We start from the raw sequence: 72,089 nt of genomic DNA on the forward strand, positions 1-72,089 counted from the left end.
CTGTGACCCCCTCCCTTCCCTTTTTCTCTCCACCACTGTCGTCTTGTTTCTCTGCATATACCCTTTGCCTTCTCTTCAGTCTTCTCTACTCCCCAAAGCAGCTTTTACACTCTTCTTCCTTCAGAAACAATGAGGCATAATAATACCCAACTGATACATAACATTCCAACAGGGTTCATTCATGTTGATTGCCTGGTAACAAAGAAACAAAATATAAACAAGGAATCACACTCTGTTCTAGAGAAATTAGATTATTCAGTGATTTCCAGCAGGATATGAGTTACTTCTCCCCCAAATATCTTCAGTTATTTCAACATAAAATAGAACAATGAAAACAAACATATAGGGCTAGACTTGCCCGGATGCAATGAACTTTTAGGTGTGCTCTGAGCCCTAACATGAACTCTGGGGAATGAGGAACATGCTGGGGATGGGAATGAGGGAAGAATCAATGATACAGAATCATAGAGCAATCAGAAACTTCAGAGATCACCTGACCCAGCTGCTTAATTTTTACCGATGAGGAGACAGAGTACCATGGACTTTAAGAGATTGGTCAAGATCATTTTACTGGTTAGAAGTTGCAAGAGCTAACTATTCAACATAGCCATGTTTTGGCTAGGCTGTTTTTGGTGTGTGTGTGTGTGTGTGTGTGTGTGTGTGTGTTGTTGTTGATGTTAATTGTATAGCTTCTGCAATAAAGGAGGCATACCATTAATACAAAACCAATCGTATATCATATAACCAGACTCACTTCTACTTTGACCCTAATAACAAATTCAGCTTATTAGAAGGAAGAATAGATACTCCATATCTAACCATTCTCTTATATCTTCAATACATTTGACCTGCTAATCCTCTCATTTTACCTCTATGGTTTAATGATTTTGAAAGTGGTTCAAATCCCCTTCTGGCTCTGACCTTCTCCCTGGTATTCATTCATTCTCACTAAATCCTTTAGCTCAACACATGATGTTCCAAATGTTCCATCCATTTGTTCAACAGGGTATCCACAAGTGAGCTGGATGTAGTCCTATTCCCTCTTCCCTGGTATGGGCTTGCAGAAAAGCCCACAGGATAACACATTTGAAGACGGTAAATGTTTATAACTGTGTCACTTAGAATAGTTCCAGATTCCTAGAAATTGTGTTATTTACAATGCCTGGAGTCCACATCCTCAGAACAAGAACCTCTACATAGTACAAGGTTGAAACCAACAACTTTAAACCCAGAACACCAACAACTAGTACAAGGTGGAACACCAACAATTTCAACCCTAGAATCAATTCAATGGAGGCCTATAGAGATCTGAGTTGCCACATCCTTGACAATTAACATTCCCACAAAAAAAATGTAGCCTATATAGGCTTTCACTCAATCTAGAAGCACCCACAGGGCTCTACCCACAGCCATCTCTCCAGGGGCCAGCTGGAGCCAGCTGTCTTCTCCCTAGTGTAGTTCCCCATGCCGTACATTTCTGGTATCCTCACTCACCTCCTGACACCTAAGCCCTGGAAAAGTTAATCTCTTGCATACCCTCATCACTACCACAGCACCACCTGTCCTCTCCTTTTCATCTTTGCTAACAATTCTTTCACAGGACCTCTCCTCCCTTCTGACCACCTCCTAGGAATGTTTATAACTGTGTCACTTAGAATAGTTCCAGATTTAAAAGATTATATTAAGTCATCTCTGAACACAAACTTTTACTCCACCATCTCTCTCACTCAGTGACTTTCCTTATGCCTGCTCTTTATCTTCATCAGAGCTGCCAATCCAATGAGTCCCTCAACCTTCTCTCCTTTCATTGTCACTTCCTCCCCTACCTGGCACCCTGCTCTAAATACTAAGAAATGCTGCACACTTTCCCGGACAACCTCCTTCATTCCCACTTGGATGACACCAACATATTTTGTCTCTGGCCTAGATTCCCCTCTAAAGCCCATTGCTCTATGTATTAAAATGCTAACTATTTCTTATTGAAGATTCCATAAATACCAACAGCTCAAAAGCTCCACAGTCTAATTTTTTTCTCAATAGATTTATTTTCTTTAAGAGTGAGATTCTGGCATCTATTAGGGAGTGAGCTGCTGCTGTCATCTATATAATGGCAATGACTGTTTAAAAACCCAAACAGAAGATCCAAATAATAAAATGTGCTTCATAGCTGCCTTCTACTACTGAGGATACCCCCACAAAACCTAGCCTCAGATCCCTAGAAGGTTATCAGCAACAATTCTTAAGTAGGACTGCTTTAGGACAGTACTGTGGAATTTACTAAAATGGTTACAAGACAGAAAACAACCCCCAATCATCCACACCTTGCCTTGTTAACCCTTTGGGGTCATTCCATATGACCACTGCTAGACTCGCTCTGTACATGATCTGGTAACAGATGCAGCTTGCCTGTAGTCTTTGCTCCTGGATTATTCTCTGCCCAAGCCACAGATTCCTTGGAAGTTAGTTTTCTACTGTCTAATGACCCACCTAAGTATTAATTACCTAGTATTACTTGTTCAATATTTATTTCCTTCACTAGAATATAAACTTCATGGCTTATTTACCTTGTTTATATCTTCAGTGGCAAACACAGTTGTTAGAACACAGTAAGTACACAACAAACAAATATTTGTTGAGTACTTGATAAAAAAGAAAGAAAGAACGATGGCCCCCAGACTTCTTGTTAGAAATTGATGACTGGAGGGAAAAGAAATAAAGGAATGATATTTTTGAGTGCTTGGTATTGAGAAAAATTAAAGGTAAGAGAAACACTGGAGAAGGAAAGAAATCAAAGTTTAAACATAAATATTAAGTAAATATGTATGTTAAATAAATATAAATTTAAAATTGATGATAAAAAACTAAGAAAGTAGATACATAAAAGGACTAAATAGTTTATAAAGAGAAAAATCATGATGAAAATGTGGAGAAAAAGGAGGGAATGAAAACAGTACCAAGATAACTGAGAGATACGATTCTTTGTAGCTTTGGTAAAATGGCTCTTATAACATAGATTGAATCTATTGTAAAGATAATAATAATAACCTTGACATATTGAACTTTATTTATGTCATACTCTCTGATAGAGGCTTTACTCAGAGAAATACAAAGTCAACATACTTTTTGAGACAACCATGTAGAGCAATCTGGGATAATGAAATCAAGTGAGTTGAGCATGGATAACATGAAATGAATGCCAAGAAACCAGATCAGGACAAATCTTGATGTAGGATTTACACTGAGAGTATACAGAACTGGTTGGAGTAACTACACCCTGGCACTAGACTTCTTCAAGCTATAGTAATGTGACTCATTGGGCAGATTGGGAGGCTTCTGTGACTTGCTAATCATTCCACGATGTTGATAGCACTACACTCTGAAAGGTAACCCAGACATAGAAATGCATCCAACTGGGCTGGGGATGTGGCTCAAGCGGTAGCGCGCTCGCCTGGCATGCGTGCGGCCCGGGTTCGATCCCCAGCACCACATACCAACAAAGATGTTGTGTCCGCCAAGAACTAAAAAATAAATATTAAAAATCCTCTCTCTCTCTCTCTCTCTCTCTCTCTCTCTCTCCTCTCTCACTCTCTCTTTAAAAAAAAAAAATGCATCCAACTAAGTGATTAAAGGTATAGGCAATGATGTTTATACAGAAGTCTAAAATAGAGGTGATGCCCTAACCATAGCAGTAACAATGGTAACATCTGAAAAAGAGTTTTACATGAGCAAGGTCATACATGAGTTGCCTTTTGTTTGTTTCTTAGAAGGGGAGAGAACCTTTTGTTTCAACATCAAAGGCAAGTTCTGGGCACACGTTCTTGTCTGAGAAAGTTGTCATGGGATTCTTCAAACTCTTCTCCTACTTCTACATGGCATTCTCTTCTTTCCTTTACTCCAGTCTCTAGAAAAGAGGAGATCATTCTCTGACTTTAGTTTCTCTGTCTCCTTGTAGACATTGTTCCATTACTAATTACTGATTGGTCATCTCTTTGATATCCATTGGAGATTGGTTCCAGGACCCCCTGCAGATACCAAAACTCAGCATATGTTCATTCAAGTCCTTATACTTGCATATAACCTATGCACAGCCATACATATATAATTATAACAGCCATTACATACATACATACATACATACATACACACACACACACACACACACGTAATTTGGGGATTATGTATAATATCTAGTGTAATGTAAATGCTATGTGAACTGTTGTTTTGTTAAGAATACTGAAAAGAAAAAAATATCTATACATGTTCTATACAGATAAAATTCTTTTCTGAATATTTTTGATCAATGATTGGATCTCCACATGTGGAACCCAGAGATACAGAGTGCTGACTATGTACAACTCCTATTGCTGCTCTTCCTCAGTCTGTTGTCTATAAATTTAGTCATATCTTCCTCATCTCAAAAATAATTATTGAGAGCTGGGGTTGTGGCTCAGTAATAGAGTGCTTGCCTAGCATAGGTAAGGCACTGGGTTTGATCCTCAGCACTGCATAAAAACAAATAAATAAAATAAAGGCTAAATTCTTTAGCTAATAATAATTGACCTTACACAACATCCTCCCAAAACACAGCCCTACCTCTTCCCTCCTCTTATAGGAGGAGTTCATTATTCCTCTTGCTTTTATTCCATCCCATCCTATTCAACTTTCAGATTTCACAATAAAACCACTCAGACAAGAACAATAAAACTCCTAATTCTCAAATGCAAAGGAGTCTTTTCAATGCTTATCTGACTATGCTAGAGTATTGGTTTTCAAATAATGCTCACTGGACTTCCTTTCTACATACTATTTTTTAATATTTTTAAAAATATTTTTGGACACAATATCTTTATTTATTTATTTATTTTTATGTGGTGCTGAGGATCGAACCCAGTGCCTCACACATGCAAAGCAAGTAAGTGCTCTATCACTGAGCTCTGGCCCCTGCCCCACTTTCTATGTACTATTAATAGTAGTTTTGCAGGAAGAAAAGGAAGTAATACTGCCCAAGTAAGCTTTGGAACATAATTTGAAAATTAAAATTAAAATTTATGGGTTTCTTTACAGCAAGGCTTCTCAGAGTCATTAGTATGCCAATGTTTGTGTTTGTGTGTGTGTGTATGTGTGTGTCAGAGAGATTCTGCAAGACAAATGTACAGATTCAGTATTTTCATATTTGAATCTTTTCCCATAGAGCATTTCATGGGAAGATTATTCCTTGGAACAGACTTTGAGAAGCATCTTTCTCTATCCTTTGACACACATAACCATGCCTTTCTATATTTCCTGCTTTGATTCTATGATACTGCACTTCTTACTCTCCTCTTATTTCCTACCACTTCTTAAACTTTCCTTTCTTCACTCAACCATTTTCCTTGCTTCTCTTTTAGGCATCTTCTATACATGTTCTCTTTGAATGATCTCATCTGTCATCCATATTTTATTACTTGCTATAAATTGATGATCCATAAATCTGTTTGACCATGAACTTTCCACAACATTATAGGCAATATATTTAAAGAACTTCTTAAATCTTCCACTTAATATATTCCAAGTATCCCTCACTCAATATGTCCAAAGATTTCCCCCCAATCCTGATCTTTTTCTTGTGTCTTATCATGTAGAGGTATTACTATCCAACTATCTGTAATTGCAGAGGAACACAGTATGGGGGAAGAGAGAAGATTCCTTATAATGGAAGGAATCTAATGGAAAAGTCAGAAATTCATGCTTACTCATTTTATTTCCAATCATTAACCCCTAGTCCTGTAGCAATACAAACCAAGGAGGTCAACTGACCATAGCATACCCACTGAGAGATAGACAGTTTTGTGTGAGGTGATTCTACCTTAGAAGTTCAAGGTATAGAGAATAGAGCAACATTTCTGCTCTGAGTATTAAGACATGGGTGGGGGCGAGAGGATACCCTTCCTATACGTAATTAAAGTATTCCTGTGACTGTGGGCGTCTCATCAAACTTCTTACATAAACAGAATCTACATGTGAGAACACTTTCAAAGGTTGAATGTGAAACTTTTCTAGAGACAGAGCAGCAGTTGTGTAGCCAGCCAACCAGCCAAGTGGGACTGAAACTGATGTTCTAAAACCTACTGAGCTCCCTGCAACCTTCCTCATTTGCTCAGCCTACTCAAACACAAACCCAAGTGAAGTGCTTCTCACCTGTGGGTTGCCCCTACGCAAACCCCAACCACCACATACTTTGATCTTATATGAAAAAGCCTTTTACACAGATAACAGAGCAGCTCAAATACACCTTCTTCATGGGAAAGCAGCATTTTTCACCAAGAGCATGATCTTCCCTGGGGAACTATTAAGTTATTTTCTCTCACTAAAAGAACCATGGATTTCTTAAGAAAGCTACTCCTTCATCTGTTCATCAGATCAACTGTTTTCCTTGAGAAAGCTATGATTTTCCCAATCACCCAGGTGTAACTCAGGCCCCCTGACCCATGCTGGATAGCAACTAGGGTGTCTTTGATCTCCTCGGCCCCTGACCTTTGTTGACATGGGATCCAACTCCCCTAAGTCTCATCTCTTCCTTGGTGTCCCAGTGTCTCCTATTCCTGAAAATGGATGTTGTCCTCTTTCACTGTGAGCTCTATCCTTGGAATTTTGCTCTGTCTAACACCATTTTGACCACTTAGCTGTAAGCCCCTCCTCACATCACAGCTAGGAGACATTCCACAATAGCTGCAAGCCTCACCTTTATGATGGCTACTTCTCTACCCCTGCCATTACAGATTCTCTGCCCCAGCTTTGAGTTAATCCTCAAAGGAGGTTTAGTATTTTAATTTACAATGTTTTTTTTAATTAAGGAATCAGAGACAAATTCCCAAACACTAGACCATAATGCATTAGAGTGACACTGACATATCAATTCAAATGTGATCCTCCTGATTAGGAACCGCAACTCAGTTGTCATAATGTGACTTCAGTGACACTCCCAGTCCATCCCCCAGGTCATCTCTTTTCCTACTTCCACAAGCTGTGATTTCTTTTGTCTGAACTATTAAGGAGTATTAATTCCATTATGTCTCTCTCCAGTTAGCCCGGGAAATCCCGAGGCAAACAGCATGCCTTGTCTGTCCTAGGATGGCAAATATTCCCAAGACTGGCCCACACATTGTGATGAAGTAGTCTTCCTTCATGCTGACATAGCCCGAGGAGGAACAGATGAATAGGAAAGACACTATCCCAATCTCCAAGTAGCTCTATATTTGGCAGGCAGATGAGCCAGCTTCTTGAGCAAGCATGGTGTTAGTAAGCTCTAGATTATAGCACAGAGTAGGAATAGTTCTTAGTGAACCATGACTGATGGAAAGAATCAAGAACCCCAGCTGGGATCAGAGGAAGCTCCTTGTGATTCAGTGGAATAGAGATAAAGTGAGGCTGAAGGAAAGGAAAAATCAGATTTCTCATTTGGTTATTTGGTTTTCCTTTCTGACAAGTTGTCCAAATTATTACTATCACTAATAATTTGCTGTCCTAAGGCAACTGTGCTTTCTTTCTATGTAGCTCCCTAGAGAGTGACGAACTTCTTGCTAACCACAACGCAAGAATTTCCATGAAAATCAAAACATGAATTCAAATAACTGCATTGTTTCACCATGAAAGTAAAGTACCCAGAACAATAAATCCTGTGGTTGAAAACAAGGATAAAGTTAATATTACAGAAAAACTTCAAAGTAGTTTAGTTCTCCCAATGCTAGTGGGTATGGTATTACACAAGACTGTTAGGTTCTTCAGAAATACACCAAGGTCAACTACAGAACTAAGAAGAGAACCCCAGTGTTACTATTTATACACATTATAAGCCTGATGAACAAAATAGAGTAAACCTGATCAAAACCATTCAGTCATCTTCCATTATTCTTCCCAGTTTCTTAGGATGTAGATCTTATGGAAAAGGCATGTTGAGGAGAATGCAGCAGTGGATGCACTTGGGGAGCCCTGCCCAGTTTTTGCAGTCAAGATGCCAACATTTTCTTGAACTGGTGGAATATGATGCAAAAGGAGTTAGGAGCTAGGAGGAAAAGAGATGGTACTGATCAAGGCTGGAAAGACAAATCAAATTTTTAAAGCTTATGAGATATCCCTGGAACATTGATCTTTGGAATTAAACTTTGTCACCCTGTTGTCCACTTAAGAGTTTATATGTTGCTGCTAAGTGATTCTCTCTGACCAATCTTTTAGGCCATATCACAGCTTCCACAATTAAAATTTCTCTACTCCTTCACCACAAGTTTCTTCCATTTAATACAGAACATTCTACCTTCCACTATAAGGTAAAGGTCAAAGTCAAAACCAAATAGTTTCACAAAAACAATAACCACCACCTTGCTCCCCACAACTCACTCTACCCCATAACCTCCTCAAAGGGAAAAAAATGCAAGAAGGGATCTTGATTTGAATAGAAGTTGATTAAACTTTTTTTTCTCAGTTTCAACACTATTTTTTCTAAACTCTTGGTTTCTAGTGACCTTTCAAATATAGATTAAATGCAGAAGTTGCAATAGTTGAAAAATCTAAATTTAAAAGCTACGTAATAATTTTGCCAATTCTTATTTATGGGCATCTCAAACAGAAATTTTTGAGATTCCCTGTCCCCTACCACCATTGCCATATCTTACCAGGAATACTGAATTGTTTAAAATAATGAAATAACTATGACTCATGGCCTAGAAATTTCTCATAGAAATTTTACGCTAGGCCTAGAAACCTAGTAAGATATGTTCAAAAAACGTGTTTAGCTACAGATATAGTTTTTTATTGTTTGAAATATGCTTAACATACATGAGAAGGCTGTCAAATAATTTTTAAAATGTATGTATGTGTGTGTGTACAGTGTACATACACATGCAGAGATTCCAGTGCCTCGATATCCTTAAACACCCAACTTTTTAACCATCCAAGTGGTTAAAGTGATACAAGTATCCAAACCACAAGCTCCAAACTGAGAGGATGCCTTATCCGTAGAATGAAAAGGGAGTAGTGTCTACTTCCCTCCATTGGTCCATTCCTGATTCTCCATGACTACTTGGCCTTTTGCTGTTGGCCTGATATCCCTTTCTACACTGCCTTTCCCACACTGAAACCAACCCTATTTCTATTCCTTAAAGTGCCATTAGCTTAAAATTGCTGTGTGTAACAGAATTTCTATGGAAGTTTAAGAAGGAGTAGGACAAGGCTGAGAAACTTGTGGCAACAGAATCACTGTTGTCCTAATGTGCCCTGACCACCTTTACCACAAATCATGTCCACATGCAGAGTTTCCTCAGGCTCCTACTGAATGACTCTTTCACATATGCCCCTCTTTCATTTTCTAATTCTCTCTCCCAAGCTGCCCGTGTCTATTCAGGGTAATTCACTTCTCTGTTTTCTACTCATCCACTAGGCCACTCACCAAAAGCACCCACTGAGGTGACTTTCTAAGCAAAACATTGCTTTAATATTTTTTAGTTGTAATTGGACACAATACCTTTATTTATGTATTTTTATGTGGTGCTGAGGGATCGAACCCAGGGTCTTGCAAGTGCTAGGTGAGCGCTCTACCTCTGAGCCACAACCCCAATCCCAAAACATTGTTTTCTTTAGACAGATTTAAGCTATACCATGGAAGGTAGAAATGACTATGGCTGTTTTTTATTTTAAATATTCTTTTTCTTCTCATCACACACACACAAGCAATTAAGTGCTCTGGAAAAATATATATATATTTAACTATTGATGAGATTATGTCCCTTTATCCATGACACATGGAATTTGGCAAAGTTGGGAAATTTTCGTGTGTGTGTGTGTGTGTGTGTGTGTGTGTGTGTGTGTGTGTTAAGACTATTTTCAATGATCAGGTCTTATTTAGCTATTTTTTAAAAAATGGAGACAGAAATGGGGGGGGTATTCATGATGTTGTTTTGTTGTTGTTTTGTTTTCCCCCCACATTCTCTCCCTCTGCAAGTTCTGCTTCAGAATATCACATCCCCACCACTTTTCTCTTTCTGTGCCATCACCACCACCCCTCATTTATGACCCACCATTTCTAACTTGGGCACCACACTAACCTGCTAACCAGTTTCCATGTTTTCAATTTTACAATTCATTCTCCACACAGAGGAATGACTTTAAATTCATCCTATGACTCTCCCCTGCTTAAAATTCTTTGGAATTTTAAAATAAAGCCTCTTCCCACCCAGAGCCTTGCAAGACCTTCCCTCCTGTCACTCTCTCTATATATACACTAGTCTGGAGCACATTAAACTCAGCCCTACCTTGGAGCTTAGCATTTATTTATCCCTCTGTGTGGGGCTGGTTTATTCTTATTTTAATTGTCTTAGCTTCAACAGAACTTCCTCAGAAGGCCTTTACTGAGCATTAAGATGCAGATAACTTGCTCACTCATTTATCTGTACCTTCAATTGAATATGGGCTTCACAAAGCAGACACCAAATCCTTTTTATTCTGGGTTCTATCTCCACAAGTTAATACAATATATGGCTAATAGCAGCATATGGGTGAATTTATGAATGAAGCAGTCACCTTCTTTTTGGAAGATATTGTACTAGAAGCCTTATACCTGGGTATAAAAATATGGTGTGCACACTATGATCTTACCTTCAAGCAGGAGGGATAAGAAAAAAATATAAATGACAATATGTAGAAAGATATGCTAGTTAAAAAAATCCAAACCATAGATGAGTATGTACTTGAAATGAACATTGATGGATAAGATCCCATGGGATGGAATAAACAAAGATATGAACATATAAAGTACAAGACACACATATGAACATATAAAGTACAAAGGTGAGGTATTGAAAATTTTTGCTAGAGTTGTGTGTAGTGTAACTTATGTGGGGAAAGGTAGAGTAGGGACAGATCCTTGATAGTTTGAAAATCAGAACAAGAAATGTAAAGGTCATGTTGAAATAAACAAAGGAAACTTAAGCAAGGGGAATGCTGTAGTGGTGTACCAATTGAGGGTGTATTAGATTGCTAGGACCCAACTTTTTAACCTTCCAAGTGGTTAAAGTGATACAGGTACCCAGAGTGATACAAGTATCCAATCCACAAGCTCCAAACTTAGAGAATGCCTTACCCATAGAATGAAAAGGGAGTAGCGTCTACTTCCCTCCATCCATTGACCACCACTGACCAGGTGGCTTCAACTAGGTAGAAAATTTTTTTTTCACAGTTCTGAAAGCTGCAAGTCCAGGATTAAGATATCACCAGGGTAAGTGATATGGGCATCTCAAACAGAAATTTTTGAGATTCTCTGTCCCCTACCACCATTGCCATATCTTACCAGGATTGAGATTTCCCCTGAGGCCTCTGCCTTTGGCTTGCAGACAGCTTTTCTTGTTGCTGTATGTAAACATGGTTCCCTCTGGTGCCTCTCTTTGTGTCTTCCTCTTCTTATGAGGACAACAGTCAGACTACTTTAGGGCCCACCCTGGCAGCCTCATTTTAACTTAATAACCTCTTTAACAGCACTATCTCTAAAAATAGTCTCATTCTGAGGTACAGGGGGTAAGAGCTTCAACACATGAATTTTGAGAGGCAGCAATTTAGCCCATAACAGAAGATTAAGAAGAATATATAAAAATTTTTGAGCTTGAGCATCAAAATATCTCAGATTCCCTTTCTTAACATCACTAGTTCCCTTCCTTGGCCCTGTTAATCATGAAGAAATCTTGGATGGATCTTGAGTACATTCAAGTAAAAAAACAAATCTTGCAATTTTGATGTAAGGAAATTGAGAACAGTGGTTTCTGGCTAGTGAATGTTCTCCTTCCTCCTTACAATTAAATTCTTATAAAATTCAAGGTCATATTAATTATAATATGTAACAAATACACTAAATTAATGCCAGATATTAAAACAACAGGAATTGTAGATGTGGTGGTAATATGTATATACTTTCTGCTTAATTTTTCTATTAACTACTCTAAAAATGAAGTCTACTAATTAAAAGAAAAAAATACTATGCTAAAATATGTCTGTCTCCTAAGGTCAATAGCTAATAATGTAAGAATTGATACTATTAACATGTACTTGATGGACATCTTGCTGAGCTCTAAGCAAAGGTTAATTTTCCTTTGTCCTCTGAGACCACATTATACATCTGAAATAAATTTTTAAGCTATTTTGTCATTTGAAAGTGATAGTTATGATGAATGTTATCTTTTTTCATATATAGTAAATCTACATTTGCTAACTCCAAGTTAATGGAAATTTAACTTCAATATTTTAAGCTTTTTAAGAACAAAATCATGTTCTGTTTCACAATCATGAAAATAAATGGCTGTTTCTTTCTGAAGATGTTAAAAGAAAAAAATATTTGAGAAAACTCTTTTTGTTTTAATCTTCATCTCCTTTTACCCTTATCCATAAAATCTCATTAAGATTCAGAAACTGATTGTCTTTGTAGTACAATACCCAAAAGAAAATGTGAAAATGACTAGTGGTTTAGTGATTGTATAGTTCCAACCAGAAATGCAGAAAATTTGAGTCAAATTCTTTATTATCCTTCCTCAAGACACACAGAAAGAAAATATCTGCACTGTCTCTGCTGAAGTATTACTATTTCCTTGTTATGACTTTATGTGGTTTAATAAAAGGAGAGGGACAGTTATTGTGTCATAGTGTTTGTAAAAATGGAGAAGAGAGAAGAGGAAGCAACAGAACTCCTGGAAAGCTACACAGCAAGAGCAGACTGAACCCAGCAGGGCATGGGGACATTGGGGAAATTCCTCCTAGCCTGGAAAGCAAAAAAAAAACTGACATGACATTAGATTTCAAATCCATGGCTTGTAGTACATTCAAATTAGAAGTTTAAGTTAGAAACTGAAAAGAATGCTGGCACAGGAATGAAATATTTGGCTTGAAATGTTCTCTTTTTGACTGACTCATCCTTAGGACAGCAGTTCCCCACTAATGATAAGTCTTCACTTACTGACTCATGGTGGAGTTCTCAGTTGTACGTATAAATAAGAATAAAGAGATTTCAATTCAACATACCAATGAGAGGTAAAGCTTTGTGAGATCATTTGAACTGGGCCTGTCAATCCCCTCCACAGTTCTAATCCATTCCAGAAGGGCCAATGAGACCATCAATTCTCCTTTGGAACTCAGAAACCAACTAGGCAAGACTTCAAGAGCCCAAGCCAATGAACCATAATTCTCTGCTTTGTTTCTGAAAACACTGACAACTGGAAAACAACTGGCCCTTCTTAAACTCTCATCAATACTCTTGACACAGCTCCCACGTCCTCATAGGGAACCCAGCTTCATCTCACTTTTTCCCAGGTCTCAATACCCAAGGCTTCTCCACCTTCTCCTCCCATTTCAGCCTCTGCTCCCATAGGGTCCTCTACACTGTAATATAGACAATTGACTGGCATCTACTAGATGATGAACTATTGCTACACATCTCTGAATTCTTGTGTTCATTTTGGAGTCTGTAGGTAGGAAGTGATACAAATCAAGAAATAAAAACTGCTCTATGAATATTAAGCAGCAAATTGGGATGAGGCAAAATGAAGAATACAAGGACTAAGAGAGAAAAATCTAAATACGAAGTTCTCAAAATAGAAAACTTCAAAATTACTTAGGAAGTATCTCCAAAATACATTCATCCAGATAGCCTCTCCTCCAGTGAATACAACTGGCAGGGCACGGAAGGAAGTATATAATTTTGAAAATATTCCATAAGTGATTTGAACCCCAATCCTGTCTAAAATCACTGGTTAAATGTACATAAAATCTGTAACTAAGCTCGAGCATTTAAATTTGTGACTATTGTCTTGTGTTTATTTTGTAACAATGGGCATGCAATTGTCCTGTATAATGAAATAAAAGTTATTCAATAAAATTGAGCAATGAATTAAAATTAAAATACAATTCTTCTTCATTTTTTATTGAATAATCTTTCTTTTTTTGACATGTATAGTACTTCTAAAACTTTTTAGTTAAATAAATAAAATGAATAAGAATACACAATATTTTATAATAAGAAACCAATTAGGGCTGGGGATGTGGCTCAAGCGGTAGCGCGCTCTCCTGGCATGCACTCGGCCCGCGTTCGATCCTCAGCACCACATACCAACAAAGATGTTGTGTCCGCCGAGAACTAAAAAATAAATATTAAAAAATTCTCTCTCTCTCTCTCTCTCTCTCTCTCTCTCTCTAAAAAAAAAAAAAAAGAAACCAATTAACCCAAACACATAGAGAAAAGAATTCTCAAGGTAATTGTATGGTTAACTTACAGCTACCTCCTTTCTGGTTTAATTTTTATTGCTCTAATATTTCTGGCTTAAAAAAGAAAAAGAAAGCATTTTTCATTAGTCTGATCTTCCATAATTATGAATATGAAACACAGATGCAGGAATAACAAGTTGAAGAGGTTTAACTGAATCTGCATTCAGACCCTGGAAGTTTTGTCATTTGACTCCTCCTTCTAAAGCTGTGCACTTATAAATACACATACTGCAAATGCACTTTAAAAGAAAGCCCCCATGGAATGTGACGATCATCATTACCATAAGTACATGTATGAAGACACAAAGGATGTGACTCTACTCTGTGTACAACCAGAGATATGAAAAAGTGTGCTCTATATGTGTAATATAAATTGTAATGCATTCTGTTGCATATATAACAAATTAAAATTAAAAAATAAAAAGAAGCAACCAAATTATCAATTACAGAATTAAAACAAGTGCTATTCTTACAAAGCCTAGAAACATTAAAAGTAATTATAAATTTAAAAAAAGAAAGAAAGAAAGCCACCATGTACATGTATTTGAGACATTAGGATGGGTATAGGTCACATTAGCACATGTGACCCACCCCCCGCAATAGATGTTTTTACACTTTATTAAACTCTGAAAATCCCACAGGGCTTTGAGCCTCCCATACAGCCTGATCCTAGTCAGAGGTGAGTTTACTGGCATCACCCAGCAAAAAGGGGGCAGATTTTGTGTGGGAGTGGAGATGATAATTAACAAGTACTACTGGAGACTTGGGGGACTAAGTAGTCAGAGCTGTGGTTTAACTAACAATTTCAGTTTTGAGTTGTTGGCCAACGCCCTCTCCCCAAGAACAAAGTGGTATTTGGTGGAGAAGCCAGGCACTAGCTTTACAGACCTCCCACCAGAACCCTCAGAGGCCCAAAAGGAGGAAGTCGTTGGCAGTCGATTGCCACCTTGGAGTCTCTGGACTGTTTCTTAAAGGCCACATTTCGGAGTTGGTGCTCGGTTTCTCTAACATTTTCTAATTCTCAACCCAAGTTTTCTTTTCCCCAAATCTAATTAAGGTAATCAGATCCTTCTATTTGACATCTGTTATTTATCTACTGCGGAACGCAGAATTTTTAAATTACAAGTAGAAACTTTTATTCACTTTCCAAGACCCTGTTCAGATTTCACCACAGTCTAAAGCCATGCTTAACTATCTGCAGTAGTTAGGCACTCATGCATTGTACTGCCATTGAATTTTATAGATATCTTCACTACAGAAACACATATTACACTGTAATTTATGTCATGTCTTCCTCCTCCAACCAAAACTCATATTTTATTCATATAGTTTGTATGCTCCTTGATTGGTTCTGACTCAATAAACATCCTTTGAAAAACCAAAATTATGTAAAAGAGAAAGGGTTGGGTGTGGTGGCACACACCTGTAATATCAGTGACTTAGGAAGTTGAGGTAGGACCACCATAAGTTTGAGGCCAGCTTCCACAATTTAGCAAGACCCCATCTTAAAATGAAAAGAAAGGGACTAGGGATATAGCTCAGTGCTTCTGGATTCCATCCCCAGTGCCAAAAGAAAAAAAAATTTTAAAAAAAGGAAAATATGAATAAAAAGGAAATTACTTCCTTATTATACTCAAACCAGTTACTTCTAAAGGACAACAATTCAGTTCATCCTGTGCACACACAGTTATGGTAATGAACCAAAATACACTTTTATATGATTCAGAGGAAGCAATAGGTCAACTTTTCTATCAGTAAGGGCATATTCTCAGAAGTAGTTAATGTATTAGAAATGCCTCCGATCATCATGTCTGGGAATTCTACAGTTCCTCCCCAGAAAATAGACCAGGTTATCTGTCCACTGTAAAAGCCCTTAGGAATGGCCAATAATACATGTCCCAGTCCTCTGAATGAACAGAAGTACAAAGCTCTACAGACAACATCTGCTTAATAAATACTTAGCAAAGCTAACACAGAAATGGCTTGAAGAAAGAGACACTTAGGCTAAAGTGAACTGCATTCCCTCTTGAGGGAAACAAAGTCTGTGTCAACAGCTCCAGGATGACTGAAGAGAGCACTCAGGCTCAGTTTTCCACAGCAGAACGGATGACTACTGCTCTTTCTAGGAAAAAATATCCACAGTGAGTAAACAGTTGATTTTAGAAATACTAAATGCTGAATAAAATTATTTTAAGAAGATTAAAAAGGATTGATATGTGAAAGTTACTTTACTGTGAAAATAGACTTGTGCCAGCTCTTTGGAGAGACAACTAGATATAATTTCAAAAACGTAGAAGTCAGGCTGTTGTGGACAATCAACCGATGCTTGACTTTTAACCAAGTTGGATGGGTTTACTGGACCTCAGCTTCCTTATCTCTTTAAGAGGGCTAATAACCCCTCAGAGTTGTAATTCTAGATAGATATGTGACCAAATTTTCAAGAGTTTAAATTCCTTAGAGTTGTCTTACATCAGTTCTTGATACCTAGAGAATTTAAAAAAAAAAAAAAAAAGAATGTTTGTGGAATAAAGGGAATGAAATGGGACAGAGTGAATTTCCTGGCTTAATTTTCAGAAGAGAAACAACTAATTATTTCAGGAAGATGTTCTGATCAAATGGGATTAGTAGTATTCCTTTAGTGATATCCAATAACTTTTCAAAGCTCAGATTAATGTGAGAACTTTATTTTGTTTCACATTTTTAATGTCATGTATTTTAGGGAGTTTTCCCCTATGATGCTTTTTGACATTTAACATTGTATTTCTTTACTTTTTGTGTTTCCCAATGAGATAAGGATGGTAGAAAGGAGGTAAAAAAGAAATGCTTCAGCTGGGCCTGACTGCACAGGACTATAATCCCAGCGGCTAGAGAGGATGAGGCAGGAGGATAAAGAGTTCAAGCCAGCCTTAGCAAAAGCGAGGTGCTACGCAATTCAATGAGACTCTTTGTCTAAATAAATACAAAAGAGGGCTGGGGATGAAGCTCAGTGGTTGAGTGCCCCTGAGTTCAATCCCTGGTAACAAAGAGACAGAGAGAGAGAGAGAGAGAGACAGAGAGAGAGAGAGAGAAGAAGAAGAAGAAGAAGAAGAAGAAGAAGAAGAAGAAGAGGAGGAGGAGGAGGAGGAGGAGGAGGAGGAGGAGGAGAAGAAGAAGAAGAAGAAGAAGAGGAGAAGAGAAATGCTTCATTTGATGAGTCAGTTCCAGACGCTGAGAGGAAGCCACTAAGCTGCAGTAGGGTAAAGGCATTGCTGCCGCAGACATAAGGATCCACAGAGGACCGGAGAGTTGGGATATTAGAGGCAGTCAACACTGCATCTGAAACTTCTTCATATCATCACCATAAACTTTTCCTTAACACTCATTAACAACAAGTTGCTCAGTTCAAATTTAAAAGGATTGTAAAACAAGAAATAATCAGCAACTGGAAGGCCAAGGGAGAATAGGAAGAAACTCCAATTAAGCAAGGAAACTAACAGATGAGAAAATAATCTTATTGCCTGGAAAGCAGTTGCATTGCTTTCCTGGGAGAGGGTTGGGCATAAAATCCATACTGTAAAGCCTGTGTCTTTCTGGAAGATGCCCATCCATGTAGTGCAGGAGAGCAGCTGGGTCTGCAGAAGATGCACAGGATGACTCTTGCTCAGAGTTCCACAAGTGCTACGAGGGAAAGGAGTAAAGTGTATTGACAACAGAATGAGGAGGGTGGGCTTCTCCATACAAAGAAAACCCCCAAATCATCAGTATTAAATGGTGATCCGCAAAATGCTAGGGATCTATTGCCCCAGGTCCTAGGTATTTCCACAAATGCTTAGAAAAAGGAGTATGCTACTTAATAGTCAAAGAAGCTAACCCCCTAGAGGAATACCTGCAGAATATACTTGAATAGAGATAACACAAATCCCACCTTTAAGAAATCCATAGTCTAAAACAAGGGTTCTTAACCTGGAGTATAAAAATAGAACTCAAAAGAATCCATGAAATCACATGGAAAAAATATATTCCATTTTTTTTACTAACTGCAAACTGATATTTAGTATTTCCTTCAATTATGGATATAGGCAATAAATTAACATCAATATTATAGCAGTAACTGTAAACTTGTCACCAACTGAAATGATAGTTTCACATTTTTATAGTCATTGCAGATATTATAAGCTACTGAGCAAGTGGATACCCAAGACTCTTTTATGCTCATTACCACAGAAATTACATAAGTAATCAGACCCATCAATTAATATTAATTAATGCTTTAATAAAGCACATTTATTACTAAAGCATGTTTGAGATATTCTGATTTTAATAACTATAGTTCAATATAATTAGTTTCCTTCGCAACCTTATGTACTTTCTTTTACACATGTTAAAATTTTATTCTGAAAGATGGTTCATAAGCTTCACCCTATGGCCAAAGGAATTCATATGAGGAAGATTAAAAACTCCTGTCCTGAAGAGAAATCAGACAAGTCACAGCTCCTGACCTGACATTAAAGTGGAGATTGTCTTTTGGTGTAGGTCCAGTTTTTCTGTTCTTTTGGTTGCTTCTCTGAGCTACTCTAGATCCTTCTAATCAGTCCTTTTCTGCTTATGTAATTGAAGGTTCATACCTATTCAATGAAACCAAGACTCTGAGCTGAAACATTATTTAATCAAAGTTTACAAACTATGATTTTAATATGTTATAGAAAAAGGATAAATAGCTATCGAATGCTAGATTTCATAAATGTTAACAATTTACATAGGGCCCATTACTGAATCTATTCTGCCCTAATAGATAACACTGCTTACTTTATAGCAACTACTCAGGATCCCAAACATTGAGGCCTAGGACCTAAAATAAGTTGAAAGGGGATTGCCTTGCCTTGAAAACTCAGGTCAAGCAGGCTTTATCTCATATGCCTATTGTAACCCAGGGGGAATGATGTGTGGAGCACAGTGATAAGAAGTATCTTAAGGTGACACTCCTGCTCAGTATGAAAAAGTGCTACAAGTAATTAACAGTGCTTGTCAAGAGCACAGAGGTGGCAACATAAGTCCATTATGGCTTTCCATGTTTTCATGAAAAATTAATGAAATGGAACCACAAAGGAAATTAACAATTACAAAAAAGCCCTTCTTCTATTGGCTGGTTCTTTACAGGCTCAACTTTGATTTGTAATAGGCCTGTCAAGATTTCTTAGGGGCTGGGTGGATAGTCCAGTATCATGAGCTCTTTAATAGATAAGAAAATTAAAGATATGACAGCAAATAATCCTCTTGTAAATTTCCTCATCCATCATGCACCAACCCATCAAATGAAAATCTGAGTCCATTTGTAGATCCTAAGTGCTTTAGCGAAAATCATCTCTCCAAGCTTTGAGTAAGAATAAAGAAATACTCTCAACACTGGCAGACATTCAGAGACTCTTCCTAATTTACCTTGAAGAAATGACAGCACTCCCAGAAACTAGTGTTGGCCCACAGTGTAAACATTCTGGTACTGGTGGCCTCTGCTTTTCTTCTTTCTAGTCATATAGTTCCTTTGAACAAGGGTCAGTTTTACTCCTAAGAAGAAAGTCAACATGACTCACTTTCAGAAACTGAAAGTACACCATGTCCACACCAGCAGTGTTTCTTACTGTGTAACCACAAAACCACATCAGAATAAGTCAGCTGCTCAGGAGGAGAAGAGGCAGTGGACTCAACAAATTCATTCCCAGTTCCAGATGACCGGGAGCTTCTTTGCTAAGCAAAGACCTGAAGCAATGAACAAATGTCAGCATCAAGTGTAGACAGGGTCCTTGGCTTCTGGCTACTGAAAACATTGAAACAAGGGCCCTTCCAAGGTCCCATTGTGAAGCCGTGGGTTTTGACTTCATTGTCCCTTCCCTGTTCTATGTCACTTTCTTCCTTAGTTTTGAACCTGTCTCTGAACATCTGTTGCTCTCTTGTGAAACTCTGATAAAGGATTTGGGGAAGAGGTTAAGAAAGTGGGACTTTGGGATTGGACATTGTCTGGTATCTTAATAATTTTTATCTAGAAAGTGTGAAGAATGAAATAAAGTTAAAGCTGTTATTGGCAAAATAGCAGCAACCCCTCCCGCCAACAAGAATAAGGACATATTTGGTCATTTCTGTCACCAAGACAGTGCTCCTGGTTTTGCTTGTGGTCAGATGTGACTATAGAGTGCTTTTTTTTTCCCTTGCTCCATAATGGTCACAGAAAGGCCTTGTCAGATGTTGGCCTTTTTATTCAACAGAACACCAAACCCAGCCATGAGAGCGGGGCTGGCTCTGGCAACAACAAGGTCCAGGCGACCGAGCAAGAACAGTGTTCATCCAGCAGGGCCACCCTGATCTAAATCCAAGTTCCTCAGCAAAGACTCTAACCTCCCCCCACCTCGGACTTAAAACACTTCTGTTCTCCATTCCCTCCTTAGGCCAGTTTACTCTCCCAAGTTATAAACTGATCTGAAGAATATTAATCTCCACTGATAAAGTTAATATTCTGTTCCTAAGTTGGAGGGTTGTCATGTACCTGGATTGCAAGAGTTTCCTTGTAGAAACAAATGTGACCCCAGTAGGCCATAGCAAAACTGGGAACACTGTGGAAGAGCACACATTCCTGATTTCTCCAATTCATCCATGCCAGCGACACAAAGAGCTGCCCCTGCACTTCAAACCTACCGCTGAACTTCCAGGTAGCCCATCAACTGATGTTCATGCAGGTTTCCCCACCATGGATTTCTCCAGGGTGGGGACTGGACTGCTGTCCACAGCTCTGCAGTCTCTTCTCACCTGACTGAGCCATCTCTTCTCTCTCGGCTGTTTTCTACGGAGATACTACTACCGAATGCATATTGGAATCAGCTTGATGTGACAACACTAATGAGTCACTTTCAGAATAACAGAGACTGGGTAATCCACCTTTCCTTTTCCCTACTCTTCATGATGCTCTGCTGCCACCTGGTGATGCTGTGCAGCCAACGGGGCACACACAGGGAATCAATCAGACCCTCAGATGTCAGCTCTGAAATGCCAGGAAGTGTTCAGCACTTGCAGATCCCTGGCAGCTGGGATCTCCAAGCCCTGTACGGTAAGTGAGGCTGAGATTCCGGAGGAAATCTTTATGTCATCATAATTTTATCTATAGTTGACCTTAAATGAATTCAATGTCAACAAACAAAAAATAAATATTCGTTATTTCTGTTTCCATTAGTCCACGTTTTACCTTTTCAGTAGCTCTAAGATTATGTGTGTCTGTGTGTGTCTGTGTACACATAATATTTCATATACTTATGAAGTATAGTATGAAATTGAGACTTAAGTGGTATTCCAGGATTTCCTCCTTTCCTAACTCCCTTATCTATGTACAAAGATTCCCCCAAAATGTCTCTGGAAGTTGTACTTCCTACCTTTCTGGTTTTGTGCACCTGGATTAAAAGAGGTTCCTAGTGACACACTGCGTCCTATGCACACCCTGTAGAAATACCCAATCAAGCTAATTAACATCCATCACCTCACCAACTTATCATATTTTTGTAATGAAAATATTAAAATCTATTCTTTTAGCAATTTTGAAATACAATATGTTATTACTATGGTTACTATGCAGTGCAACAGACCACTAAAACTTATTCCTGCAGTCTACCTGAAACTTGGTAGCCTTTGATCAACATCTTTCCTCTCCCCATCCCTCACAAAGTAATATGAACTAATATCCTCACTTCACAGATGAGGAAAGTAAAGGCACAGGGAGGCTAAGCAATGTGCCCAAAGGTGCCTCGCTGACTGGGGGGATGCTGAGGTGGAATCTGAGAGAAACAGTACTCTTAACTGCTGCATTTGTCTAACTCTTCCTATGCTACCAAGAGCACTGATGGCTGGAGAACAGAGAAAAAGAGGAAGAAAAACTTCCTATCTCTGTCTTGAGCCTGCATCCTGGGCCTCTTGTTACAGTTTCCAGTTACCAGAGCACCTCAGGCCATATTTCCTATTCTATGGCCTCTGGGAAAACAGAATAGCAATCACACCTTTCCTTGGATCTGGGTAGCTATAAGAAGGAATCAGCAGGAGAAAGGCAAAGTCAAGATTCTCTTCCACTTCTCACCACCAAAAATTAATCATGAATATCTGCATACAGGTATGTAGAAAAATATTTTAAATATAACCCAAAAGCTTAAAAACGTTTTTAAATAAACAAAAAGAAAGTTAATTTTTAAGACCAACGTAACTCCTAAATGATGTTTTCTGTGCACCAGTGAAGCCTCAGGGCCATGGGAAGCTCACAGTCCTGCATCTGCCATCCAAGGCAGATGATGGGCACATAGTGCCTTGCAGCCAGGCACCTGCCCTGCCTGGCCAGCACTCTCGTGCCTTCTTAGAGGACATGGCAGGCGAGAGGGCTCACAGAGCCAGAAGGTAGGAAGCACAACCTCCAGACATACTTTGGGGGAAGCCTTGTACACGGATGAGGGAGTTAGGAAAGAAGGAAACCTTGGAAGATCTCTTAGGTCTCAATCTCAGCCATGGCAGAGACCAGGAGAAAAATCAGAGGTGACAGCAATGGATGTCACATGGTGACAGGCCAGGGCCCCCTCCAACATGTTCTGACAGGCTCACTTTCTGCTTTATAAACTGTGCATCAGCACCAGCATTTAAAAATCAGGAAATTTCATATTTGTGTTTCTAATTTCTCTTGAAAAATGGAAAGATGTGGTAATGCCAGGCCTGCATCCCCACATGGTAACAAGATGAGCTCAACCAGACCATCCCGAGAGACTGTGTCTGGCATAACCAACCAGTCTAGGGCATTCATTTAGCTTCTCTCTAGGAACCAATTTGAGTCTTTGGCTTCTAATCCAGCAGTGGCTTGCCAGGGCCCTCAAACAGGCTGCCCCACCAGCAGAGGACTACCCACCAGGAAGCACTCAGACAGGGGCATGATGCAGGACTGGGGCCCCTCTCAGCATTTAAGAACTCCCATATCCAGATACAAATTTCCCATCATTTCCTCCACATATTTACAGCTGCACTACGAGAATATTTACTATTATATAAATATTCTCCTCAAATTTATACCCTGTGTGTAGAATGCCTCCCCCTCCCTACCTCCAGCTCCTCATCTTTATAATTCAACCTGTGTCCATCTTTCATGGCCTCACTCAAACTCTGCTTCTACAAAACCTTCCTCAATCCAATCCTGTGATCAGAATTAATCTCTCCCCCTGTTTTATTGCAGAATTAATTTATAACTATGATAGGATTACTTCAATCTCATTTGTTTATATAAATATATATCTTAGTACCAGGTATTGAACCCAGGGGCACTTTACCATTGAGTTAAATCCCCACCCCTTTTATATTTTTTGAGACAAGTTCTCACTAAATTGTTTAGGGCTTTGCTAAATTGCTGGGGCTGGCCTCAAACTTGGACTTCTCCTGCCTCAGCCTCCTGAGTTGCTGGGATTACAGGTACTCTCTACCTGCACCCAGCACAATGAACACATTTTGAAGGATCAGAGTCCACATTGGCTTCTACTGCCATCTACTGACCAAAAAGTAGAATTATGCCTAAAGACAGCCATTTCAATCTCAAGAAATAAACACTCCAAATTCACCATTCATTTTTACTTTCTTCATTTTTATCCTTTAAGTTTTTCATGTTATTCTTTTCCTTTGTTTATTCATTCATTCTTTCACTCGACTAATAATTTTTATCATTTCCTAAGTAATAGACACTAAGTGGTTAAGAATTAAGACAGGGGCTGGGTTGTGGCTCAGTGGTGGAGCACTTGCCAAGCATGTGTGAGGCGCTGAGTTCAATTCTCAGCACCACATAAAAATAAATAATTTTTTTAAAGAATTCAGACAAATGTGAAAAGACACACAGAAGTCCTGTTGCTGGCAAGGTGGAATGAGTCCACTGCAGTCTTTATTTCCCACTATTTACAACCAGAGATTGTGGGCAAATCACAAAAAGCAACCATCTGAGAACTGTAAACAGAATGTAAGCAGATTAGGGCGCAAACCTAAACTTGAGCCAAAATTCATACACAGATGAATTTCATTGATTATTTTTCCTTTGCTTTCCCACTTCAACCCAAAGGTGGGGTTTCCCTTGTGGCAGGCAGAGGCAGCAAAAACACTAATAGCATCTTTCTGGCCAAAGGACTGGGAAAAGCAGTTCCATAAAAAGAAGGCTGGAAAAAAATGGGAGAGGGTGGGGGAAAGCCCATTGATTTTTTTTTAACACTATTTCTTCTCCAGGTCTGCACTAAGAGCATCTCCAGTCGTGAACTACAATGTGGTGGCCATAGGGCCTCCAGCACCTAATACCTGAAATAAAATCCAAATTTCTGACCAAAGAAACCAGAAACAGAGAGACCTGTGGTACACAAAATGTAAAGGGATCACTTGTTTTTTTCCCTCTCTCCTCTCTATCACTTTGCCCTGAAGTTATCCCAGCCATGGATAGGATATTTAAATATTTTTAAAATATTTTTAGTTGTAGACGGACACAATAACTTTATTTTATTTTATTTTAATGTGATACTGAGGATTGAACCCAGTGCCTCACACATGCTAGGTAAGCCCTCTACCACTGAGCCACAACCCCAAGCCTTATGGGTCCTCTGGTCACTAGAACTTCAAATTAAACCTTATCTTTCTAGTAACATCACTAGGAAAGGAGGCCCAGAAGTTACAGAGTTTGGGGGGAAATATTGAGAAGGGAAAAACAGAGGAGATCTTCTAACTCTGTGGATCAAGTCACTGGAGACATCTCGGAATGGCACTTGCACAGGACAGACCTCAAGCAGAATAGTAAAGTCCTCAAGAACTTGACATTAGAACTACCAGCCAGAGAAGGTGAGATAAAACTTACATTCCGAACTTAACAGGGTTTATTACCCATAAAAATAAACTAACAATAGAAAGCAACATTTGTCAGAGGATTTTAGTGTGGTCTTGAGTCTCCCAATATAGTACTTAACATATCTAGATACAAAACAAATTTATTTGGCAAACAAAGAACCAGGAAATCTCATCACTTCTAAAGGAAAACACGATGAATAGATAGATGTCCATCCTGAAATGGCCCAGACATGGGTATTAGACAAAGATTTTAGAGCAGCTAAATGTAGGCTTCTAGAAGTAAACTCTCTTGATATGGGTGCCAAGACAAAAGCTTTTAGCAGACAAATAGGAACTATGAAAATAATCATAAGAAAATGTTAGAACTGAAAGATATCAGAAATGCAAAAGTCAATGGATGGACTGAAGAGAATTGACAGAAAAGTGAGCAAATGTGTTTAGATCAATGATGAATTAATTATTCAATCTGAAGAACACAGAGGAAAAATATTAGAAAAAATAAATAAAGGGAGTCCCCGTGACTTACAAGAAAATATCAAAAGGACTAACATTCATGTCTTTGTAATCCCAGAAAAAGATAAGAAAGAATTGCCACAGAAAAACTATTTGAAAAAAAAAATAATGGCTTAAAATGTAAACTGTGGCATCAAAAACATAAAATGATGGGAAGCAGGAATAAAAGCATAGACATTTTTTTTAAATTGAAGCCAACTTGTTAACATTTTATAGCAAACTGTAATAACTATGTCATATGTAAGCCTCATGGAAACCACAAAAAAACTTATAGATATACGAAAGAAAAAAAAGCATACTGAGAATCATCACATAACAAAGAAAGATTCAAAATAGGCAAGAAACAGCAAATGGCAATAATAAGTCCTTACCTATTAATAACTACCTTGAATGTAAATGATTAAATTTTCTAATAAAAAACAGAGTGGCTGAATGAATTTAAGAAAAAAAAAAAAGAACCACCTATATGCTATCTTCAATATACTCACTTCAGCTTTAAGAACACATGTAGACTCAAAGATGCTCTAGTGCAGACCTGGAAAAGAAACAGTGAAGAAAGGATGGAAAAAGACCTTGCATGTAAATAGAGGCCAAAATAAAGCAGGGATGCCTATTCTTGTATCAAAAAAAAAAAAAAGATTTTAATTCAAAACTGTGAAAAGAGACCAAGAAAGTAATTGTATAATGATAAAGGGATCAACAGTCATTTTATAATGATACAGAGACAAACACATCAAGAGGATAATAATTTTATTTACTTTTTAAAATATTTGTTTAGCTGTAGATGGACTCAATACCTTTATTTATTTGTTTATTTTTAAGTGGTGCTGGGAATCAAACCCAGTACCTCAGAATGCTAGGCAAGCATTCTACCAGTGTGCTACAACCCCAGTCAAAGAGGATAACAATTTTAAATATTTGTACTTAACATCAGAGTACCTAAATGGATGGATAAGATATTAACAGATCTGAAGGGAGAGAGACAGCAATACAACAGTGAGAGATTCCAATACCCCACTTTGATGGATGAAGAGATCGTCCAGTTGGAAATGCTGTATCACCCAGGTTGGGTAGATTGTGTTTCCACTGTCATTTCTCAAGATATTTTTAAATTTCCCCTTTGATTGCTTCTTTGGCCACTGGTTCTGAAGAATGTATTGTTTAATTTCCACATATTTGTTAATTTTCCAGTTTTTCTCCTGATACTGACTTCTTTATTCACACCGCTGGAATCCTGCTTGCTTCCTTTTCTTTTATTGCCTGTGCCATATCCAAAAAAACCATTGCCAAGATCAGTTATGAATATTTTCCCCATGTTTTCTTCTAGGAGTTTAACAATTTAAGTTTCATATTTAAATATTACACAAAGACATAATGCCAAAAGATAAATTAAAATATAATGTTCTAAATATTCAAATAATCCGAAACATGGCCAAGAATGACAGAGGAAAAAAAGAGGAGGAAATTATCAAATAATAAAATTTAGACATAAATTCAATCTTGTTGACAAGTTCATTGAATTAAAATGGTCTCAACATGCCAGTTAAGAGAGAAAAACTGCTGGCTGGGGTTGTGGCTCAGAGGTAGAGTGCTTGCCTAGCATGTATAAGGTGCTGGGTTCAATCCTCAGCACCATATAAAAGTAAATAAATAAAATTAAGGTATTGTGTCCAACTACAAGAAAAATACATTTTTAAAAAGAGATAGAACTTGTCATATTGGAAAAACTTTGTTTTCTACAAGCAACTTGCTTTAGATATAATGATATAAACAAGTTTTTAAAAGATGGTAAATGATAAACTGTAAAGACACTCTAAATTTAAAAAAAAAAGGAAGGGTACATCACTATCAGTCAAAGTGTATTGAGAACAAGGAATATTATCAGGGAGATAAACCAAATACGCCAAGAACACATAACAATCAGATATGCACATGCCAAATAACAACGCTTCAGAATACATAAGGCAAAAACTGACACAACTAAAAGGAAAAGCAGACAAGTCTACAATAGTTTTTTATTATTATGACACCTCTGGGTAATCATCAGAAGTAAAAAATAAACAATAATTGAGAAGACATGAACACCACCACCAGATTACTTGATCTAATTAATATTCATAAAGTTTTCTGCCCAATTGGGAAACACATATTCTCTTCAAGTGCATGAGGACCATTCATCAAGGTAGACTAGAGGTCAACAGTCTATGCCCTATGGGACCAACTTTAGCCAGCTGTTCTTATAAATTAAGTGTTACTCATTTACAAAGCCCTGCCCACTGATTTGCACATTGTCTCTGACTTTTCTGTTCCAAAATGGCAGAGATGGTAGTTGCAAGAGTCCATATGCCCTACCAGCCACAATGTTTTATTATCTGACCTTTTATAGAAAAATAAACCGGTCAACTTTTTCAAAATTTTAAAAGCACCTTAGATATGGTTCTCTGGCCATAAAGGGATTAGAAATTAACAAGAATATTTGAAAATTTCATGATTTTTTAGGAATTAAATAACACTTTTCTAAATAATTCATGGATCAAAAAGGAAGTCTCAAGAAAACTTAGAAAATATTTTTAGCTACTAAATATGAAACTAGAACTTATCAAAAAATTGAGGTGCAATTAAAGAAGTGTGTATAGAAAATGTTATAGCACTAAGAATTTCAGAAAAGAAGGAAAGTTTCAAATTTATATTCTAAGCTTCTACATAAGAAATAAAAAAGGAAGAGCAAATTAAACACAAACAGAAGGAAATAAATAATAAAGATCATAATCATTAAAATTAAAAACAAAGAAAATTTTAAAAGTCCATTTTATTAAAATAAAAAAATTCATAAACCTCTAGCCAGATTGAAACAGGAAAAAAAGAGATATAACACAAATTATGTCAAGGAATAAAGAGGGGATTATTATTAAAATACTACAGCCATTAAAAGAACAAACAGGAATATTATAAACAACTTTATGCCCATACATTCAATCACTTAACTGAAATGATTTGAGTCCTAAGAGACATATTACCAAAACTCCTTCAAGATAGACAAATCAAGTAGTGTATTCTATTGAGGAAAGCAATTTAGTTAAGAAAACTTCCAACAAAGAAAAAAACAGGCCCATAGGGCTTCACTGCTAAAGCCAACCAAGCCTTTAAAGAAGAAATAATGTCAATTTTATATAGTAAGAAACAGGATAGGAAGGAATGCTTTCTAGTGTATTTCATGAGGCCAGCAAGCCAACACCAAAACCAGACCAAGACAAAAAATAATATCCTTTTGAATAAAACAAAAAACAATATCCTTATGAAAATGGGCACAAAATCCAAGTACATTTGAAAAGAAAAAAAAACAATGAAAAGATATTCCATATCACAGTCACCAGAGAAATGAGACACCACTATTTTTACAGAGTTCTAGGCCAAAAGCCTGATCCTGCGGTTCCCAACAAACCAGATCCTGCTACTCACCCCAAAAACCAAACAGAAAAGGTAATGGTGAAAAGCACAAAAGGAACTTGAATCAATCTGGGCATGCTGAGAAGATTGAGAAGTCCTAGTGAGATCCAGCCTCTCACCCTGACTTGAGAAAATAGAGGTAGCACCAGGGCAGGGTCGGGGAATGCACAATGAAGCAGTCTTGGTCACACTGGGGCTGGCTGATCATTATTTCAGGCAAGATGGCTTCAGAAAAGTCTTCATGGCTTAAGGGGGCAATTTCAATTTCCACTTGGGTTCAGGATTTCATCAGACCTGTGATCCTGGAAGGGGGCAATTCAGTTCTAATGAGAGGATTGCTCCTAAGGGACAGGACTGGAAATATCACTCATACTGGAGTGATGTGCCTGCCTCCTACTATTGCTGGAAAGTGCAGGACAGTGACTGAAAACTTTTAGGTGCCACTCCAGGGATCTGAAATGCTCACAGTAGAACATCTCCAAAAACCTTGTCTCGGTCTTGAAGGGAGATGAGATAGGTTAGGTAAATTTAGGTTCAAGAACTCCATATTACTAGTTTTTAGATGGACACCTCATAAATGGTTAGCAAGCCTACATGCAGAATGGAGCAGTGTCAAAAAGCTCCACTTTAAAGCAATAAAGGAGACAGATAAAAAATGAAAGCAGAGATGCCAAGCTTTCTCCTGCTTTTAGTTACCCCTTGAGCACCTGCAAACCCAAGTACGGTCAGTGCTGTTAGCAAAGGCAGCCTAAGTCCCTATAAAACAGACACCTGCTGAAATTAGAAACTCCAAATGGTTTTAATTTCTGAACTTACTCACACTGAGAATGGAAGCTGAGGGATGCCCCCTGACTCAGACTGGAACCAAGGGACCTCACGCTGTGACACGTTTCTGATTAACACAGCTTAGCTAAGTGAGCGTACCTATTTATCCTGCCTTTTGTCCCACTGTGATTCCTTTCCTCTTACAAAATTCTCCTGTGCCTCAGTTCCTAAAGGAGACTTGAGAAAGGGCAAGCTCTCCTCTATCTTCCTCAAGGTCATCCTTGAATAAAACCTGTCTTGTCCCCTCACCAGCCTCTTCTGAGTTTTAGTGAAGCACTACTAGCAGGAACTCATCTCCTCCCCAGGTTCACCTATTACATTATCACCTAGCAGAATTCCATAACTTAAAAAAACTGTAACTCACAATACTAAGTGCTGGAACTCCCATACGTTGTTTGTAGAGAAGCAAAATGGCATAGCTGCTCTGGAAATCACTATTTCTTAAAGTTAATAAATGTACATGTGTTGTATGATTCACAACCTCACTACTGCGTATTTGCTAAAGGAGAATAAAAAACTGTTCATACTAAAACCTGTTTGCAAATGTTTATAGCAGCTTTATTTACAATCACTAAAAAACAGGGAAAAAACAAACATTCTTCCAACTGGTGAATTGGTAGACAGATTATGATACATTATACAATGGAATGCCAACAGCAACATAAAGGAACAAATTATTGATGTATACAACAACATGAGTGAATCAAATATGTACATTATGCTGAGTGAAAGAAGTCAGACTGAAAGGTCATAAAATGTCTGATTCTATTTCTATGGCTTCCTGGAAAAGGCAACCCTGCAGCAACAAAGAGGTAGGGGTGAGTGATGTGGGCAATTAGTGCAAGGAATTTGGAGGTCAGTGAGACCACTCTGTATCTTGATTGTGGTAGTAATTATATGACTCCATGCATGTGCAAAACTCATAGAACTACACATACTGGAGTGAATTTTCATGTATGTAAATTAAAGATGAATAAAATAGCGAAGAAGTAAATGACTACAATTATATCATTGAGTTTTTCAAGGGTTAAAACTATTTTGGGGATTTGGGCATCTTTATGAAACAAAATGAGATGGTTTGCATATATGGCCTCTAAAGTCCATTCCATCTCTGAAATGCTGATTTTATGTGGCATAGAGAGCCTCCCCATGTGAGAGGACACATCAAAGAGATTTAAAAATTTTATCTTTACTGATAATGATTTTTAAAAAAAGACATGTTTCGGGCTGGGGATGTGGCTCAAGCAGTAGTGCACTCGCCCGGCATGCGCGGGGCACTGGGTTCGATCCTCAGCACCACATAAAAATTTAAAAAAATAAATATGTTGTGTCCACTGAAAACTAAAAAATAAATATTAAAAAAATTTTTTAAAAAACACATGTTTCCAACCCAGATGCCCTTCAATAGATGAATGGATAAAAAAAAAAGTGGTATATTACCCAACCTTAAAGAAGAGTGAAATTATGGCATTTGCAGGTAAATGGATGGAGTTAGAGAATATCATGCTAAGCAAAGTAAGCCAATCCCAAAAAGTCAAAAGCCAAATATTTTCTCTGATAAGTGGATGCTAATCCATAATGGGGTAGGGGCAAGGGAAGAATGGAGGAACTCTGGATTGGGCAAAGGGGAAGGAAGAGAGAGTGGGAGGTAAAGGGGGGAAATATGGTGGAATGAGACAGACATCATTACCCTATGTACATGTATGATTGCATGAATGGTGACTCTGGATTGTGTACAAGCAGAGAAATGAAAGTTTGTGCTCCATTCGTGTACAATGAGTCAAAATGCATTTTGCTGTCATGTATAACTAATTAGAACAACCACAAAAAAAAGACATGTTCCCTGTTTGGGTAAAATAAATGTGCAACATTTATTAATAGATTTGAGTTTTCATTGTTTGGATAATCTTAGAACCTACAGAATTACATGTCAAATATTACAAATAGCAAATACTCCTCCACATGTTTAGTTATTTCTGCAGAATTCCCTCAATAGTTATTAAGTGGGTTTCCTTCTTATACATGAACAACTAAAATTTAGAAAGGTATCAGTTTCTCTTTCTGAGGAAGCAGTCTATAAATTTAGGACTATTGCATAATATTTTTGAAATATGCTATAGAATAAATCACATCAACATGCTTTCTTTTACATAATTCCTGACAAACTATAACTCTGAATATAAAATAAAAGGAAGCATTTAAGATACTTCCAGTTATAAGTGACTATATTATTTAATATATTTATGAATTCTGATGTTAACGTTCAGAGGACATGGAAAAAAGTTCCCAAAAGTAAATTTCACTAGCCTTGTAAATGAGCTGTGAACTTAGGAGCTCTCAGAGAATCAGTGAGCTGAGGCAGTCCAAAATGCTCTTTGAGTTCAAGTGCTTCTGTGTGCAGATCAGAAAACTGAAATCCTGAGAAGGCAAATGACAGGTTTGTCAAGCTCACATGACTCACACAGGAAGAGCCAGCACTTTAGACGTCAAGACAAACAGAAGCAGTTTCAAAGTGAATGGCTCACACTGAAATCTCAGAATAGCTTCAATTAAGTGGATCAAGTCATTTAAAAGATAATTAGCCTTCACAATACCAGATCTTAAACTATACTACAGAGCTATAGTAACAAAAGCATGGTATCAGCACCAAAACAGACTCGTAGGTCAATGGTACAGAATAGAGGACACAGAGATAAACCCATCTAAATACAGCTATGTCATACTAGACAAAGGTGCCAAAAACATTCACTGGAGAAAAGATAGCCTATTAAATAAATGGTGCTGGCAAAACTGGAAATCCATATGCAGCAAACTTAAATTAAACCTCTATCCCTCACCCTGCACAAAAATCAACTCAAAGTGGGTCAAAGACTTAGGCACCAGAATAGAGACCCCGCACCTAATAAAAGAAAAAGTAGGTCCAAATCTTCACCATGTGGGCCTAAGATCTGACTTCCTTAACAAGACCCCTAAATCACAAGGAGTAAAATCAAATATCAATAAATGGGAGCTGGGATTGTGGTTCAGTAGCAGAGAGCTTACTCAAATGTGTGAGGCACTGGGTTCAATCCTCAGCACCATATAAAAATAAATATTTTTAAAAAGGTATTGTGTCCATCTACAACTAAAAAAATTTCTTTAAAAAAATAATCAATAAATGGGATTTATTCAAATTAAAAAGCTTCTCAATAAAGGAAATAATAATGTAAAGAGAGAGCCTACAGATTGGGAGAAAATCTTTATCACATGCACCTCTGATAAAGCATTAATATCTAGGATATATAAAGAACTATAAATGGACTAAGGAACTGAACAGAAGAAACAATACATTCTTCTACTTCACAGAAGAAGAAATACAATCAATCAACAATGACATGAAAAAGTGTTCAACATCTCTAGCAATTAGACAAATGCAAATCAAAACTACACTAAAATTTCATCTCACTCCTGTCAGAATGGCAATCATCAGGAATACAGGCAACAATAAATGTTGGCAAGGATGTAGGGGAAAAGGTAGACTCATACATTGCTGGTGGGACTGCAAATTGGTACAACCACTATGGAAAGAAGTATGGAGATTCCTCAGAAAACTTGGAAGGGAACGATCATTTGACCCAGCTATCCCAGTCCTCAGTTTATACCCAAAGGACTTAAAATCAGCATACTACAATGACATGGCCACATCAATGTTTATAGCTGCTCAACTCACAACAGCTAAACTATTGAACCAACCTAGGTATGCTTCAATAGATGAATGGATAAAGAAAATGTGGCACATATATTTAATGAAATATTACTCAGATTTAAAGAATTATGGCATTTGCAAGTATGTGGATGGAGTTGGAGAATATCATGTTAAGCAAAATAACCCAATCCCAAAAAACAAAGGCTGAATGTTTTCTCTAATATGTGGATGCTACTTCACAATAAGGTGGGGGACACTAAAGAAAAATACGGTACCTTAAATTAGGTAGAGGGAAGGGAGGGGAGGGGATGTGGGGATAAAAAGGTAGTAGAACAAAACAGACATTACTGCTTTATGTATATATGTGACTCTATAACATGTACTCTCAGAAAAATGAGAAATTATATCCCATCTACATATGATATATCAAAGTACATAAATGCATTCTACTGTCATTAAAACAAATAAAATTTTTTTAAAAAGATGACTAGCCTTAATTTTTGCTTTTAAAGTTCATCCACTAAATAATATTTAGCTAGTGATTCTATTCCTTATCATTATATAGTCAGACAAAACCACCCAGAAACCACCCAGAACTTAAATACTAAATTAACCAAAAGTAAAATATTGTATTACCCATCTTCTTTCACTTTAACTTGTTATTGCACAAGTATCTAGCATGGCATGAAGCTCAGAGAAGAGGTGTCCAATCAGTGCTTGACACTTACTTGGAGGCCACACACATATCCACTTGCACACTCTGGGGGGACTTGGGATTAAACCCAGAGGTGCTCTGCCACTGAGCTATAGCCCAAGCCCACTCCCTTTTCTTTGAGACTGAGCCTCCCTAAGTGGCGGAAGCTGGCCTGGATGTGTGATCTTCCTCTTCTGTCTCCCAGGTCGCGGACTCACAGCACGCGCCCCCACGCCTGCTCACTTGCACTTGTTGTATCAGCAGACATTATTCAGGTCTAAACTCAAAACAAGGCGAGTGCAGAGTTTCCTTATAATTATCATAAGGCATTCACATACATACACAGTGATGGCAAAAGAAACTATTCTATTTTTACAAAGGATTTCTTTTACAATTTTCTGGATAATCAAAATATATTTGAAAAATTAATTTGAATCTTATTTTTATGGAATCCAGAAAAAACTTCCAATGGAAACACATGGGAAGGTAATTTAAAAATCAGTAGTGGAAAGGGAATTGGTCACGAGTGCAAACAGCCTGAGTGTGGGTCTCCAGCCCTCTCCTCCTTGCCAGCACTCCAGTTCTCAGGCAGCAGCAGTTTCTTCCTGGGCTTCAAGAAGAGATAGGTCTTCTCTGCTTACCACCGTGCCTGTTTGCTGGCAAGCTTTGCCACCAAGAGATGACAACACTCCACCAAGCTCAAAGCATAAGACATCACATTAGCGAGACAGACGGTACTAGAGCAGAGCGTGGCTTGGGCAGGTGGGCCTAGCTACAGGCCTCTTTGCTTTGCACGTATTTGTCAAGTGACTGGGACGAGCTCCTCAGTTTCTCTGAGCTGCCTTAGGCATGATAGGAATGATAATTTCTGTATGCTGAGGTCACAGATTAATTGCCTTAGTTGTCTTCATACTGCAAATCAGTCCACTCTGAATACCTCTAGAGAATCCACCAAGTGACCACAATACAAAGGAAGGTAGTTATTCAAAGGAAGTAAGTTATCCAGAGTGTACATGCCTAACCCTGGTCCATGGACAGGAGTGGAGAGACAAATTACTAAGGCTCTTTGGCAGGTGAAGAGTCCCATGTGACATACCAGAGTCCTTGAGGGGAGGACTCTAACGAAGAGGGGGTTAAAAATGAATCATTCCCCCGAATCTATACCATTACATCAAGAGTACAAAGTATCCTGATTCAAAACCTAAGAAACAAAGCAGGGGTGAAGAGTGGTTTTATGCCTTTTCATAATCCCTTAAATCCCAAGTTTTCAATTCTGCAAATATTTTAACAAAACTAACACAGATGCATTAAAATAGGTTCAAATACCATAATCTAGACTGTATATATTAATTAACATTGATAGTATAATCATATTCTTATTGTCATATTACATAATTATATGGTATGTGCTATATTTAAGTTTTTACAGATTTTTCATATCTAGGATGATGGAACAAAATGAGTTAATTGAAAAATATACCACAAAAGCCCACTCATAATTTCATCACATGAAAATTATACAAATAACTAAAAGAGGTTTCCTGCCCATTTCCAGCATTACTTTTACCTATCTATATCTCTATTCATCCCAAATCCATCTTCCTAAGAAACCATGGTTAGCACTTCATCATATAACTTTAGAAATTTGTGTTTACGCATACATACAGTTTTTTTAATATTTATTTTTTAATTTTAGGTAGACATATTATCTTTATTTTTATGTGCTGCTGAGGACCAAACCCAGTGCCACACGCATGCCAGGCGAACCACATCCCCAGTCCCATTTGTAGTTTTTAAATGAGATTCTTCTATGCATATTGGATTGAAATTGATTTTAAATATATATACATACATATATATACACACACACACACACACACACACACACACATACATATATATAGTCTTTTTAAAAAATATTTATTTTTTAGTTGTAGTTGGACACAATACCTTCATTTAATTTACTTATTTTTATGTGGTGCTGAGGATCCAACCCAGGGCACCATTGAGCCCCAGCCCCAGCCCCAGCCCCAAAACACACTGCCTTGTTTTCAGGTCAGTATTTACTTGTTGATACTGATAGACCCAGTCTGATTCCCTCTTAAAATTGGGAGCCATCTGGCCACAAAGACATGAAAAGCTAATTTGGGCTTTACTATAAATTACTGCAAATTCTGAACCTGCTTGGAATGCCTGCCCGTGCCTTGAACTCACCCAGGCCTGGCTCTCTGACCAGATAGCAGCCCTCTCTGAAACTTTAGTGACACCTCACAAATCTTGGCCTTCCCTGGCCACATAACACCCCTCTCTGAGGCTCTAATGACCTTCATAAATTCTGATGTCAGGGCTTTGTGTTATGCTTGTCAGAGTTTTGTTATCTGTAACCCCCCTTTGTGTAACTTTCTGGGCTATAAGGCAGGCTGCAGGAAAGCTGCAGTGCTGTCTTGTTTCCTGGTTTTTGTTGGGAAAGGCAGCCCGGCGGGTGGAAACAATAAGCTTGCTTTAATTTGATTTTAATTGGAGTCAGTGGTCTTTTCTTGCATCCTGGTCTCTCAGTACAGGGATCACACTCAGGGGCACTTAACCACTTTGTCACAATCTCAGCCCTATTAACATTTTATTTAGAGGCAGGGTCCAGCTGAGTTGCTTAGGGCTTGGAACATGCCATCCTCCCGCCTGGGCCTAGGGGGTCTCTGGGGTTAAGAAGCAGGCGGCTGGCTCGGCTGGTCTTCATTTCTAACAGCGCCCACCATTTCCTTCCTTCCTCAGTCACTGTCTATGAACAGACGTGTCACTCCCCTTGTGCTAAGTAAAAGCTCCCGGTGGAGAGGAGAACCCAAGGGGTCCCTAGGACCAGCGAGGTTCCAGCTCAGGTGGGGGACAGCAGCTCCGACCCGAAAGGGATCCTCTTGCAGCAAAGGGAGCCCCCTGCCAATCTTATGCACCAAACCGGCGAACCCAAAACAACAAAAACAAAAATCGTGCGGTCTTGGTGACACACGTCTGTGACCCTGCGACTCGGGAGGCTGAGGCAGGAGGCTCCTGCGACTGAGGCCGGCCAGGGCAACTCAGCGAGGCCCTGTCACAAAATACAAAATAAAAAGGGCCGCGGTGCAGCTCGGTGGCAAGGCCCTGGGTCGAGCGCCTTCCCGGCGCGTGCAGGCGCCCTGAGGAGGTAGATTTCACTAAGCCTCTGAGAGCTAGAGAAGGTTCCAGAGCCCACCAACACTGCCCGGAACAAACCCCACCCACGAGTGCCAGGCCACAGGTGTGACAGGAAGGGGAGAGAAAAGGAAGAAGCCACAGAGAAACGGCAGCCTCACCTGAGGCGCTGGGCCCGCAGGCAGGCCCTCGGCGCACCCGGCGCACCCGCACGGCCTTCCACCTCTCACGGGCCCGAGGGCCCAACTGCGCTGATTGGCTGAGGCCGTTGCCCGGTTACCAGGGTCTACTCCAAAGTTTGGTTAGAGCTGGTCCAGGCATCAAGTTAGGTTACAGCTCACGGGGTACGGAGGCAGCCCTAGGCCAAATTTTGTCACCCGAGTAAGGAGACAGGTTTAGGCCAAATTTAACTCACTTTAATTCGCGTCAATTTAAGGAATTTTAAAAAGATGAAGACTCTAACCTGTTCATTCTCCCTCGAACATAGTTGTGAGCAATAAGTAACACATATAATAAGTTTCCAACACAATGTTTGGCCAAATTAGAAGTTTCAAGAAATGTCTGCCTCCTTCCTGGTTTCTTCTTACAGCTCAGTGGTGGAAGGTTTTTAATTCCTGGTTTGGGAGCTGAAGGCAAGTCGAGTGCCCCTTCTTCTGGCCAATAGGTAACAAGGGCCACAAACTAAAGATCCTTCTTCTCAAGGAGCCAGGGCGATTCTCTCATTGTCAAGGGAATTCCCACCACCCCAGGGGAGAGGCAGAGAGGGCCCTGGGCCCACCCTGCAGATGGCTTCAGCCCACACCCCAGGAGCTGAGCGCTCTTTTGTTACCCAAGGGGCCTGGGGTCACCTTTCTAGGAAGACTCCTGGAGCTGTCCCCATTATTTCAAACTTCTGAAAAATGGTTATTACCGTATATATAGGAAGGTTTTCTCTAAAACTTTTTAAACTCTCTGCAGGAAGAGTGAACTATCTTTTCAAATGACTTCCCAAAGTGTGCGAGTTGCTCATGTCTTTATTGTCCCCTCATGGCATTCTCTCCGCATAGCTGCCCGTTCTGGGTCTCCTCCACTAGAGAGTAAAGCTCTTGTGGACAAGGTCCCTCCTTGCTCCTCACCCTGGGACCTGAGCTGCGCTCACCAGGCCATGTACCTGAAGGATGGGAAGTCATCTGGCTGTTCCACTTCACTCTGTTCATGACTTGCACCTGATCTTGGAGAAATCCCTTTTCTGGATCTCAGTTCCCCATTTTTAAAACATCTTTAAAGAAATGGCATGGCAATGTCCCATAGGTCCCTTCAAGCTCTAACATGCCATGCATACATAACACCATCTGCAGCCTGGAATAGCCATAGCTACACAGAGAAGTGCTCCCTGCCCAAATATTCTTTTTGTCTGTCACTAAAATGCCCATTTTAATCAGTAAAAACAATTCACATTCAATTTTTCTTATTTGTATTTGGAGATTTCTTAGATTCTCAACAGCAACACAGTTAGAAATTATTCCTCAGAATAGGCTACTTTTATAGATGGTTTAGTGAAGTGCACAATTATCCGTTGATTTTTCATTGTTTTCTTTTTCAAAAGGCAATTTTTCCTGATCCCACATTCCAATTCCAGAGTTTTCTTTACACTAGCAAATTACTCTAAAATCACTTCTAAGTATTGCTATTATTACCAAGAGTATTGCTAATAGTACTTTTAATAAGAAAAAGAAATCTTTAACCAGACCAGAGGTTGCTGAGATCCTGACTAACTGAATTCAGTCAATTGCCCACATCAGAAACAAGAGAAAACAATATAAAAATAAATGTAATTGCAGATTAGCTAAAACAGAATGACACTAATCTGCCTTCCATCCTACAGAAACAGAATAATTTCTTTTCTCTATCTCTTCTGATAGAGGGCAAAAGAACCCACTGAGCCAGTAACTGTTGGGAGCCATTCTCACACGTGATCGGGTGCCTCCCGTTGAGGGTCTGAGGCACTTTGGCAAATGTCGAAGTTTTTCCCGTCCCTCTCCTGATGAGAGAGCCCATCCGTGTGGGGGTGTGCCTGACCACTGACCCCGGGGACCCAATCGCTGACCCTGACCTTGGAGTGCAGCCCCCCCTCAACCTTCATTGGATGGAATTCTCCCCTGAATCTCTGGTTCCCTAATAAAAGGCTACTCCCCGGCGTGCTCGCTCTCTCTCTCCTGCTAGCCCTGAGTATTCCTTGCTGCCCTGCTGGGCGGCTAGAGGAGCGAACCAGAGAGGGGAGCCGTCTCGGACCTAGCAATAAAATTAAGGTAATTGAGTCTTGTGTTTTTATTTCGATCTCGTCTAACTAACTTTATGCCTAGAACCTCATTAATGAAACCACTGCGCAGGCCGCGTGGTAGAAGTAACAATAAGAATGCCATGAACAAGTACTTCAGAGTCTTTGGAGATCTTGTATGTTATCAAATTTTCACATTAACACAGAGTCCTGAGATGTTTCTTTGGACACTTGGTTGTTCCTGAGGATCCATCAATGATGGTGCCTCTTTGGAGCTGGACAGCTGTCATGTGTGTCGATCTCTCCACCGGCTCCAAAAGCTCTGCTCCCCGCCTCTGCTCCCTACATTTTCAGTCTCATCATGTTATCTTAGCTTGTTAAGGTAAGAATGACTACATTATTACCAAAAATGTTGACTCCTGGAATCTGGTTTTGCTCATGAAGCTCACGAAGAGACAGGAGAACTCAAGTACTCACGGTCATTTCAGGTTTCCTGTGAGATTCCCCCAACATGAGCCTCACTCCTGATGCTCCAGGTTCTGGATAAGGCAGGATCTCAATTTCCAAGACTCTTCCAGCATCAGGGATAGGACTCTTCCTTCAAAGACTGATGCCACTACTGGGCCTAAGTAATACCTGAAATGGCCACTAGGTGGCGCCAGGGAGCGAAAGGCGTATGCAGGCCTGCGGGGGAGTGGGGGAAACAGTCCGTGGGGTTTCACCCCATGGAACATCCCAACCTATGCTACCAACTCAACTTTCCAATGTCTCAGTACACCTGAGGGGGAATAATATATTATAATAATATATGACAAGACACTTAAAATGAAAGTGGATCAAATCATCAACAGGCATTCCTAAATACAGGTCACTTATTGGTTCTGCCACCATATAAATTTCAACTTCTACCTCAGTCCAACTCTTCACGTTCATTTAAGCCAGCCTTGGATGTTAAATATTATTTCCCATCTTCCCCCTGTACCATCAAAGAGGCTGGGGCTTGGAGGGTTCCAATCACAGCACCAGCAGACCCGGGGTTCCAATCAGATCCGCCCCACTTCATAGGTTTTTGTCCTTAAACTAAAGCATAAAGCAGGACACCAGCAGCTTCACAGAGACAACTGAGCAACTGGGGCGCAGAGCTAAGGCTGGAACCCAGTCCTCTCCCAACGTGGTAAAGAGGAGAGGTGGCACTACAGGGGAAGGTGGAAGGACAGGTGAGGAGCCACACGTAGGCAGGAACAGTGATTCAGGACAGCACCAGATGGCAGCCTCGGTTACTGTGCACCCAGTCCTCCCAAGAGCCTGCACTGTACGAGCACCTCCTACCCCAGGGGCACTGCTGTTGGATGCCTGCTGACATCTTTTTCTTCCCTTTCCTGGAACGACATGCCTATTTGCCTTTGAGGAACGGCCTCTCCTGGACCCTTTCAGGTGGTTGGTGTGCATGTGACTCCACCCTCAGGTCTAGGAGTGAACCTGAAGTCGAACATCCTAGCTCCTCCGCTCAGTGATTGTGCTACTTCAGAGCTTGAGAGGTAAAGAGTTGCTTGGTGAGGGCTTCTTAGATTTTCTCTTCCAGGGAACTAGCAAAAGGGAACCACCTCTTTAAATAGTGCGATGTGAGGACGCGAGGTCTAGAGTTGCCGTTGCTGCCCTGAGGCAAGGCAGCCTGAGAGGATAGCTAAAACTAGACGGCAGGCACAGCCAAGAAAGTGGCAGAGACATGGAGCAAGATGCCTTAGAATCATGTGAGCATCTAGATCAAACCAGACCATTACATTAGCATGAGTTTTCTATTACTCAGAATCAAAAGCATCTTAACTGCTACATACAAGAACTAGCATTGTCCATGTATTTTATTTTATTTTATTTTAAAGAAAGAGTGAGAGAGAGGGAGAGAGTGGGAGAGAGAGAGAGAATTTTAATATTTATTTTTTAGTTTTTGGCGGACACAACATCTTAGTTTGTATGTGGTGCTGAGGATCGAACCCGGGCCGCACGCATGCTAGGCGAGCGTGCTACCGCTTGAGCCACATCCCCAGCCCCTGTCCATGTATTTTAGATAAGAAAATTCAGACTTAGAAAATTCCCAAGGCATACCACTTGAAAGGGCAAGATTTGATCCAGAGATGTCTGACCCCAAAGCCATAACTATTAACCACAAATTATTTCCTTAATATTCAAACATCCCAAAAGGAGGGCAATGCCTCTTTCCCTCTGGCTTTTGCCCGGAGCTCCTGCTTAGGTTCTGCCCCTGATCCTCATGCTTTCTATGGAATCTCCTTTAAATGACTTCACCCAATCCCTGATCCACAGGACTAAAACATTACTAGATCAATCATTGGAGTTCGTGGGAGCAATCTGTTCTATTTGATTTCAGCTGTGAGATACTGGAATGATTCCCAGCCCAGGAATTGATCGGGTGTCCTCAGCATTTGTTTCCTGTGCTTAGAAGCCATCATTCCTGGATCTCTGGTGACATCACAGAAAGTATGTCTAGTCACTGACATTGCCAGGCAAAGCAGAGTCAAAGCACACACCCTGACGAAGGAAGTCCTCAGGAACACACTGCTTACGGCGCACCTGCCCCTGCCGGAGGGTGAGAGGTGGATCCCAAAGCCAGCAAAGCCTCGTCCAAAACCGGGCGTGGTGCCATTTTGGAACTGCACCAGCACCACTCCCAGATCCCACTTGGAAAGGATCTGGGTTCCCCTACCCCAGTCTGCCCTCGTTGCTCCCGCTCACTGTCCCTTTTCCAGACTTCAAATCTGTCTTCTGAGAGGGAGCTGCAGGATTTAAGTCATGCTTTAAAAAAAAAAAAAAATTGCCCATGGTGGGGGAGAAAACCTCATCCAAATATCTTCCAGTGAAATCCACCAGAAAGATTTGCCAAAAATAACTTCTCACAAAGGAAGGAGACAGTGAGAAATCACCTGTGCCTCCTGGGAACTAAGCTCCAGGTCTCTCTGTCCTCCGCCCCAGGCTACTTTTTTTTTCATTACCACCCTGACCTTTTCTTTCTTCAAACACCCGCCTCCGCCTGGCCCCCTCCTGTGGCGGCCTCCGTAGTTATGGAATGGAAAGGGGTCCCCCACCAGCTGGGCTTCTGATGTGGGTTTGGTGCGTGGCTTTCTCACTGACTCTTCAGAATAATCTCAAGTTTTGTTTTTCAGTCATTCGTTTGGTTTTCTGTTTACACTTCAGCTTGGTCTCCCCAGAGAGGCAGCAAAACAAGCCGAGTCTCCTCTGCCTTTTTCCATCACATGACGGCAGCAGAGACAGGGGTGAGGATAGGAAGCCCTGCGAGGCCCAGTGGAGGAAGATGAAAGGCCGCGGCTACCTGACACGCCACCTCCAGCTGTGGCTCTGGGGGTGACAAGCCCTGGGATAAAGCCCAAGACCTGGACGGTTCTGACCCTACCACTCTCCGGAGCCATCCCCTGTGCAGTGGCCACTGGCCTGCAGTGTAGACCTGCTGCTCAGGTGCCTCCCTAGAGGCAGAGAGGAGTCCCTCAGGAGAGGCCACTGCTGCTGGCCGCTGAGCCCCTGTGAGCTGTGAGGAGGTGGGCCCTCGGAGAAGGCCGTGAGCAGGAGAGAAGGCTAGCATGACGCTTCTTAGGTACACAGCGCTCAAGCCCTGTGCAGCCTTGGAAGTCCTGTGGCTCAGAGCCCTTCCTTTCCTTCTAAGGAGAAGCCCCAGATGTGGGGGTGACCTGCCTGAGGCCAAGAAGCTGTGAAAGACCAAGGAGCAGAATCTGCACCAGCCTTTCCCACGGTGTTTTGCTTCCTTTAATCAAGTTGGACAAACTCCATAAATCAGTTATAAGATTGGGTTCCTTAAACAGAATCTCAAGGTTTGGAACAGGAACTTCGACGTTAATGAAATCTCCCCTTTTTAAATTTTATTTTAGTTTGTTTATTTATTTATTTATTGGTACCACAGATTGAACTCAGGGGCACTAGACCCTTGAGCCACATCTCCAACCCTATTTTGTATTTAGAGACAGGGTCTCATTGAGTTGTTAGCATCTCACTTTTGCTGAGGCTGGCTTTGAACTTGAGATCCTCCTGCCTCAGCCTCCTGAGCTGCTGGGATTACAGGCACGCCAGCTTCTCTATCTCTTTTTTAATGGTACTGGGGATTGAATCCAGGGGTGCTTACCAATACTTTCAGTGATAGGGAATGTATGTATCACTTCCCAAGGCAAAATATCCTGAACACAGAGAATTTTAATTGTTTTTTTTTTTTTAATTTGCAGCTTCCATGGCATCTCTTCCTTTGTCTCCTCCTCCTGCTCCTCCCCTCACTACTCCTCTCCCCGACCTCCACCGCCCTTTCCTCTTCCTGCCCCTCCACTGCTTCTTGCCCTGGTCCTTGCATTTGCAGCTGTGAATGATGGAGAAGGAAAATGACAGCAGGAGAAAGGGCCTCACTGGTCTTGACCTTCTGAACAGCAGATGGTCATTCATTAGTGTTCTCATAAACTGCCCACGAGCCGGGAGTGGTAGCACACACCAGCAATCCAGCAGCTCAGGATGCTAAGGCAGGAGGATTGTAAGTTCAAGGCCAGCCTCAGCAACTTAGTGAGGCCCTAAACAACTGAGCAAGACTCTGTTTCAAAATAAAAAATAAATGAATAAAAAGCATTGGGGAAGTGGCTTGGTGGTTAAGCATTGGATTCAACCTCCAATACCAAAAAAAAGAATCTTTCTTTTTTTTTTTTTTTTTGCCTTTTTCTCTTTTTTTACTATGCATGAAGAACCTTTATCAAGCAAAATCATGCCTTCTTTATTTTTCCTTTGCTAAAAGTGTTGAACTCTCTACAGTGCAATAGGTTAGAGAGGTAAAAGGAAAGGAAGGAAAATCAATCAATTTTATTTCTTACTTCTTAGCAGGTCTGAGAAAGGTTTATTAGAAGAACTGAAGCTAGAGATCATCAAGAGCAAATTCATTCGTTCCTTTATTTACTCAAACATTGACACTATATCTTTTTCTTTTTGTCAGAGCATGAGATAAAATGAAATAAAACATTTCATTGCTATTAAAGTGTAATTAAGGAATAATTTAAAATCAAGAGAACAAAGAAAAGCAAATAAAAGACTGAAAAACATGTTTGCATAATAAAAAGTCAACTTTGTTTGTAGTTATCTAAAGCTGATAGACCTCTGTTGTTTATAAGAAAGTCTTTACATAAGTCAATCAATACAGCTCCACCACTAAGCTGCAGCCCCAGCCTGAAGTTTGATCCTGTTCACCCCCCACCCCCGCAATGTGTGATTCAAGACCCTCTGGCAGTGCTGGGCAGCAAAAATGAGCTGTGGCTGCCAGTCTGCCCTGCAATCATAGGAGCCAATAACCTGTGGCATTGCTAAGCTGTGGTACTTGGTAGTTAGGTGAATTATAAGATTATTGGACTTAATAGTATTTTCAACTATTATTATGGGTTTACCAGGCTGTAACTCCATCATAAGCTGAGGAACATCTATATTAGAATTGACTCTTACCAAACTCCTGATGAGAACACAGGATGAAGGGTTGTCTTTCTTGGATATTTTAATTTCTCTAAGCCATTCCACCAAGCTTAATAGAATAATCCCTGGTGTCCATGGATTCCAAAAAGTCTATGGATAGACCACACGGAGCCACGAACTTAAATGGGGAAAGAATATCTTTATGTTAACTCATCCTAATAGTTTATATTTTCTTCTTTTATGAATATGGGGAATGAATTCAGTAGTATTAGCAATGTCTGTGATAGAAACCACAGATACCTTTTTCTTTTCACGTTGAAGCTGTAGAAATATGTTCAAACAGTGTTTGCTTCATTATTACTTTAAACTCGATAGTTTATAGGTCAGCTGATAGTTCTGGTTATTTAGTGTGTTAATTATACTATATCACAATTTTGTTTCAAATAGGACAACTATATGTCAATGTGACTGCCTTCCTGGTAATCCTAAATGCTTTTTTTCATGGATGTGAAATATTTTAAAAATAGGACCACAGCTAAAGAAAGTAAAGAGCTCTTGCAATAAGTTCACAAAACTCTAACACTGTATCAAATTAGATCATCTTTAAGCAAAGCCTGTTAGCTTAGCTCCCAAGCTGAACTCATTCAGTGAGAACAAGGTAACATTATGCCCTTGGATTTCAAATGGTCCTGAGTGTAAGGACCTCTGCCCTGAGTGTTCCGCCATCCCCTAACAGATGGCTCATGTCTTTACTCCTACCCCTACAAGGAAACCCAGTAAATGAATTTCTCTTAGAAATTCAATACCAAGAAGATATACTTCAAATGGATTTTTATGGATCCCTTTACCAAATAACAGGAACTGTGTCTGCATTTTAGTTATCACTGTTGTTTTGCTAAGGTTGCCATGAAGACCAGCACTAATGGTAGAATCTGCTGATATTGATAATATCATCCCAGTTGGGGTGTATGGTCTTCCTCTCCTACAGACAGTTTCTGATATGTTTTTTAGTTGCCTCATATTATACTTTCTTGAAAACTATAGCTTGACCTAAAACATATTTTTTTGAAATAGGAAGGGCAAAAATTATAAAAAAAAACTAATGGCCTTACACAATATTGTAAGACTTTTCACTTGGATACTATCCGAGATTCTGGGAAAGGAAAATCAAAGTGTCTTTCCTTCCCCATCTGACCCCAGAGGCTTCCTGAGTCCTCGGTGTTTGCAGGTCACTACAACCCCGATGACCGCTAGAAATGAAGGGGCCTGGCAAGCCAAGCCCACCACAAGACTCCACCAGCCCCATGGCATGGCATGGCATTGACTCAGTTCTCCCGAGTATTAATCAGCAGTTATGCAAATATGCACCAACCCAGAGGACTCTGCCTTTTAAGGAGTTACTTGCAATAGCAGCATCCGATTTTAAAATCTAATTGCCACCCACTCATTACCCTCTTCCTCCCTCTCCTCAGTCCCACCTCCCCACCGTCCAGGTTCACTCACCTAACGGAATCCCCCAGAGGCTCCTGAGCTCCCTGAAGATTCCCCGCGAAAATCAAAGGAATAAAAAGGACCCAAGAGCCAGTGAACCCATGTGGATCACTTCCCATCAGGAAGGGGACTGCCTGAGATTTCACCCTGAATGGAACCCCCATGGTCTCCACCCACTGAGTGTATCGGGTGACTCACCGGTATGGAGAGGAAGTCATGAGCTTTCATAGTTCCTAATAACCACAAGGAGAGCTGAGGGGCATAACTGCAGCCCTACCCTGACCCAGAAGACTCAGTTTCCCAGACAGTGCTACCTGGCAGGTACTTCACACTAAGGACTCTGACCTCTTGGGAAGGAAAACCAAGCACAACCCACATGGCGCTCAACTTGGACTACCAAATGGTAGGTTTTCTGCTTAGAGAGCAGTGGTGGTCACTGAAAAAAAAATGGAAGAATACAAAGTCAAAACATGAGAATTCATACCCCATTTGAGTCAAATGTGTGATATGTCAAGATCATTGTATTGTCTCCAGCAACTAATAAAAAATAAAAATTAAAAAAAAAAGGCAAAACAAAACAAAACACTAAGGCTGAGGGCTGATTTCAAAATTGACCTTGTATCTTTTTCTAGCCAAAGTCTGTTTATCATAATGACCCAAGAAAAAAATAATTTCATCCTTGAATAATTGACTGACTGATGCCCGTCTGAAGTCAGAACACCAAAACAGCAGGAAATCTTTCAACAGACCAGTAAGTAACTACTATGTATCAGGCCTCAAAATGGAAGTCCAGTATATTTTAGTGAGCAGAACAAACATGGACAACTTTTTAGTCATTTTTTTTATGGTTTTGAGGTTAAATATACATCCACCCCCTAATCCGAAATTCCATTTCTAGATATTTGCCCAAGAGAAGAATATATATATATATATATATATATATATATATATATACACAAATATCTTGCCCATAATAGTCCCAAACTGGAAACAATCCCAATGTCATCAACAGAGAATGGAGATACAATTTTTTGGTATATTCATACAGGAATAAAAAGGAATGAACTTCTAATACAGCAACAACAATGATTCTTACAGATGTCCTATTGAAAGAAGAAGTCAAGAATAGGCAAAACTAAGGTGATGTTTAAGTCAGAAAATTTCACTCCTAGTGAAGAATTAGCAGGAGAAAAGCACAAGGAAACTGTCACAGATGATGGGAAATTCATATAAATGATGGTTACAAAGCATCAACAGTCTCCCTTCTTTATAGGATGTAAATTATACCATAACTCTGAAAATAATCTACAAAAAATTATTTCTTTTAGATCATCTGCCCACCTCAAGAAAGAGAGAGAGAACAGAGAAGAAAAAACAATAAGAGTAGTCTTTGTGGACCCACAGGGAGAGACTGATCATACACAGGCAAATAATCAAAAGTTATTGATAAGCGCATGACGTAACAGAGCAGGTAGCGTTACAGAGAACACTGATTAAGGAGGTTGTGAAAGGCCTTTCTGAGAAGATGATCTGAGGGCCAAAGGGTACGAATGAAGCCATGTTAATTCCTCAAATACTCTTGAGTACAGAAAGGAGCTCGTTTATTAATAAAATGCAGCCTCTCCTGTTGAAATGGAACCTTCTGGAGGGACCTACAAAGAGCAGGGATAAGCAGTTGTCCCGACTACCCGAGTACAGAACCAGGCCGCGCTCTGCAAGTAGCTTAAAAATAAACTGCTGAGCTTAGCAGAAAAGACAAAACCGTTTTCGCGTCTCATTTCCCCAGCCTCCGAAAGAGGAGGCGGCTCAGCCTGCAAAGCTGACTTGCAAGATGCCCCTCAGCTCTGCAGGAGCTGGGAGTCCCCGTGAGCCCCAGGCTGCAGACAGCCCCGGGGTGTCTGGTTGGGCGCTCCTGGGAACCAGGTAAGATTCCACCCCCGCGGGGTTGCCTGAGTAAATAAAAAGTAAAAGTTGACAAGGAGGGAAACCGTGACACAGGCAGAAGTCTCCCCTGGCAGTGGAAATCCACGCTCAGCAAACCTGAGGTGGGGGAATACCCGCCGTGGAAGGATCGAAAGAAAGCCCTCAGCTGATGAGCTCCTTTCTCCCTGTCTGCAGGAGCAGCTGTCCTCCGCTCAGAAAGAGGCCGAGCCGAGCAGGGGAGGCCCACCTGGCCTCCGCCCTCCTCCCACGCAGGCACGAGAGTCGCTCTGGAGAAGCTGCACACCCCCACCTTCATAGCACTAACTGAACGACACAGCAGAGGTCAGAGAGACAGCCCCCTGGTCTAGTCAGGTCTGAGCAGGTAATCAACGGGTGATGATCTCGGTAACCAGCAGGAACCTCGTTCCCACATCCCGGCCAGGAAGCCCCAACCCAGGGCCTTCATTTCCTTGAATCTGTCATTGCCCCCAAGAGTCTTCATTCAACCTGACCCAGCCCCAGTCACAGGACTGGCCGCTCTCTTACCACCAAGGTCTACGGGTGGTTTATTCACTGTAGGTCTCTCGCCCCTCCCCATAGGTAATTTTTAAAAATCTGAATGTTTTGTCAAAGCAGAGAATCTCAGGGTTTACTATGGTTCCCACAGAATTGAGGAAATAGAAAAGGAAAATCCTGACTCCTCTTAATGAAAGCAGAAAGTTTAAGTCCAGTGTGGAAATCAGGCCTGTTACCAAAGGTGAAAGTAAAGAACCGCTTGTTTATATTCAAACCCAAGCATCTCCATGTTATTCCAAAATTTAAAAAAAAAAAAGAGGTGGCATTTTAAGTCACTAAGCCACTCAACATTCAGGGTGGCAGGTGCTGCAGGCCAATCTGGAGCCTCCTGGGAGGAGAGGTCACTCCGGGTGCTGGACTGTCCTGGGAAAGTGAGGGCCATGCCATCTGCAGGGCAAGCTTGCTGTGCCCTCCTTCTGCTCCAAAGAAGCAGCACAGGACTGATAGCATTTTACTCAGCAGATCTTACAGAAGGAACACCTTCTACATGGCGGTGTTGGTAGAATATTGAACACTCTGCTGACTAAGCAGTCCCAGCAGCAGGGGACCCAAGGCCCTAAGCTTGCTTCTGAGGTGTCCGTGGCCAGGGTCCCTTCCTACTGCCACCCCCCACCCCAGCAGCAAGGCAGACTCCATGCAAGTTTCTAACAACCACACAGAAATTAAAACCAGGGCAGAGGAGGGCAGCATGGAGACATGCAGATGACCTCAGAGGCTGCAGACTCCTCTCTCTGAACTGTGGCACAGGAAAGAATCACACACCCTATCTTAAAGAAAGCACACGTAGGGATACCAAGGTACCAGCTCTGGCCCCCTTCTCCCTCCTTGGAGAAGTCTGTCACCCCTTTTTAAATAAACCCTGCTTCAAATGCTTGCCTCAGCATGCTTCTCTACTGTTCAAATGTGAGCATGTGAGGCAGCAGAACTCTAACCAGCGGTATCATATTTGGAGGTCCCATCGAGATCTACACCGAGAGGTACTGCTTCTAAAAGAAAAAGAAAAAAAACCAAATCGGGTTAATTTGGGAGAAAAAGCCATCACCTGTAGGACAGATAGTGTATGATGCTGACTTGCAGTACTAATACCCAATTAAATGGAAGGGGTAACTGTAAAGTTACAGATATTAAAGCTATAACCTCTTACCCCCTCTTTAAGTCTGGTGAAACTGGCTTGCTGGATGTTTAAAACCAACATTTGGAGACCAAAGTCAAGGAAGTAAAAGGGCAAAATAAAAAGCAGCCGATATTGACCCTTGTCCTCTAAGGTCAGCCAGGACCCAGAGAAGGAGGGGACCCCTCTAAGGGCTCTGAAACTCAGCATAGACCTTGCCTTACGTATAGCTTGTCCAGTCACCTGCCCCCTGCCACCATGGACTCTGGACTGCCGTGATGCTGAGTACCCTTCACTGTCCATGCCCCATCCACAGAAAACAAGGACTTTGGGTCACGTTCCCCCAACTTTGCCCTCTCAGCACGAAGTAGCTTGGAGATATCATGGCCCACTTTTCCATAGAAATGGAAGACAGAAATTGACAGTGGGGAAGTGCCACAGTGGCCCTTTCACCTTCTGAATGTAGCCCTCTTTGCTCTAAGGTTATTTAAAAAAAAAAAAAAGTTTCTTTTCTCTCTTCTCCCCTCTCCCCATCCCTAACAAGATCAGGGAGACAGTGTTCTCTTTTCCCCTAGTTAACTGCCCTTGAACACACCCACGACAGGAAGGAAATGCCTGCTGAGGATCTGGGAAGTGAATATCTCCCAAATGAACCAGTGAACCCTAACACACCATCAGGGCACCCTGGAACCCCCTACTGGAAGGTAGCCCTTGAAAAATCCCTTTAAAAACCCCCTGACCCTACTAATTGAGAGAGTCACAGCCTTGGGGACAGGAGTCCCCTGGGTTTCTCTTTTGCTAGCAAAGCAATAAAACTTCTTTTTCTTTTTTCTCAAAAAGAAAGGAAGAAAAGCATATAGTTGGGGGGTTCTGCTCCTTGCTGGCCAAACCATCCTGATCCAGGAAGTCAGCATGAATCAGAAAAAGGAATCAAAACTTCTGGTGCCTCCACGTGCCGGGGGACTGGGGACACTGCGGATGTAGCCGGAGGTAGGGGGAGTTCCACGTGACAGCCGAGTGGGGAAGACACACACTGGGTACTTCAGGGTGCACAGGGAAGAGACCTCCAGCGCGTGCGAAGTCCCGTGAAGAATCCTGGGGTCCACAAGCAGGTATAACTAGGGACATGACCAAGAGGTCATCGGAGAAGGTCATCTTGAAGGAGTGAGATTTACACTGAGGCCTGAAGAGTGAATGGGGATTCTTTAAGCACCGGGTATGGGCATGTGTGACCACGGGGGGTGGGGGGCAGAGGACAGGGGCTGGAGACCCAAGGGTGCTTCAGGTAACAGGACAGCCTGGGGGCAGCAGAGACCACCGCAGCCGAGAAAACCAACAACCCTCAGGTACTGCTGGGGCAGAGAGAGGGAGACCCAGAGTGGCCCTGGAGGGGTAACAGAGGCAGGGTAGCTCCCAGGAGGTAAGCCACATTGTGAATTGGGGGCTGAGCTCAAGTCACTGGGAAGCCAAGGAAAGGTATCAGCAAAAGCATGAATGGCTCACTGGGGTGTGAGGTGACAGGAGAAACTCTAGGAACGGGTCAGGAGTGGGCAGAGAGCAGCGGACCAGCAGAGGGAATGCCAGGAGGGGAAAGCCTCCGGGAGTGGAGAGCGGGTAAGCGGTAGGCGGACTTGATACCGGGCTGGAGCAGGGGGAAGGAGGGGTGGCCATCAGGCCCGGGTCTCTGGCCCAGAGGTAGAGGGCAGTGCCTGTTACTGAGAGTCAGAGCAGGGAAGGCCACCAAGAGGCCAGGGAGGAGGGACAGAAATTCAGACTGAGGAACATCGATTTTGAGCTGTATAAGAGGCAGGAAGGATCACACCACCTCCACCACCCCACCCCACCCTGTTAGCCCAAGTTGTACGCGGGTCTGGGCAGCGCATCTACAAGCTGACTCGGGGTGTCTGGAAGAGCCGCACCACTCCGAGCTCTGCAGTCCTCTAGCAGCCTCAGCAGCCCTGAACCCCACTTAGGGCAGAGACTCAAACGCTACACTTAACCCCTCTTTCCCCAAGGTCATAAAAATGACCTCAATACGAGGACTCTACCCTGATGAGATGACCAGAGATCATCTTGAGTGGGGTTCAAAAATAAAACTGAATGTGAAAAGTCCCAGTCCACTGCTTGAAGCCCTCCCATGTTGGTCCTCTGCCCCACGAAGGTCACACTCTCATGGTCACAGGGACACCACAGGCCTGGTATTTAGTTCACAGAGAAGAGAACAAAGCAGCTGCAGAAAATAAAGAGGACCCTCCCCACGGAGCCCAGGCTGGTTCGCTGCCTGTGGAATCACATGTTTGCTCTCCAGGTCGGGAGGCCGAGCTCATTTATGTTCACTACTCTCTGTGTGTATCATGTGAGTATATCATAGTAGATATACAGATAATGCATACCTATATAAGGTATAAGCGAATGATTTGAATCATATTTTCCTTGAGAAGGAAATGATTTAAAACACCCATCAAGCATCAAGGCTGCAGTGAAGCTCAGAGGTACAGCATTTGCCTAGCATGCACGAGGCCCTGGGTTCAATCCCTGGCACCAAAACAAAACAAAACAAAACCACATTAAAGTAGTTCAAAGTTCTAGGGAGTGTCCTTTGTTTATGGCACACGTTGTTTGGACTCTAGTTAGATTTCAATGTTGTGGTGATGGGAGAGGGCTGGATTCTGATTTTTTGTTGTTTAGTTTATATTTTTCCCCTTTTGGACTGGAGGAGGAACACACAATGAATAGTCGACTTCATGGGAGGAGAAATTTTTCAAACTAAAAGCAAGCAAAATTGTTTTTAAATTGACAAAAATTATGTAGCGTGATCCTGCACAACATGAGTCTTGAGTTTGCACACATTGTGGAATGGCTAAAGAAAAACCACTCTCTCTGTGCAATGGCTGCCATCATGGCCTTGGAAGAGGGGAAGTCTTGTCTATTTGATTTCTCCAAGAATCCTCACTGCCTTTCCTTTTTGGACAAACTCTTGAAATTATGAAACAGTGGCAGAACCTGTTGAGAGAATCATCTATCGCCCCAGCTGTCTGTTTACCAGAAAGAATTCTGGCCCGAGTCTTACCTACCGATCGCCCTGGTGCGTTATGAAAATTTTTTATACCTCAACCAAAGCCTGCCTGCAGGGGAGACCTCAGCACACTGCCAGGAAGCCTCTTTTCCTGATAGGCGCTCACTGAAAGCCCTCGCCTCTTCTTTGGCTCTGGGAGCAGAGGGGCATTTGGCTGTGCAGACTGGAGGCCCGACAGGTAGCCTAGGAGGAGAACGTGGCGGGAGACCTTTGACAACGGGCTCATCCTGAGGCTGGGTGAGCAGAGGCTGCTTTCCTGAAGGGGATCCTGGAAGGTAACAGAGCACCCTTGGAAGGGGCCACAGTTGGGCACATGAAGTGACCACTGAGAAAGTGCTACAGAGGCTGGAAAGCCGCTGTGGTCGGGGGGCAAGGTCGACACTCCCTGTTGGCATTCTTCATTCGGCACCCTGCACTGTGTCCTTTTCCTGAGTGTGCCACACGTTTGGTCCTGAAAATGTCCTCATTTTGCCTGTGAATGGCCTGGTGGGTCTGAGCTGGGAATCCTCTCATGTTCCTTCTCCTTACAATGTAGGAAATTTACAGAAATTGGGTGGGGGGGAGGTGTGTATGTTGCCTACAGCATTGATATCTTTCTTTTGTAGAAGCGTGTGTACATTTGACTCTCCTCTAAAAATTCTCTTCCTCTGCCCCCAGGACCAGGCCACTCCTTTAAGAGTCCAGGCAGACAAAAGCCTGTTGACCCCTGTGACCCTTTATTTAAGTAATGACCACACTCTCTCTGATTCTGTCTTTGGCCCGACTCCGGATGCAGCCTCTGAATAAGTGCCACCCATCCACAGCATCAAAGAGGTGACCAACTTCAAAAGGAAAAACAATTTCTTGGTTTTGTTTCTTCTAAACAACTCAGAAGTAAAGTTCCATCAAGGTGAGGAATCACCACTGTTGAGTAAAATGAGATTTTAAAAGGATTTGTAGCCCTCTTTGGTGACCTTGACCTTCACCTCTCTATGAACTATCGACTCAACTTTAGTGACAGAAGAGTCTACTGGCCCTTGCACACCCAAGGGCATGACTACTGTGTGCTGTTGTCCACGTCTTTCTGCTGGGTCCACACTTATCCCTCTCTCCAGGGATGTGGGTCCACACACTCCCTAGCAATGGCTTTTGCCACCCTGTCCAGTGAGCCCTGTCCTTTAATTCAGACCAGGACTGATGTGGGAATTCTACCTGGCACTGAGCAAGGCCAGGCCGGCCTTGGTTCCACAAGTGATATAATTGGCCTCAGGCCACAGTTAACTAGAACCTAGTTCAAGACCTGACCCCCTGGCCACCGTGTCTCTTTAGTGTTACATGAATTGACTCTTTTTCTGTTCTTGAACTCCTCCACAAAGAAAACAAACCTAGGATGCAGGTCGGAAGAAAGCCATGATCCAATCCGTTAGAATTCCAGGTTTGTAAAAGGCAACCCTCGTTGAGCATCAGTTCTGAGTAAGTTTGGGAAAGGACAAGGACCTTTATCCTGGGAGACCAGCACGTTGTAGGAAAGGGGCCGAGATGTAGGTTCCCCCTCCACTCAGAAGCAGCCGCTGGGTCCCTGGGTCCTTGCTGTAGTTCTTTCATCTACAAGAAAGGAAGGGCCTCTTTCCAAAGCCCTTTTCATCATTTCTGATCAAGGGACCCACTTAAGGGTGTTTGAATTTCTCGAAGGGACGCAGAAATGTGGAGAAGTAGGAGCCGGGAATTCTGGTTTGGGTGTTTGGAATTACACACTGAAAGAACCATAAAATGATTCGACTATCACCCAGGCAACCTATGAGTTTTCTCTAATAGATAAACACTGGATTTCCATTCTCTCCTCTCCTCTTCACCTTACTTAATTGCAGGGATTTCTTTTCCATTTCTATGTCAAACGTCATCATAAGTTTGTCTCAGGATTCCTTAATAACAGGCTGTATTTTAAGTCCTCAGGTGAGTCTGTATCTGCTATCATCTTCAAATTTTCATCTCCTGCCCTTTCTTAAACTCATCTCAGTCAGACATTTGTCCACGTGACCCCATCAAACCTGCTCTTGTCAAGGTCACCACGGTCACCATTGGTGGTTCCTGTGATCAGTGCTCAGAAATGTTCAACTCTTGTCCTATTGACACCAGGCACAGTAGATCCCTCTCCACTCTACACGGTCTCTCTGCCGTTGCTCTTGCTCATCCGTAGTCTGTTCACAGCACAGAGTCAGAGAGGCCCCTTGAAGACATATCAGATCACATACTTAACTCAGAGTAAAAGCCAAAGTCCTTAGAGTGACCAACAGGGACCCCCCTGAACGAAGCTTCCCACGCCCTGACTTCTCGGACCTCACTCACTACCACTGTCCCCATTCCTTGCCCCACTGCAGACACACGGCCCTCTTTGCTGTCTCTGGAACATTCCAGGACTCTCCTGCTGGGTTCTGTGTGCCAGCTGCTGCCTCTGTCTGGCAAACTCCTTCCTCACCACCACCCCCGCTCAAGTCTTCACTCCAGAGCCACCTTCTCAATCAAACCCGCTCTGGCCGCCCATTCAACTCCCCTGCTCCCCACCTCAGCTCCCACCTGTCCTCACCCTGCTCCGCACCTGTCTTTCTTAGCCCTATCACCTTATAGCACAGATTATGATTATTTGTGGTTGTTTCTGTCTCTAGCAGCTGCAAGGATGCTCTGTGGGGATGGAAGTCTTTTCTTAACAACTCATGCTTCTCAAAATCCTAAAAATGGTTCTTTTCACATATGTCCTAGATGAATGAGTAAATGTGTTCAGAAACATTCTCAATTTAAAGTAGAGGATTGTCTATTCATATGACCCTAAACCAGAAAAACGGTTCCAAGAAGGATTTGACTATTAATCACAGTAGAAGTTCAAGTCTTAGGATCTCCTTTTCCTTCTCACATTCCCATAGGGGCTTTGCCTGTCACCTAAGAATGGATTTCACCTGCGTGTGTGTGTGGACCCTACTCTGACCACACAACTGGGAATGAATGGGACAATAAGGCTAGAGCTTCTGTCTACTCTTGTAAGCGATTCTCTTAGATCATCTTTCTTTGATAATTGGTGAGCTTTAACTCTGTGTCAAAAATGGGCAACATGCTATGAACAGGTATAAAAAGACCCTGGTCTCCTGGAGATTAAATTCTAGTGTAATTTTATAGGCTCACGCTCATCCTTGTCAAGATCTGTCCCCCCAATGGCTAGTGTCTTATTTCTCCTGTTGAGAGAAGAAGGAAAAACCCAGGTTCTAAATTACACCGTCCCTTAGGAACTTGGGACTCTGAGATGCTCCCCCACCAGCAGCAGCCACCCCACCCAGGACAACACTAGAGACGCAGAACCTCAGGCTCGTCCTTTGCACCCTGAATCAGAAGCTGCATTTTGGTAAGATCCCCAGGTGATTCTCATGAACAGGAATGTCTGAGATGCCCGCCCTGGAACTTGCCACCAAATGCAAGCTCACTGGTATCGTATAAATTGTGGAGAAGGAAAATTTGATGAGTCAAAGGGAGAGAATGGACTTTATGCTTTCCTTTCCTTTGGCTAAATAGCAAGGGGTATAATTCGAAATCATAGATGACATAGAAAATTCAGTGAAAGATTCTAGATTAATGTTCATGATCATTTAAAAATTCACAAAACACAAGACTGATGTGAAAGAAATACGCGATAATCATTTGCCAACTCTTTGTATAGACACATCCAAAAGGAAGTATTTAAAATCAGCCAAATATGCTTAAGGGTAGATGCTATAATCAGACTTTCTGATTTCTAAGTTTGTCACTGTCACTAGTTGTGTTTCCTGTGCCAATTCATTTGGCTTCTCTTAAGTTTCAGTTTCCTCTTCTGTACGATAGGAATCATAGTTGAACTTACTTTATTACCAGGGTTAACTGAGGAAATATTTATAAGGAAATGAGCATAGTACCAATCATATAGTAAAGCCCCCAGTAAGCCAAGCAACATTCAATTCACCTAACAAATCTTTTGGCAATAAGATACAATAATGGAGAAAACCAGGACGGAGCACAGAGAGTCTACTTAGGTAATCTTGGTTGGTCCAGACAGGAGGACATGTACCCAGAGGCCCGGAATGCAGCAGCCACAGAGCAAGTGCAAGGTCAAGGGGGTGGGCTGAGGGCAGCCCAAGGTGAGCCAAGGTCACAAAGGGCCTGAACTTGGTATGTATGGGTTGCTTGTCTTTGTATTCATGTCAACCAGAAGCCAGGGCATCCTTTCAGAAAAGGGAGTGAATTAAACAGAAGCGTTGTTGGGACTCCACCAGGGAGAAGTCTGGGGAAAGCCCTGGGTGTGTGAAGAGGAATCCACCTGGCATCTGTGACTGGAGGCTTATGGCCTCCCTCTCTCTGTTGTGCCACTGGGCTATCCTCATCCAGCATTTGCAGAGCCTGGCTCACATGTGGGCTGCTTCTTTGTGTAGCATGGGCTGGCTTTTGTCCCCTGCACTCCTGGCTTGCCTGAGCTCTGGGGGCACTAAACGTCATTCTGAATGGAAGAGCTGATATTCCTGTCGCATTTCTTTCCCTACTGCCAACAGGTCGTGCCTGATTCAACTTCTGCATGACAAAGTCATACTAGGGAGACTGAGACTTGGAGTTTTCTCTGGGAAATCGTTTCTTTACTGACCTTCCCCTGGAAGAGAAAAACCCGGTTTAGACTGCGTTCTCCTAGCAGAGTAGACAAGGGCTCTGCTCACTTCACATTGTTTTTGTTTTTTTCATTCCAACCCAGAAGCATTGCCCTGGAAACCACAGAAGAACTTATGCACTGCCAGTTCTTCTTAGTTTTAGGCCTATTCTTCTTAGTTTTTCCTCCCCAGAGCCCCTGCGGTGCTTCTCATCTTGCAGAAGGGGAAACTAAAGCACAGGAAGAGCCAGCCACGTGGTGAGTCAGTGATCAGAAGCTTCCTGTGAGCGGGTGCTCTGGGGGCATCTCCACCCCACACCACCCTCCCCTGCCATGCCTCTCTCTTCTCCGTTCAGCTTGCCCTGGTCTCTTGTCCCTGGTCCTGCCAGCTGAGCCTGGCTCTCTGTCAACCCCAGGAAACCCAGGCACCCCACCCCAACCCCTCACCTACAGAACCTCTCATGCTGCCCCTTCTACATCCTCTCTTCAAGCCTTGCACCTGTCACCCTCTCTCCACCACCTGTTGTCCCCTTTGATCATAGACACCCTCAAAGTCCTGCTCTTCGAAATAAATGCAGAACCTCAAGTTGACAAAGAACCCGGTCTTCCAGGCTCACCCATTAAGGTAACAGTGACAGTGGCGACACTCATCCACCAATCTGCTAGTGTGAGTGTAAAGGGGAGGAAGAGTCAAAAGCCAGAAGAACCCTTTTGGCACCGGGTCTGGTTGGTCACCACCGGCTGCTGGCCTGCTTGCTGGAAGAGCTAGAACTCATCACGTCTGCACGTCCCTTCTGGGGAGCATCTGTGCTTGGGCAACCTAAGGCTTACACAATTTCAGTGACAGCCTTTACAGTAAAGCATATGAAATCACAAATATGAAAGCGGATACAAAAGTCAGGATTTCTTCACAGTGAGACAAAGCATGACAACCAACTGGACATTTTAAAAGGCCGACACATGCCACAAATATCACAAAAAGCACGCCCCCCGCCCCCAGGACAAAGGGCAGTGGGGAGCCCTGAAGCGCCTCTCCCAGCATGGCCATAGCTGAACTCTAGGGTTCTCTGCTTCCTTCATTTCCTGCCTACATTTCGTGAAAACTTGTCTGTCCTCACCACAGAATCACTTCCTAATTGCGGGCTCCGTCCCCGTCCACCCACCTCACAGAAACTGTCTCCTCAAACGTCCCCGGTGGCCCTGTCACCCATCAGATGGCTGCTCAGTGCTCACCCTCCCCATCCCTCTGGCCGCAGACACTCATCAGCACGCCTGCTTCTCAGAACTCCTGGCCTTGGTGTGCCAGAGGCCCCGCTCCCAGTGCCCTCGGCATGTGCTGACCTCTCTCTCTCATTCGCTTTCCTCTCTCCTCCATCTTCCAAATCGCACACGACCCCAGGCTTAAGCATCAGCCTCCTGCTCCCGTCATTCCCGTGCTGCCCCATCACCTGTCAGAGCTTCGAAGGCCCAGGTAACTCCTGAATCTGAACAGGCCCTGACATCTCTACTGTGTGACAGCCCTGCCTGGAGGTCGCCTCGGCAGGAACGCTCCCTGGACCTCAAACTCCGTGTGCACAAAGCCAAACTGACTGCACAGATCCCCAGATGGTGTGATTGACCTTGCCAGGTGCTGAAACTCAGTACTTCTCAAATTAAATAGATTGCCTGACCACATAATCAGCTATCCCCCAGGACTTCCCCTTTCTTGCTACAGGTTGGAGAATCAAGTCGTAATCTCAGCATAGGAAATGACACTACCTTTCTTGGGTCTGTCTGGTCTGCACAAAGCAGTTCTTTCAGTTTGTTCCTCTTGAGAACAGGAAACGGCTCTGGAGGCTGAACTGGGAAGGAGGGCTTCTGAAGCCAGGGGGTGTGGTTTGGTGTCATTTCAGTTCTGAGTCTGTCTCCATCTAGACTTGAAGCAGAGGCTCCAGACCCCGTCAGTCAGGCATTTTTGTGGTCAAGGATATGACTGTGATTCTTACAGCTAACAGGAAGCGTGGCATTTAAAAGGAAGGTGAACATTTTATTACTAGCAAAGACAGAAGAAAACCTGTGTAGGTGGGAACTTGGAGAGAAGACACGAAGAAGAGGAGCAGGACTGAGGAGGGTGGCCAAGAGAGACCGTCAGCGGAACACAACACAGGAACCTCCTGCCTTTGCAGAATAAAATTAACTTTTCAGTGTCGTAAAGGGAAAAAGAATTGAGTTTTCTCAGCTGAATAATTAGGAAACATGGAGAGAAATTGGCTAGGATGGTTTCTCACAAAAATAGACCTAGAAGACTAGAAAGGTCTTGTTGTGGAGACAGAACCCAGCCAAGCAGGAAGCTGAAATGGAAAGTCCGAGAAGCAAGGTCCATTTCCCTTCAAGGTCAAACTACCAAATCCTACCCTGGGAGAGAAACTCTCTTCATGGGGCAGGTGGTTGTTTTATCACGTCTAGGTAATCCACAGTTTGTGTGCATACTGCAGCTGTCAGTGATTTGAAAGCACATAGAGAGAATTCTTTCAGTAATTCATGTTCTGATTTGTGTTTTAAAGCCATGAGTCAGTCCCATGATAGAAGAAATACCTCCACCATTCAGAAGTGGGTGTGTTTGAAGGAGGAATGGTCTCTACTGTGGTTCTGTCTTTGCTCTTCTTTTGTTCATTTTGTTTCACTTTGTGGTCCTTTATCTAATTTCCAGAACTGCACAGCCAGCTCCCTACTATGTATCTTCATGTATATGTCCCTCAGATTAAAACATTTCCATCCTAACATGGAACAATCTTACACAAAATCGCAGGTGGAAAACCGGGACCCCTAGGCTCTGAGTCTGCAGGCTGATTGATGGCAGCTCCAGGGATCTAGGCTGCAGGTGAAAAGCAGGCCTGCCCTCCTGTGACCTCATGGGACCTGCGGTGAGGCTGGAGGTTCCTTCCCTGAGCAGGAATGCTTGGTGCCTCTCGTGAGGAGCCAGACTCGAAAAGGGCACACTGTCATTTCAATCACATCCCAGTGGCCAAGCTCACAGGCTCCCGGAAGTTGTCCCATGGCTTGGGAAGGGGACGTGGATATTTGCTAAAGGAGAATTTAATCTACAGCAGTTCTTGCACTTAGTGTCTCCACGTCTCTTACTCTCCCAATTTTTCTCTTCTATTTAATGACTGGAAAAACCATCCTCCTAATCAGACAACCATCCTAACTTCTGTCTACCCTCAGCAACTACCTTCTACCAAATCTCATTGGTTTTCCTTCCTACCTGTTTCAATTATCTGTATCTTAGGTCCACAGGAAAAAATCGTCATTATTTTCTGACTCTCCTTCCTACCATCCCATTTTGTAACTAGCTTTCCTATGTCACTAAATGAAAATCTTAATCACGTAAACCCTGATGATGAGAAAAAGCTCTCCCCCCACCCCACCCCACAGAATTCAAACTAATAAATGTGGAAGGAATGACAAAATTGCAAACATTAGTGAATAGTCGAGTCAAGCAGAGATGGCCAATGGCTGAAACCATCAGGTCAAAGACACCAGCCCCAGCACTGCAAGGGTTTCCCACCCCAGACTCTCCTCATTTTTCTTCAATGCACCAACTGCACTCAGCCCTCTAAGCCCATTGCCCTTATGAGTTCATGTCCCTTGGACGTCTCAAATACTGTATGGAGGGCACCTGCCAGCACATTCTCTTGGCACCCAGCAGTGCATGCAGGTGCATACAGGGCGGGCGGGAACCTTGCACAAGATAGCTTGGCTGTGAAACCTCAGTGGCCAGCACTCAGCAGCCAGCCAGCCAGCACCTTGCCCTGCAGGGAGAGGCAGGCAACGCACCTCATGCACAAAAGCTGTGTGCTCTCCAGTTTGAATGCATCAGCTTCAGCATTATTATTGTTGTCGTTATTATTATTACTATTTGTACCAGGACTGAACCCAGGGTGCTTAACCACTGAGCCACATCCCCAGCCCTTTTCATTTTGAGACAGGTTCTCACCAAGTTGCTTAGGGCCTTGCTAAGTTGCTGAGACTGGCTTTAAACTTGCGATCCTCCTGCCTCCGTCTCAGGAGGCGCTGGGATTACAGGCCTGCACCACTCCACCTGGCTTCAGCTTTCTTTTGAAGGGAGGGTCATATTGCATCAGGGCTGCGAAGGCGCGTGGTGTCTGCTTGCTCTGCCCTGTCAACACTTTACAAAGTTCAGCAGTTCTCTGTGGTGGGCGATTCTGCCTCTTGGGAAGATTGGTCATGTCTGGGGGCATCTGGGGTTGATACAACTGAGGAGTGGGGTGCTGCTCTGGCTGGTGCACAGAAGTTAGTGAGGCTGCTAAACCTCCTACAGTAGAAAGAACACCCCACCACCCCAACAGCATCAGAGACAGACCTTCACTTCCCGAAGCTGTAGGGCTAAAAATCACCTGCGAATCAGCCCCAGGTCTCAATTACAAGGTTAGTGGACTCCAGAGAAATTAAAGTTCTATACCCTGTCAAGTCTGCTATGCCTATTTGAAAAAGAATGGTCCCCAGAGACTTGAAAATGGGGCATTTGCATGGGTGAAGGGAGAGCCCTTAAAACATCAGATTCTGTCTACTCCTCCAGGACCTGCAGAGTGGACCACTCCTCCCACTGCTCCAAAATGACCCAGAAACCAAGCCTGGCGGGACAATACTTCCAAGTGTCAGAATATACTGCCACCTCCCTTCTGACCACCAGACCAACCACTAGAGTCATTCACAGCATACTCTGCCATAGTAGGGAAAACCAGACCCCACCACCATCGCTTCACAGCCAAGGAAGCAGACACAGAACAAGCTGCAGTCACCAGCAGATCCCCATTCAGTTTCCCACTCTGATTTACCAGGAAATCATCTGGGCCCTGGAGGATGCCAGTGGACTACAGCGAACTCCAAAACTACCAGCTCCGCATGCAGCTGCCTTGAGACAGATGGTACCTAGGCTAGAGCAATAAGCACCTGCGCCATGGAAAACAGGGTTTGAGATGGAACTCGATTCTCTGCTTCTGCTGGTGGGTGGAGTCTGTGTAAGCTGCAGGCCTCTGCAGATGAGAAAGCCCATTTTAGTGTTAGGAGCCCCTCACAGCAGGGCACGCCTGCTGAGGTCAGCTCTGAGATTCTTCTCCACTGCTACCGAGGGGCGTGCGGCAGCTTGTAATGATGGGCTATGGCCTCCAGGGTCGCAGCAGACCCCAGCAGCTCACCACCAATTGCTTTCTGGGCTCTTGTCCCACACATTCAAAGAGTGAAATCCATTGACAATTAACAGAAGGCAAGAGTGAAAGGGGTAGGATTTCTTCAAGTGAGGGGGGAAGAGACAGAGTTCCTGCAGGGCAAGAGGGAGCTGATGGCAGGTTGGTGCGTGAGAGCACGAGTCTAGGAATTTACAGAGCTCTTGGGTCAACACTACTGATCCAAATTTATGCTAATCAGGTTTTGGAAAAGTACAAAAGCTATTGCTTCAGATTTATGCTCAGCAGGTCTTGGAAAGTGTCAGTGATGTGGTCAGCCCTTGAGTCTGAGCTTTCCTGCGGTCTCCATTCTGGTCTGCCTCCATTTTTATTTTCTCACCACACATTGGTCCTGGGAAGGCTGCTAGGGCTGCTGGGGGTGGGGGGCAGGTCAGTGCCCCTGGCTCACCACACCTGTCTGCAGTCCAGTCCTCCTGCTGGCTCCAGACCACTTCCCCAGGGGGATCAGTGAACCAGCTGCATGGGAGTCCTGTTGACCAGGACAAAGGCTTGGCTTCACCATTGTTCTGGCCAATGAGTTCTTTTACACCCTGTCAAAACAGCAAACCAGAAGCAGTTCACATTCTTAGGGAAGGAACTTCAGTCTACATTACGGTCTTGCCTTGGGGCTATATTTCCCTCTCCTTCTGTCATAATAAAGTCTGGAGGGACAACCCAAAGGACATCTCATTCATCCATTCTCTAGATGACACCGTGCTCATCAAGCAAGATTAGAAAGAACAGCAAGCTTTTGGAGACCTTGGTAGAACACTTGCACTTGAGAGGGTGAACAATGCATTCCAGGAAGACTCGGGGGCCGTTCACAGTGGTCAAGCTTGTGGGGACCCAGCTGTGGGGAATGATGCCAACAACCCCTTTTCCAGGACTAGGGTCACCCTTCTCCTTTGTCCTCGCACCCCAACTCATGCCAAACTGCACCCCTTCTCTTCTTTACCTCAGGAGCAGCATCAGAAACTCCACTGTCCAAACGCAGCTCGTCGCCTTCCCCAGAGACCCTCGTCTTCTGTCTGCATCTTTTGGTGACCGACTCCTCACCCACCCAACCTCCCTGGCCTGGAATTTGGGCATGAGCCCAGGCTGGGTCAGAAGGCCCCTCCAGTCAGGCTTGTCGTCCCCCCACGGCCATGACCCTGATCCACACCTTCAGCACACCACTCCTGGGATGGCCCTGGAGGAAATTTCAGAGTAGGAAGAACGACAGTTTGGGAGACCTGTTGGCGTGTTGACTTGGGCTAATTTGACCCACTCTCCAGCTGTGTGAATTTGGGCAATTAAATTAAGCCTCTGTCATCTGTAAGGTGGGATGATAAACAGGCACTCCTACGGTTGCACACTGTGAGCCTAATAATGAGTTTTCACTGTGCGGAAGGCATTAAATTGCCTGAGAAGAGTTACACTTTACAATCACGATTTTTCCTGAGTTAATTGCTAGCCCATTTAACTGTTTCCCATCATCCAGTAAGAAAATGAAACTCAAGAATGTAAGTTTTGATGAAAGACAAAAGACAAACCCAAAAGAAATGGGTCTTCTGAATATGAAAAAATAAAGAAAGAAAAGAAAAGGAAACGGGGCTTCTGGCTTACTGAGGTAGGGAATGTCAAAAATGGAGGGAAGATGGGTCAAAGAGGAAAGAAGGCACGGGAGACAAACGCTGTCTCTTTGATTAAATGGGTCTTAAGATCCAAGGCCCTCTCTGACCCACTTACATTCTGAGTTGATAGGGAGTAAGGTCAGCTTTAAAAACAAAGCTAAAACAATTATTAGGAATGAACTTCCTTAAAAACACTCAACCATCTGTCACTGGAGTCCAATAATACAGGGAACAAGACTTCACAGGCCTGGCCAAGGTTTTACAGGCCACTAGCAAAGTCCCAGGCAGCACAGAGAGCCACCTTGGGCCCTGCAGAGTGGTGTGAGGGAAGCAGCCAGGATTGGGACCAGCCATCCCCATGACATGGAGTTCGCCACTGTAATTAGACCATCAAAGGCTGTTCACTTCTTTGGAGATCTGCGGTGAGACCAGGTAGGTCATGGTGTGGCCACATCCTTTGTGAGGATGCCTCCTGTTTCCTCAACTGTAAAATGGAAAGAGTGTCTGCCATGCACAGCTGCCGTCACAAAGTCCCCAGCGTGGCCACTGTTATAGATGTTTCTCCTCTCCTCCCTCCTTACCACCCCTCCCTCCCTCCCCACTGCCACCTGAGCAGTCTCATCCCACCACGTCTCTCTTGACTGGAAGTCTCCCAGGAGACCTACCTGTGCCACATGCTTTGAAGACTTTTGTAAAATTCATCTGATTTCTGAATTCAACAGACTTTTGAAGAGATGTGTGTCAACCAGGTCCAACCAGGAAAAAGGCCATCGTTCCAAGTGCTTAAAATAGCAAACATGTGCACAAGTGACCAGAGCAGAGAAGGCAAGGTGATGGTGGGGCACAGCCCCAGTAGCCGGGTTGACAAAGGAAGGAGGGTCTCTTACTGAGGCCCAGTGGCCTCTGGTAGAGCGGAAACCCTGGCCGCCTCTCAGGCAGTAGTGGGTCACGGAGAAGATGCAGCTGCCTGTGGGCTGCTGTGTGAGCCACAGAGCAAAGGAGGGACCGCCTGGACCTTCCCTCTGCCCTCCCACCACCCACCACGCCTCCAGAAACCTGGGGAGCACAGCCTGTGGGCTGAGGGCAGAGCGGGGAAAGGCAGGGTACCATCTGAGGGCAGGGAGTAAGGAGGGAATGGCTGTTAACGGATCTGCCAGTGGCCAGCCAACTCCTTGCCTCACAGCTGATAGTGTATTGCACACACGTGGAGGAAAAGCAAGGCCCTCCGAGGGGTAGTGTTGGCGGGTTTAAAGTCAAAGAGATGAGAAGCAGCAATGCGTAGGAGAAGAAAAATCCAGGCATTTTAAAGGTGGTGTATTTATAAGAGGTTTCAATAAAGCGGCCAAATATAAAACTATAAGGTATATATTAAGAAATACCCAAAACCTATGTAAAGAAAACTATTAGTTTTCTAGAGGAATTGTTATAGTTTGGATATATGTGTCCCCCCAAAGCTCATGTATGAGACAACACAAGAACATTCAGAGGCAGAGTGACCAGATTATGAGAGTTTTAACCTCATCGGTGGATTAATGGGGTGGTAACTGTAGGCAGGTGGGGTGCGGCTGGAGGAAGTGGTCATGGCGGGCGGAGGGGGGCGGGGGGGGCGGGGGGGCAGGGGGGATGGGGGGGTGCGGGGGGCGGACCTACCTTTGAAGGGTATATTTTGTCCTTAGTGAGCAGAGCTTTCACTTTGCTTCCTGGTCACTGTGTTCTGAGCTGCTGTCCTCTGCTCTGCCAGGCCCATCCGCCATGATGTGCTGCCTTATTTGGGGCCCAGAGCAATGGAGTGGACCAACCTTCATGGAGTAAGACCTCTGGAACCCTGAGCCAAAATAAGCCTTTCCTCCTTTATGTTGCTCTTGGCAGCTCTTTTGGCCACAGCAGTGCAAAAGCTGACCGAATCAGGAGTGAAGGCAACCTCAATAAAAGCTGAGCCACACCGTGTTTCCCCTGAAAGGTGGACGCCATAGTTGTAAAGCAGTCAAGATTTTTACAAATTGAATTATAATAACTTCCATGTACTTCTACTCCAAAGTTCAATGGGCTTTAGCGGAGAAGCAGAGGGGAGAGAGGGATGATTGACAAGTTTGTTATAAAGTCTATGGAAAGAGCGACCACGCAAAAATTGCCAATGATACTTTGAAGAAAAAAAAATCCTTAAAGACAATTATTTAAAGGAGACATTAGTCCAATAATAAATAAAAAGATGAAAATAACGAAGACCCAAACCCAAGTTTAGTCCACAGTGCTTTTATTTCAATGAATAAAAAACTAAAAAATGGTGCTGCTCTTACCAGTTACCTGTTTTCACAAACTCAAGCTTGCCACTCGCCTTACACTGCATAAAAACGGGTTTGTAAGGACATCGTGGAGCGCAATGAAAACTTTGTGTTGGAAGAAAATGTTTGTGATCATGGATGAGGCCAGTGGTTGAGGGACGAGAGGCTCTGAAGGAAACTATACACTTCTTTTAGAAAACATAGCACTTTTACACGGGAAAGTGGACAGATGACACCTGGGAGGAAACGTTGTGTGAAGCATCTAACAGAGTCAGATCAATGTCATGTAAAGAACTGTCTTAACCACTCCAGAGGACAAGAGCTGAGTTTTAAAGAACAAATGATAGTACGTAATTCACAGAGGAATCGCGAACGGCAACAAATAAAAATGCGAATCTAACTTCCCAAATATTTTTTTAAAATTCAAGTTGAAATCAGAGATCATTTTTGCCTGCTGCTGTTATAAAGTTTCTGTATAAGTGACAATATATGGAAGAGAAGACACTCTCATGTGGTGCAGGTGAGAGTGTGCGTCTGTACAACTTTTCAGAAAGCAATTTGATAATGTGCCTCAGAAGTTATAGTGCAGAGTTTATGCCTAGTCCTTCCAATTCAACCTTCTATCCTAAGAAATATTAGCAGGAAAGTATAGCCATGTACATGAACATAATTATTGCAACACTTTTCTGAAAGACTCAAAATCGAGAACCACCTAAATATCTCCCAGTGAGAAAAGGGACAGAGAACGTGATGCTCTCCGCACTCGCCCCGGAAGAAGGACAGGGAGCCCTGTGTGGGCGAGAGGTGACCATGGGGTCCCAGGCAGGGGTCACTCAGCACATTTCATTTCGCACCAGCATAAATGTAGACGTGGATCCGACAGGAGAAACAGGCAAATAGGAAAGAGCAGCCTAGGAAACAATTGCAGCTCGTGCTGAGAAGGAAACCGAGAAATATAGTAGGCGTAATCCTTGATTCATCTCTTTTCCATGCACCTAACACCCGACAGCAGACCTGAAAACTCTACTGTCAAAATATATATCAAAAATTTCCACTTCCCCCCAGTTCCCCTGTGATGCTTTTCAGTAGCCTCCCCTGGTATGAGCACCGAAACCTGCTCAGCGGCTTACCAAGCCCTGCCGCCCGCTTCTCCACCTCGGTCACCCCTACCTGGCCCTGGCCACTGTTCCTGCTCCACACCAAGCTCATTCCTGTTTGAGAACCATCGTCCAGTGGTTTTCAACAAGAAGGGAGGAGGACGCTGGCCCCAGAGGGAGTCTGGAAATGAGCAGGGGACATGTTCGGCTGTCACAATGCGGGGAGACCCACTGTCATCCGGATCCTAGGAATGACAAGCAGTTTCCATGGGCTTGACTGTCCCCCAGTGGTGCTTTGCTTCATCCAAGACACAAGAGCAGCCCACCAAACCCTTCCCTCTGACTAACTGCTCGTTCCCTGTAATGACAGCGTGGCTTTTCTTATTTACCTGTTTCTTACTGTGCTGCTGGGGATGAAACCCAGGGCCTTGGGCATGCTAGGGGAGAGCTCCACCACTGAGCTGTGCTGCTGGGGATCAAGCCCAGGGCCTCGGGCATGCTAGGGGAGAGCTCCACCACTGAGCTGTGCTGCTGGGGATCAAGCCCAGGGCCTCGGGCATGCTAGGGGAGAGCTCCACCACTGAGCTGTGCTGCTGGGGATCAAGCCCAGGGCCTCGGGCATGCTAGGGGAGAGCCCTACCACTGAGCAGTGCTGCTGGGGATCAAGCCCAGGGCCTTGGGCATGCTAGGGGAGAGCCCTACCGCTGAGCAGTGCTGCTGGGGATCAAACCCAGGGCCTTGGGCATGCTAGGGGAGAGCTCCACCACTGAGCAGTGCTGCTGGGGATCAAGCCCAGGGTCTCGGGCATGCTAGGGGAGAGCCCCAGCACTGAGCTGTGCTGCTGGGGATCAAGCCCAGGGCCTCGGGCATGCTAGGGGAGAGCCCCACCACTGAGCTGCACGGCAGCCTGCACTGTTACTTCAAATGACCCTTCCTCAGAGAGGCCTCCCTCTAACATGTTCTCTAGTCTCTCTGTTCATCTTTTCTCCCATCTTATTATCTATGTAGCTTTATCATCATCTGATAACTTCCTAATTTATGTACTTACGTGCTTGTTTGTCTGTTTTTTCCACTTATCTCTTCACCCCAACTAGGACGTAAATTTAAGGATTGTAATGACTGTTATCTATTTTACTCTTCATTCTATTCTCTAAGTGATGCTCGGTTCCTCACAGGGACTTAATAAACACTGCTGAATAGATGAAGAATAAGCATTTTTTTTAAACAATGAGGCAATATGATTAAACACACCTGGTCTTGAATCCTACTCTGTTGCTCTGACCTTGGGAAACTCACTTAACCTATCTGACCCTCCATCTTTTGTTTGTTTGTATGTTTTGGGGTTTTTTTCGCTCACAGAATGGAGTTAGTAAAAGTTGACTTAGGGGGTTGTTATAGGATTAGTAAGCACAAAGGTTGGGTGCTTTATGTAACTCTTACAAATAGGAAGTCGATAAAGGACAAGTATCATTGCTGCTCAGATACTTCGTAAGTAGACTCGGGGCAAGAATAAGTCTTGTAGTAAGTGTCCCATTATTGTTAAATAAAGCAATAACCATCTAGCGTGCCATAATGTAAACTTGGCCGTAAGGCAGAAAAAGTATACCCTACTCACATTCCTTTCAAAAGTGAATCCCAGTGACTTGGGAGGCTGAAGCAGGAGAATCACAAGTTCAAGACTGGCCTCAGCAACTTAATAAGACCCTGTTTCAAAATAAGAAGGTCTGAGAATGTGGCTCGGTGGCACAGCACCCCTGGGGTTCAATCCCTGGTACTAAAAAAAAAAAAAAGTGAATCTGCTGCTTGGCCATCTTCTCCATCGGCTACTCTCTCTTCCAAAGTGGAAGCAGTCTTTCATGTTATTTGGGAAGGTAGGAAAAGCTAGTTGGCAGTCCAGTCGACCACATCAGGGGGCTGAGAACAGAGTGAAAGGAAGCACAAGCTCTCAGCCCCTGCAGTTCTGTCTCCTCATCACCCCCTCCTGAGCCGTGCCTGGGCCTCCAGAATTTCTTAGAAGCTGGAACACGGCCCACCCCAGTGATGCACAGAGGATGCTGAGGTTGAGGTTGGTGCCCTGCAGCTCACACTTGAGAGTTCTGTTTAACACCTCACTCTCTTTCTCACCACCTCGTCAGGGCGGTGTCTCCTCCATGAAGTTGGGGCGAGGAGAGCAAACACTGTTCATGGCCCATGAACCCCCATCTCTAGACTAGTTTCTGTTGTGAGGGTCTAGAATTCTAGGTCATTTATTGAAGGACAGAGACAAGCCTCTGTGTAGCTTTCAGAATCATCCATCAACCTTTTCCTCCAATCAAGAACAACTTGTAAAACTCTTTCTTCCAGGAAACGTATCAAGTTCCCTCTGCAGCCTGAGGTGGTGAGGGAATGGTGTCAGGATGCCGTGTTAGCTCCGAAACACAGGAACCTACCGGAATCTTGCCCAGAGATGCAACCAAGGTGCCAGCAGATACCTATCCAACTCTCTGGGCTCATGTGCAATGGCTCTGGTCTTGCAGACAGGGTCTCATGTGTGTGCACACTTAAGAGTTGACAACAAAACTCACAATGTCTTTGAAGTGGTTTACCTACAGAGAGCTGGGCTGCCGCATGAGAACCAAGAGGTCCTGTCCCCTTGTGGCAAGCCAGGCTGGAGGAGGGGAACCCCTCACCCCTTCCCATCTTGCAGGATGACCCTGCATTGACTGTAAATAAGGATGGCATTGAGTTTAAGTGTTATTTCCCTAGTCAAATGCTTAAATATCAAATGCTTAAAGTCAAATGCTTAATAGTATTTCAGGAATTAGAATAGCTATCAAAAGGGTGAATCATACCAGGCTGTGACTAGGACGGAATATAGTCAACATGTTCAACTAACATTCATACAGAATCTGATGCAAGCCAGCTGAGGTTATGTGTATTATTTTGTATTTAGAAAAACATTGAGGGCAAGAGGCACAAGAGAAATGTTAAAAGGCTATGTTAATATAAAATAGTATTCATTTGTTTTTATACCACAGAGGATGGAATTCATCTGTTCTTCCTACTATTTTAATGGCTGGTGGGACCTTATGTGTAGCAGGATTATGGATAATCAATTTCATGGAAAACTAAACATTAGGATTTTTTCACCGGTGACTACCAGGAGCAGTGTGAGGAGCCCACGGTCCTGCTGGCCTTCCCGCGTCTTCCTGCACCAGGGTGCTCTCCGGGTACTTGGCATTAACCACGTGCCTGCCCAGCCGTGAGGACAGGAGTTGGCCTCCCCGCTTTACGCTGCCTCAAGGTGTACACGTGCTGCCAAGGCCACCGCGGAGCTCGCAGAATTATGGAGGCTGGACTCGGGCCCAGGCCTCCTGACCCCAAGCTCAACCTCTTCCCTTCTCACTTTACTAGCAGCAGGAGGCCATCGTGGCAGAGGGGCAACAGGGCGATTCAGAGGGACAGTGAGCAAGAGACAGAGAGACCAGTAACTCAGGAAGAAACAGGAGAAGAAAATCTAAAAGCCGCTGACACTGCGGAGACACTAGATCTCTATCTACGGCGTCACCCTCTTGGTCAATTTTTAGTTCCTACAACAGTACACCAGACTTGGCGGGTGGGGGCTGAAAAAGGAACTTGTGTAGCTCCCAGTTCTGGAGCTGGGGAGTCCCAGGGCATGGCGGTTGTGTCTGACGGGGCCTTCGTGCTCCCTTGTAACTTGGCAGAAGGTGAAAGGGCAAGTGACGTGGAGAAAAGAAAGCACACATGAATCTGCTTTTGTAACCAGCTGCTCTGGTGGAAATTCCCCCAATCCTGGGACAATGTCACTACTCCCTTCACAAGGGCCCTGTCCTCATGAACCAACCATCTCTTGTTAGGCTCCATCTCCCAAAAGCAGCACGT

This window comes from Urocitellus parryii, chromosome 9 (assembly GCF_045843805.1).
Source record: "Urocitellus parryii isolate mUroPar1 chromosome 9, mUroPar1.hap1, whole genome shotgun sequence".
NCBI lineage: Eukaryota > Metazoa > Chordata > Mammalia > Rodentia > Sciuridae > Urocitellus > Urocitellus parryii.